The sequence below is a fragment of the Clarias gariepinus genome, chromosome 2 (genome assembly GCF_024256425.1).
Source record: "Clarias gariepinus isolate MV-2021 ecotype Netherlands chromosome 2, CGAR_prim_01v2, whole genome shotgun sequence".
In the NCBI taxonomy this organism is placed as follows: Eukaryota; Metazoa; Chordata; class Actinopteri; order Siluriformes; family Clariidae; genus Clarias; species Clarias gariepinus.
This window is the reverse complement of record NC_071101.1, coordinates 43,513,648-43,581,380: the sequence shown is the minus strand read 5'-3', so window position 1 is coordinate 43,581,380 and position 67,733 is coordinate 43,513,648. Positions and strand designations below refer to the sequence as shown.

Genomic DNA, 67,733 nt, shown 5'->3' with positions numbered 1-67,733 from the left:
CCCGCGGCAGCAGGCGAGGAGGAGGGTCGGATGGTACCCTGGCGCAGTGCATTGGCTACATACTCCTCCATGGCCTGCGTCTCGGTGAAAGATAAGGAGTAAAGATGGCCGCGGGGGGGAACGGCGCCCGGCTGAAGGTCTATGGCGAGGTCGTAGGAGTGGTGAGGAGGTAGGTGTGTGGTGCGCTTCTTACAGAACACTTCAGCCAGGTCCCGGTAGGCGGTGGGGATGGCGTTGGTGTTGACGTCGGGGGCCTCGGACTCCCTAGAACATGTCCCAGCCGATGCCTGTAGGCAGAGTTCGGTGCAGGTCGGCCCCCATTGTAAGATCCGGTTCTGTGTCCAGGAGATGAGGGGGTCGTGTTGCAGTAGCCAAGGGTGTCCGAGAATAAGAGGAGGTGACGAGATGGAGGTGAGGTGAAACTGGACTTGCTCTTGGTGCCGGTCGATGACTAGGGTGATAGGTTGAGTCTGAGTGGTGATGGGACTGGATGAAAGGGGGCGACCGTCTACAGAGGTAATCCGAACGGGCTGGGATAACGCCTCGGTCTTTACCCCCATTTCTTTGGGATAGGTAGAGTCAATGAAGTTACCTGCGGCACCAGAATCGATGAACGCGGTACTTCTGACCCGTTTGTGGCCAAATTGCAGGGTTACCTGAACCGTGAGACGAGGGATGGTGTCAGTGGTCGTGGAGGAGAGTTGGAGGGGGCCCGGTGAGTCTTTCTCCCTCCTCACCGGGCCTGCGCTTTTCCCGGACGAAGGGGACAGATTGCTCGGTGGTGCGCCGCCGACCCACAATAGGCGCACAGCCCCTCCCGAAAACGGCGTTCACGCTCGGCCACAGTTAGGGAGGCGCGTCCTACTTGCATGGGTTCCCCGGCTCTGGTGTCAACCACGGCAGGAGGTGGAGATCCGACATCCCCGTGGGTGGTGTAAGTGAAGGTGGTCGGTGGTCGTGCAGTGGCGTGGGCGAAGGTGGGTGCTGGCGGCAGGGTTCTGCGGGCTGGCTTCGGGCGAGAGAGTAGGCGCTGGTCGATCCGGAGGGCGAGCTGAATCAATCCCTCCAGGTTGGTGGGGAGCTCTCGTCCGGCTAGCTCGTCTTTAATCCTAGGAGCCAGTCCCTCGTAGTATGATGACCGGAGCGCGGCGTCTCCTCAAGCAAGGTCGCGACGTCTTGGACGAGCCGGCGCAGAGTAGCGAGCTCTCCATTCAGCTGATTGATTAGCGTGGCGTGCTGATCTACCACGTCGCAAAGGGCGCGCATAATCCGCTGGGTTTCCGCTTGTGGCTCAGTCATTCTGTCACGAACTAACCTGGATGATCGGAAGACTTTAGCACTAGCGGTTAGCCCTTTGTAGCGTGGGTGGTAAACCCAAACGTGGAAGTAAGCGAATAGGCAGGATAACCACGCGATTTTATCTAAGGACTCTCACACAAGGGGAGCAAGGAAAAAATTAAAATTTAACCCGCGTCCTATAAACACATACTCGGATCAGAAAGCAAACCCGAGAAAATGAGTACTCACGATTTGGCTGACGGACAATCTGGACCAACATGGGCGAAACTCAATGACTGAGCGAGTGTGAGGCGCCATCTTGGCTCCTTTTATGCTTCCGTACTTCCGTCCTTGTTTCGCGACCGTACTACTTCCGGGTCCTAGTGCCGGTCGCGGAACGGGTGTGTGTGACAGTGTGTTAGGCAGCTGGAAGTTCAACATAACAGAAGATAATTTAACATAAAGACCAGTTAGCACCTAGTAATGCAGTACAATAGTCTGGAGGTCATAAAAGCATGAACTAGCTTTTCTGCATCAAATACAGATAAAATGTTCAGATAAAAGGCGGTTTTTATAATAGGACAAGATGCTGTCTAATATTACACCAGGTCTTTTACTGTCAAGCAAGTAGTAATAGAATTTAACTTCTAAATACAAGCTGAATTGTGAGAGCTTTCGTGTGCTGGATTTGGGACCAATAAGTAATATCTCTGTCCTATCTGAATTAAGTAAGAAAAAATTATTGGACATTCAATTTTTTATATCTATGACACACTCAGTTAATCTAGACAACTTGGATATTTCATCTGGTTTTGATGAGATATATAACTGGGTATAGTCAGCATAATCCCATGTCTTTTAATGATGTTACCAAAGGGAAGCTTGTATATTGAGAACAGCAGAGGTCCTGTGGGACCCTGTATTTTACAGCATTATACCGTTATACATAAAATATCACAGGATGCTATCAGAGGTCGAATATCCATTGTTTTGTTTTAATACATTAATTATTTTATTTAAGTCTTTAATATGACATAAGATGAGTAATAGAACACATCAAGATGGTTTTTGGATGTTTCTGTCTGTTAGTTTGTCTGTCTGTTTGTGCACACATCACCGAAAAACCACTGAATACATTTTAATGGGGTTTTTACACATATATTTGGTATGCTAATTTGAAATTTAAATGCAAAACACTCTTATATCATAAAAAATTGACTTTCAAAAAATAATTAGTTTATCTGAAAACTGAACAGATGATGCTGAACATTTTTCAATATGATCTTTTGCCGCTCCTCACTTACTCCATATGGCCACTATATGGGTGCATGTGTGCGAAGGGGCAGAGCTGTGAGAAAGAATATGGCTGGTGAATGATTATTATTAACAGGGCTTTCCCTGTGCAATAAAAACTATCCCTCTACAGTTTCCTCTTTGTCTCTTATTGGCTGTTACTCATTAAGGTTCTTACAGCATAATACTGTACATGTGCTTATACTACAAGATTTAGAGCTAATTATTATAAAGAATAACTTTACACTTTTAGTCTTGTTTCTCTTGTGGTCTGTTCACACCTTTAATTCCTTTACTAGCAGTAGTGATCACTCTTTCTTGATGTGTCACTAAAAATAGAAGTAGGTTTACCTGTTTAGAAAAAAAAAAACATGCAAAGTTTCAAAACAATAAAAGATATAAATAGACAAGCCATGTAGCTTTTAGATCATTTCATTAAATATTTTCTTTTTTTTAAGTAAATGTTTGAGTTTTCTCTGAGTTTTGAAGTTACAGGTTTCTTCAAAAAGTTTAAAGGTTTCTGTAAATGTCTTATCAATTTTATACTTTCATTCATTAGAAATATCATCACAAAGTCATGCTTTGACTTGAATGCCACTCTTATAAATCAGTATAAGTTAAAAGCATGGCTCAAACTCAAACTTTTCTAACTCATGGGTAAAGCTTTGAGTATACTGTCATGAGGATATGTGAGGCTGGAAGCAAGTGCAGACTTTACTTATTTCCTTTATTTCATGTTAAGGACAAACACCAAATTAGAAAAGAAACACAAGAACTAATGCTATACCTAGGCTACTGGCTAAATGCTAAGACTAACATGAATGCTAACACATGATAAGTAAACAGCTCAGTAAGCAGTTATAACATTATGAATAACCACGGTATACAATATGTTTCCTCATCCACAACCATTGCACTAATTTTACATAACCCTTCTCTGTGTGTGTATATATATATATATATATATATATATATATATATATATATATATATATATGTATTCATATGCACATGATTTTTATTTTGCCATATATCCTTTTTCTTTGCACTCAGTGCATATAACCCTTTTGTAAATAAACCCCATTCTGTTTACAGTTACATATGCAACTTATTTATTATAAGTATACAATATCTTCACACTGTCTACACTAAAATCATTGCACTCTGTATATAACTCTTCATCAGTATATAATACCTTCCTATTACACTCCACTTATAACTCATATGCTCATTTGCACTCATTATATTACCTTACTCACTGTATATTGTTTACATATGCAAACTTCTTTAGCATGGTATACAATACCTTCTTTACTGTACCACCTGTAATCATTTGCTCATTTGCACCCACTGTAACTAATCTACCTCTCTGTTCTCTATATACTCTCTATATACTATTTATATATGCAAATTATTCTGCACTGTGAAAATGCGCTTCCGGTTAGATGCTAACTGTATTTCATTCTAATCTAATCTAGTCTAATCTAATCTCCTACAAGGGGATATCTAAACATTTCATGATTCACGCACCACAGATCCGGTCACTTTTGCTGTACATCCTCCCACAGACGTCTTAAAACCTGGCAATAAAGTTCACTATTGACAGTCTGGCCCCTGAAGACGAATTCCCAATGCACAAATAAACTATGAGCATGCACTTGATTGAGCTGTGGATCATCAAGCTAAACTAAATCATCCATTAATCTTTCGACACGATATAAAACGTAGTCATTTGCTGCAAGGTTCTCAATTTCACCTGCTAATAATTTTAACTCAATAACGGCAGCTTGTAAGTAAAAAAAGCCATAGTTGCCAGACAAAAGTGATTACAAGCCAAGGCATTACTAGTTGAGTCAAAACAATCTCACTTTATTTAACCAATCATGGTTTCGACTAGGCTGGGACCCCCTACCTTATCAGCATACAGTGCCAAAAAAATAAATGTAGAAATGTGGAAATGTGGAAAAATCTAAAATAGATAAATAAAGAAATGTGACAAAAAATAAATAAATGAAGAAATGTGGAAATTTATAAATAAATAAATCTTGAAATATGTTAATAAACAAAAGAAGGAATATATTTAGCATTTTCCAGGGCTTATTGTATTTATGTATTTATTTATTTCTATATTTACTTATTTATTCACACATTTATTTATTTATGTATTTATTTATTTCTATATTTACTTATTTATTCACACATTTATTTATTTATGTATTTATTTATTTCTATATTTACGTATTTATTCACACATTTATTTATTTATGTATTTATTTATTTCTATATTTACTTATTTAATCACACATTTATTTATTTATAGTTATGTCATGTTTAGTCCTCCATATGAACCATCGAAAAGTTAATGATCAATTCAATCCATCAATTTTTGAACAGTTTAAGTGATTGATATTTACTGGCAAGAAATAAATTTTTCCTAAAAACAATTATAATTATCCTCCATTTATGATCAAGTTTTCTTTTTTTTTTTTTTTACAGTAAAGCTTCGTATATAAAATCCAGAGTTTATTAAGCATACATGTACATTTTGTTACATTCACATTAAATATTGAATTAATTAATTTTACATAAACATAATACCTGTTTAATAAAAAAACTTTAAATTGAATGGATTGATCCACTGTGACATATAATATATAATAACTCTTATAGCAAGTGTAAAAAGTGTTAATGTAATTTTTGTGTCTTATACAGTTATTACTAATGTCTCTCCAGTGTCTCTACCCTTCGTCATTTTCACTGTGGTGACTGATTTTTCTGCACATGATTATTGTTGTGGTCATACTTTGACTATTAAAGGTCAAATCATATGATTTTGATCATATACATTTTTTTGATCATCAGTGTTTTCTTCTCCAGGTACTTACAGTATAGAGAGCATTACATAACAAAATGAAGATGGTACAGTAAGTCTGCAGTAGAGATCAACATCAACAGAACATATGGATGTTTAACAGCAGCAACACTTTTACACACATGATGATTTGGCATTGTTTAGCATTTCATTGTTTAGCATGTTAATATTGGTTTAAACCGTCAGCACATTGACCATAGATTGATCTTCAGCTCTGAACTTTTGCTCTATTTTGCCCCCTAGTGAATAAAACAGTATTTATAAAAATCTTTCACCTTATTTAGAGTCTGGATTAGACAGACTTTTTCATTTATTTTCACAAACTCCTGTAACACTCTCGATCCTGTATTCTAAATCAGACCTGGTGTTTTTTGAGTAGGAATGTTCTACTTGCTTTGTTTTAAAATGGTAAAAGAAAAACAAGAACACAGATTGTTATATTACTGAGAAATAAATAAGTCTAAACTCTTCTGTATAAAGACTTTCCTGTATGATTCTTCTATAAATGTTACATAAGCATCTCCTTATTGTATTAACTATTATACACATTTGCTCAAATAAAACTTGTTTTGATAAAAAAAAAAGTGTTTATTATTTCCTCACAACTTTAGTGTCCCCTCTGTTAAGTGTGCCCTCTGCTGGCATGGAGGAAACATCTCCTGAGTCCTCATCACATGTGTTTAATACCTCATGCACCTATAAATAAAATTACTTCAGCTTACAAAAGTTCAGCATGGAGACGTACGGGTGTCTTGTTCTTTTGATTTCCTGATTTTACATTAAATGTCCCTCTTGTGTCTTAGCACTGATGTGTCTCCAGGCTTGTTGAAATGATCGTCAATCCTCTTTCAGTCTCCACAGGAGCCACACCTCTGCCCTTAGCCCCACCCCCTGATACATAGGTTATGTCCTATATGATGTATAATGAATGAAAATAAATGACACACAAACAGTTTCTCTGTGTTTGCTTTCTTGTAACAGTCTTGCTCAGCATATATTACTCTTGCAATCAACATTATATATACAAGTCAGGGCTCAAGACATCAATATCATGCTCTGTTTATTCCCTGTACTCTATTGTTTTTCTTAAATGTCTCAAATCTTTCCAAAAAATGGCAGATTTCTCAGCATGACATGTTCCGAAGCCTTTGCATAAATAAGGACATGGTGAGTAGGCAAGCTAAACACCGGAAACCAGGGGAGAAAGAAAAGTTATTTCAGTGGAGAAATGTAGCAGCATCTCTCGTTTCCTGAGGCAGCTTCCCTACACTAAAGATCAAAAAAGTTAAGTTTGACCTTCTAGTGGTAAATATAAGGGTGTGGCAGATGGGGTGTGACCTTTAAATTAAATAATTATTAAAAATGATTGTCATTAGAAGCTTAATCAGAATTTATTATGCTTAAAAGCATTGTCATAGTTATGTTGTTCAACAGGCATGCAATAACCTCTTGTGCTTCCTGTTTTTATGCTTCCTGTAAATGTGTGGGAGATGTAAACTGATAATCGTGCAGTGTGTGATCTGTAGAGTGTGTTCATTATGATGAGACACGGTGCAGCAATTGGTCAGTGTGTGTTTAGCTCTAATTCTCTCTTTGGATTAATGTGTGTGTTTGGGTCCTCAGTAAGAATGCAGATGTGTTTTCTTCTCCTCCTCATACAGCTTCATGTCACTGAAGGTGAGTCTCTCTCTCTCTCTCTCTCTCTCTCTATCTCTCCCTCCCCTTTACTATCCGATTTAGTAATATGCCATTCTATGAAACATTAACGCAAATGAAAACAAAAATATAAACGCAACACCTTTGTTTCTGCTCCGATTTTTCATGAGATGGACTTAAAGATCTAAAATTCATTCCAGATACACAATATTACCATTTCTCTCAAACATTGTTCACAAATCAGTCTAAATGTGTGATAGTGAGCACTTCTGCTTTGCTGAGATAATCCATCCCACCTCACAGGTGTGCCACATCAAGATGCTGATCTGACATCATGAGTAGTGCACAGGTGTACCTTATACTGCCCACAATAAAAGGCCACCCTGGAATGTGCAGTTTTTTGCTTTATTGGGGGTCTGGGGACTCAGAACCGGTCAGTATCTGGTGGGACCACAATTTGCCTCATGCAGTGCAACACATCTTCTTCGCATAGAGTTTATCAGATTGTCAATTGTGGCCTGTGGAATGTTGGTCCACTCCTCTTCAATGGCTGTGCCAAGTTGTTGGATATTAGTGGGAACTGGTACACGCTGTCGTATATATGTATTTTTCCAGTTTTTTTTTCAAATAATAACAGTGAACAGATACAACTAGAGAAAGGCCATATAACAGTTCTTTCTTTAACAACATACAGTACACCCAATGTCAATATCTTAGATTTTTCATGTTTGTTGTTTAAAGTATTCAAATAATAAATTACTATCAGTGTAGTATTTCTTGAATAAAACATATTGTTATGACATGAATTAAGCTCTACTTACAATTATAAATTGCAGCAATTGGAGCTTTTTTTTGCAAAATATCCCTTTGCGCCACCTGGTGATCATTTAAAATGCGAACAATTTATTTTTGCTGGTGTTGTTTTGCTACGGTGGTAAGTACGATGCTAATCCTGGTGAAATACCTACTGTAGGAAACACTATATGTGAAACATTACCAATAAATATGTTATGCGCCAAAATACAGTATTAAAACTTATATAGGGGAGACCGGGTATAGTTGTAACATGGGGAGAGTTTTAACACCCCCAATTCCACCAATCAGGGATAGGATAAGAGCCATATCATCATTTCAGTGTTTACCCACTTCCTCCCTAAACCCACATGGTGGATATCAAAGCTGGGAACAAATACATGCAGATTCTATTATTAAAAAACAGATTTTGAGGTAAGAAAGTACTTTTTTTGACCAAGACTATATTTTGTTTAGTATTTATACTATTGCAGATAAAATCATATAACTTATATTTGATTAAATTGTAGTTTCTTAGGTAAAATGTGATTCATTCATCCCTTGCTAATTTCAAACCACTCTCCTACTACAGCTAGCTAAACAATGGCTAAGAGGAGTGGGGTGGGTTGTAACATGTCTTTAAAAAGTGTTACAACCATCCCCTTACATACAACTAAGGACAGTTTCCAGATTTTAATAATTTTAAAGAATGCCTAGACAATGGAAAAGAACGACTAAAAGAGGTGTGCCTGCCAGTGTTTTAAAAACAGCATCTGATGAAGTCACAAAGAAGGGCAAGTCAGTCAGGTCAGTTGCGAAGGCACATGGGATCTGCCATGTAACATTGAGCAGATACTGCAAATCACTTCAGAAGCTGAGAGACCTGGGGTCCAGTGATCTTCCAAGTGTAGGTTACCGCAGTAGCAACAAAGTTCTCTCTGAGGTGCAGGAGAAGGTGCTGGCTGGCTATTTGACTCAGGCAGCAGACCTGTATTATGGACTGACTCCACGTGAGGTAAGCATATGACAGGTTAGCCATTGGAGGCCAGAGTAGAACTGAATACTAGCGTAAGTGTCAGACAATTTTAAACATTTTTTGTACTCAGGTTTTCTATTCCAAATTCTGTTAGGTCAAAAAGTTTGCAGATCAACTGGCAGTAGTATATAACATAAAACATCCTTAATCATGGGATAAGAATCAGATGGCAGGGAGGATCTTCACTTCACTTCAGTCATATCTTCTGGTTTTAGTGAGGACTGCTGCATTCTGGACTAGCTGAAGCTTATTAATGCACCTAGTTGAACAACCAGACAGTAAGGCATTACAATAGTCCAACCTAGAGGTGATAAAAGCATGAACTAGTTTTTCTGCATCGTTTAGCGACAATAAATTTCTCATCCTGGCAATATTTCTGAGGTGAAAGAATGCTATCCTGGTAATATTATCTACATGAGCTTCAAATGAAAGGCTGGAATCGATAATCACACCAAGGTACACAGCACCTGAGTCAAACTTAAAGTGGATTTGAGTTATGGTCAGTCACAGAGAGAAAGACATTGTTCTGTGGTCTTGTTCTTTTATTTCAATAAAACCTCTTTTTGAAGCATACAGCATGGTGTGGTCAATGTTTTTGCTTCTTTTGTCTAACTGTTACAACCCACCCCAGCATGTGTTACAACCTACCCCGGTGGTGGGGTAGGTTGTAACAAAGGAACACCATGTATTTGTCATGAACTCACAAGGTCTGTGATATTCTTGCAGAGATTTGATTTAGTGCCGTTTGTAGCAAACAAATGTGGGTATTTTGTATAAAAGTTTAAAAACTCTAGCTCAAAAATTTTGTGAGTTATAGGTGGTAAAGCAAAAAGTGTTACAACCATCCCCGGTCTCCCCTATCTCATTGGATGTTTCTACATGTGCTTATACCACAAGATTTAAAGCCGATCATTTTAATGATTCTTGAAACACTGAGGTGTCTACACTGTTTACAGAATGTAAGGATGGTGTCACTAAACTGCTAACTCATATAGTGTGTTCACACTGTCACCTCCTCCACTTCCTCCAGCAGCAGTTGGCCTCTATGGTCATTTGCCACTAAAATAGAAGTGTGTTTAGCTGTTTAGAGTGAAAATGATTAGTGCTGTAGAATAACACAAGATTTAAAAAAACAACAATAACATACTGCTTATATTGTAGCTAGAGAGTGCTGGATGTTAATAGGTTTTAAGTTACAGGTTGTGTCTAGTTGTGTAGAGTTGCTGATGAAAGCGAGATGAAGCGATGGTGAACTGCTCATTAACAGATCAGTAACTGTGTGTGTTCCTACAGGCTGCAGACTGGAAGCGAGAGAGACAAAAGAAATCACTGCATACACAGGAGGCTCAGTACTGCTGCCCTGCTCCTGCACTGACCTCCACACCACACCTGGGACATTCACATGGGAGAAACTCATAACAGATAAATATGTAGAGATATCTCCTGAGAGTGATCAGTACAAAGACAGATTTCAGCTGGTTAATGATCACTCTTCAGGAAATCTCTCTCTGCTCATATCACACCTGGCTGTAGAGGATGGAGGATGGTACAGGTGTCACATCAGCAACAATGACTATAAAGACGTCTCAGTCACAGTTAAAGGTAAAATGATCTCCACTCAGAGTGAATTAATATTTACGTAATCCGAATAAAATGAACACACATTTACAGCCGCGTGAGGCAGCAATCACACTAAATATATTGTCTAATTTTACTCCCAAAAAAGAGAAAAATGCTTCTGTTTCATGTTTCCATGTGTGTGTTCATGATTAAGGATTATTTGAGTGTGTGTTCTGATCCACACTACATTTCCTGGATTTATTTATAACAGATTAAATGTTTTTCTCTGTGCAGAGGCCAGAAGAAGACCTTCAACACCCAGACCAAAGACCAAACCCACTTCCACAGCAGGTACTACACACCACTGTAACACACAGTCAGGATAGTTAGTGCAGGTTAATGCATCAGCGCGGAGCCAAACTCAAACACAACACTCACACACTACATTTATCTGTTTCTTCTAGTTCTTGTAGACGTCACACCTACAAAACCACCCCTGGTGGTCAAGAACAAAATGAACACACACCCTGAAACATCTGGAAAAGGTAACGATTAATTCACTGCATTAACGTCATTAACACTTTTAGTGATTCATATTTATTGTTAACATTTCCAATACAGGAAAAGAACATTCAGAAATAACAAAACTACACTTTTTAAACTGTTTACAATCATCCAGATTTTAGGAAAGTAAAACCAGCTATATAAAATTACTAAGTATAAACAGCATAAAATATATTTAATTCAATTTATTTCAAATAAGTGCTGAGGGAAAAATTAAACATATTTTTAATTAAGTTTAGAGCTTCTGGAACATCTGTCTTACAGCTGTCCCTGTGTAAACTGTTTGTCACGGGGCTAAGCGAGGTCAGGCAGCCTGATATGACCCAAGAGCAGACACCACTGTGGAATGACAGTTGAAAAACTTTAATAATGAAAGTGAAGGGGATAGGGTGGGTAGTGCTTGGTGTAACTTTATCACAGATGCAACTGTATAGTGAATACAGAGTTGTAAAGGAGGATTGAGATGCAGCTCTGCAGTAAGGCTCTGATGTTTTAATGAAGTGAGATCCTACAGTTAGCCTTGACGTGGATGATGGCTGCTGGGTGTCGTTATGCAGTGGAAAAAACAGAAGTGGATGCAGATCCGCACGGGTCAGAGATAACGAGAAGAGCAGAGTAGTTTCACCTGTTGGTGTCTTAAAGTGTGAGGAATCCGGAAGTAATAAAAGGAAGCGTAGTCGAGGGGCGAAGCGTGAGACGGTACCCGTGAGAGCAATCAGAGTCAGATCAAACAAATCCGAAGCGGGAGACGATAGCAAAGTTGAGGGGCGAAGCGTGAATCGGTGTCCGTGAAGCAGATATCAGGTCTAACAAATCCGAAGCGAAGAGCGATAAGCGAAAGCCGTTAAACAAAGCACTTGGTCGAAATACACATGAATCCTAGAAAAATAACCGCGAGAAAAACTGGGCTGTGGAGCACGCAATAATTCGGCAGCAAGGATTTAAGTCTATTTCTCCCTTAAATGCCAGGAGAAATTATTTGTGAACGGGGAACCGGTGTGTGTGGGAGGGGCGGTACGGAGGCGTGGGAAGAGACGTGACAGTCTAGAGAAAACATGACCGCGTGTAGAGAAATCTGACAGCGTGGGGAAAAAAACAACAAACCAAAACAACCAAAAATGGAGGAGAAACAGGGGTTCGTGACACTGTTACTATAGAAACAGCAGCATTAATGAATAAACTCATTCATATAAACATGATTACAGCTGCACTACTGTCAGAGCGACTCCCTGGGAAGTAAAGCAACCAGTCACTCCACCGTCAACAAACCTGAGTGACCAGTGAGAGTGGGGAAGACGGCGTCTAAACATACCAGTTCACCATAATACTCTAAGTCCATGAGTCCCCCAGATCTGCTCCTTTACCTAAGACAAATCTATTCACAAAAATGCTTGGATAAATAAATAGGTTTTAAACCTCCTGAACGTCCCAAACATTAATCCCATAACTTTGGGACTTTAAAGGAAAAGCTACGCCCCCTGCTGGAGATTCCATAATACAAGAACAGTCATAAGACACTCAAACAAATGTGATTAATACAGAATCACACACAAACACACACACACACACACACACACACACACACACATACACACACATACACCCCCCCCACAGACACACACGAGAGAGAGAAACAGAGAGAATCACACTTTATATTCTCTATCTTTTGTCCTTTTGTTCTTCTCCTCTTGTTTTTATTAATAATTATTATTCTTTCTACTTTCTCCACCTTTTATTATTATTATTATTGTTATTATTATTATTATAGTAGTAGTAGTACTAAGTAGTTTTAGCTTTGTTTTTGCTTTCCTTTTTAATAATACAGTGCTTTGTGTTTGATTAAACTCAGCGGCAGTGGCTTAGTGATTAGCACTGTCCCCTTACACCTCCAGCGTCCGGGTTCAATTGTCATCCACATTTGATTCCTGTCTCTGTGTGCATGGAGTGTGTGTGTGTGTGTGTGTGTGTGTGTGTGTGTGTGTGTGTGTGTGTGCACCCTGCCTTGTCCCCTAAGTCTGCTGGAGAGGCTCCAGACTCAAACCTGTACAGGATAAACGGTTTAGAGAATCAATTAATGAACCTTTTCTAGAAAGAAAATAAATCTACATTTAATTTATGTATTCAAACCACAACTGATCCAGATGTTTCGTATTAAAAACTTCATGTATAAAAGTGCATTCAGCATGAAATATTTCATTACATTTATTTCAAATATAGTGTTAATTCATTCTACATAAACACGTCTGTGGTTTACCTGAAAATGCTCATACTTCAGTGCATATGTAATATTCTCTTATAGCATCTATAAAAATGTTCATGTCTAATGTTGATATCATTAATAACATCTCTTCAGAGTCTCTCCCCTTCGTCCCCTTCGCTGGGGTGACTGTGATCTTTCTGCACATCATCGTAGCTGTGGTCTATTGCAGCACCAGAAAGAAAGGTACACATTTAGTTTAAATTGTTGTATAATTTATTTTAGTTATTAAGTTCATATATTGAAGATATTTACATGAACAGGACAGGACTGCATAGGTAATAACAAACTCCAGTGACCTGTCTGCATCTCAGGAGCATCTCAAGCACTTCAAAGTTCAACATCCATGAATCCAGTTTATCTGCTGAACTGACTGAATGTTTCTTGTCTATTTTACTCTCCATATAGACTCTCCATATAGTCCTGATAGAGTTCATTACAGCAGAGCTGATGGAGATGGAAAAGTGAATCTGCAGTAGAGAACATCATCAGCAGAAGAGACACATGTTTAACAGCAGTGACCCTCAACACACCTGATTAACAGATCAGATAGTTCCATGAGTTTATATCACATGAGTGTATTACATCATCCACCTGTGTCTTTGAAAACTAAGGCTGATAACTGAAATAGATCCAAAATATTAAATTTAGTTATGCATCAAAGACTCTTGTATTTCTCATGAAATCAGGAAATTACTGTATTGTCATTTGTGTTCATATTCTTTTTAAATCTTTTTTTTAGACCTTCAGCTCCCAATTTTCTGCCTAATAATATTTTAACAAATTCATACAATATGTGAGTAAATCATTTATATTTTTATTGCTGATACTCACATGCTTTTGTTTCACTTTCACAACATATACATCATTTAAATCTCTGCACATTGTATACATTCTCTTACATAATTTTGTACATGTACTAGTCCTGTATTGTAAATGCTTTTAGAACTGATGGATTTTGTTTAAAGATGAAATATTTATAAAAACTTTTATTTCCATTTTTTTGTATCAAATTCAACATAATAAATAAATCCATGTCACATTAGTGATTGTAAACAATTTTCACATCATTAATCATCTTCATCTGTTGAGTCCCTTTTCCTCTTCCAAAGCCAGATGTCCAGTCCATTTTCCAAAACCTTCCTCCACCTCCCTCAGCCACAATCCTGTCCTTATGTCACCTGATAGAGCTGGATGATTAGTTCATTATCTCTGATTTGCTTTCTTTCTACAGTATTAAGCACTTTTTCCTCAGCATATTATCCTGCTGCATTCTCTGTGTAAACATTTCCCCTTTAATATATTGAAGCTCAGTACTCCAGTCCTAACAACTTCAGACTCTCTGGTTTGACGCTGAGGTCATGTTACTGCCTGTGTAAAGTTTCCCCTGATCTCCCATCTCTGTGTGGGCTTCATCTGGGTTCTTCAGGTTCTTCTTACTGTCTAAAACATGCAGGTGGATGGATTGGTGGTTTGAAATCATCTTTAGGTGTGAATGAGTGTGTGGGCATGGTGCCTTGTTATTGTCTGGCCTCTCCAGGCTGTATTCCTGCCTTATTCCCTGTCTTTTTACTATGGACTATGTATCCATCACAACCCTGACCAGAATAAAGTTCTTAATGCATGTGAAGTAACGAGCAGAGGTTACACTCTACACTAGATCAGTCTGACCTCTGCTGGCATGGAGGACAAATGTCCTTAATCATCACTACATGGATTTAATGTAGTGCACCAGCAACTAGTTTCATGAATTAAACATTTGCAGCTTATAAAATATGCAATGTACAGTAGGGTTCAAAACAAATATGTTTTGATTTTATTAAAAAAAATATATGTGTGCAACATGTAAGCCATGTGCAATTGTGTTTAAATGTTGGGTGAGGGGTTTTTATTGAGAAATAATGAAGAAAACAGATAAGAGCATTTAGTTCTGTGAGATGTTCTGGTTGAGAGCTCGTATAGCCTGTGGGAAGAAGCTTCTCCTCAGTCGTCTTTCAGATTGTGATATTGGCCTTCAGGGAGTAAAAGCACTTTCCTGACTGCAACAGGAAGAACAGTCCATTGGTGGGTGGCTGAGGTCCTTCACTATCTTCCTGGCCTTGTTTTAGCACCGCTTGCTATAGATTAAGTGCAGATACAGTAAGGGAGCTCGGAGCTGATGACACGCTCAGCTTATCACATCACGCTCTGCAGAGCTCGTCTGACCAACATGATGCTGTTCCCAAACAAGGTTGTGATATCTACCTTCTTTATGCTCTCCATGGTGCAGGATTTAAAGTTCCTAAGTTCCTTCTTTGCTACGGTGTTGATGTGACATGACCATGACAGATCCTGCGTGATGTAAACACCAAGGTATCAGAAGCTGTCTACTCTATCCACTGGGCTCTCGTTGGTGATGTGGGTTGTCATGCACACTCAATCGGTGACCTAAAGCGGTGAACCCAGCGGATTACGCGCATCTCTGCGACGTGGTTGACCAGCATGCCAAGCTAATCAATAAGCTAACCGGAGAGGTCGCTACTCTGCGCCAGAGCGTCCAAGCTCGCGGAGCTCAGGCGGGAGAACGCGGATCTCCGGGCGGCTGTTGCTGGCGCGGCGAGCTGGCCTCCCGTCGTGGCGGTTGCGGCTCCGCATCACCCCGCCCCCATGTCTTTCTCGCATTACCAGAGAAATGGAATGGCACGGATGGGAAGTGTAGTGTGTTAGTAGTGTGTATAGTCTTAACAGCGCTCGATCTGGTGTTTGATTCCACCAAATACTCCCCCGATCGGCTACGCATTGCTCTCCTCGTTTCGTTGCTAACTGGGCAGGCAGCTGAGTGGGCCACGGCAGTGATTAAATCAGACTCGGACACCGCCCATTCATACAATGAATTTACATGCCAGCTTCGACTCACTTTCGAACACCCTGCCGGCGAGGTGGAGACCGACACTAAGCTCTATCACCTGCGGCAGGGTGGATTGTCCGTGAGCCGCTACACCACGGAATTTACAACCCTCGCCGTGCAGACATCTTGGGGAGACGCCGCGCTCCTGACATCCTACTACGAGGGGCTGGCGTCACGCATAAAGGACGAGCTTGCCGGACGAGAGCTTCCAGCTACGCTGGAATGATTAATCCAGCTAGCCCTCCGCATCGACCAGCGCCTTCTCTCTCGTCCGAAGCCAGCCCCAAGGACCCTGCCACCTGCTTTCACCTCTCACCATCCTGCACCTTCACCACCGACCATTTTCACCGCTGCCACCACTGGACCTGTCGGATCTCCACCTCCTGCCATGGTTGACACCGGAGCCGGGGAACCCATGCAATTAGGACGCGCCTCCCTGACTACAGCAGAACGCGCACGCCGGTATCGAGAGGGGTTGTGTGCTTACTGTGGGTCCGCGGCACACCACTGGGTGATTTGCCCTCTTCGTCCGGGAAACGCGATGCCCCGGTGAGCCGGAGGAGAGACTCATCGGGCTCCCTCCAAATCTCCAGCACAACCAACACAACCACCTCTCGTCTTACTATTCAGGTAATCCTCCAATTTGGCCACAAATGAGTCAGAAGTGCAGCGTTCATCGACTCCGGTGCCGCCGGCAACTTCATTGACTCCACGTATGCCAATGAACTGGGGGTAAAGATTGAGGCGTTATCCCAGCCAATGCAAATTACCTCCGTCGACGGTCGGCCCCTGTCGTCCAGCCCCATCACCCACCAGACTCAGACCATCACCCTCATCATCAATCAACACCACGAACCCATCCAATTCCACCTCACCTCCATTTCCTCACCTCCCATCATTCTCGGATACCCCTGGCTGCTACAACACGACCCTTTCATCTCCTGGACTAAAAATAGAATCCTCCAGTGGGGTCCGACCTGCACTGAGCTGTGCCTACGGGACCCAGCTGGGACGTGTTCCACGAAGTCCGAGGCCCCCGATGTCGACACCAATGCCATTCCTTCTGCCTACCGGGACCTGGCTGCAGTCTTTTGTAAACGGAGAGCTACTCACCTTCCACCACATCGCCCTTATGACCTGGCGATAGAGCTGCAGCCAGGTTCTGTCCCCCCCCCCCGTGGCCATCTGTACTCACTGTCGGCTGCTGAGACACAGGCGATGAAGGAATACGTCGCCAGTGCCCTTCGCCATGGAACCATCTGGCCCTCCTCGTCGCCAGCGGCCGCCGGCTTCTTCTTCGTGAAGAAGAAAGGGGGAGAACTTCGTCCATGTGTCGACTATTGGGGGTTGAATAAAATCACTGTCAAAAACCGACATCCGTTGCCGCTTACCAACTTAGCCCTGGACGCCCTCTCTGGTGCCACCGTGTTCACAAAGTTGGACCTCCGGAGCGCCTACAACTTGGTGCGCATCAGAGAGGGTGATGAGTGGAAAACGGCCTTCATCACTCCCACAGGACATTACGAGAGCCTGGTCATCCCCTTTGGACTATGGGTGTTTGTATATTTAGACGACATCCTCATCTACTCTCGCACCACCGAAGAACATATCCAACATGTACGGGCAGTTCTTAAGAGACTGCTCGCTCACCAACTGTGCTGTAAGTTGGAAAAGTGTGCCTTTCACCAGCACTCCACCACGTTCCTGGGTTTTGTCATCTCGTCCCAGGGTGTGGCCATGGATCCGCAGAAACTGGAAGCTGTTCGTCATTGGCCCCTACCCAGGACTCTCAAACAGCTTCAACGGTTTCTCGGGTTTGCGAACTTCTATCGTCGCTTTATCCGGGGCAATCTCACTGACATCTCACTCCTGAAGCCACCTCCACCTTCCAAGAACTCTGTCACCGCTTCACCACTGCACCCATTCTTCTTCACACAGATGCCAACCAACTGTTCGTTGTCGAAGTGGACGCTTCAGATGTGGGCGCTGGCGCTGTTCTCTCTCAGCGAGGTCCAGACCAGAAGCTACACCCCTGTGGCTTCTTCTCCAAGAAATTTGACCCCAGGGCGCCAGTGAGCCGTTCATGGTCTGGACGGATCATCAGAACCTCATCACCATCCGGAATTTAAAACAACTCAATCCACGACAGGCACGGTGGGCATTGTTTTTTGAACACTTCAATTTCCATCTGTCATACCGCCCGGGGTCCAAGAACACCAAGGCCGACGCCCTCTCCCGCCAACAAGAAGAGGAGATGCCCCGGGCGGACCCCGTGCCTGTCATCCCCACCTCACGGATCATCGCACCCCTCCACTGGAATATAGAGACAAGGGTTTGCCAGGCTCAGGCTGCGGAGACTGGGCCGGCAGGTGCGCCGCCTGGACGACTCTTTGTTCCTCAGCGTCTGATTCCCGAAGTTCTCCAGTGGGGCCACTCCTCGTTCGTCGCAGGACACCCCGGGACTCGGCGCACCCTCAGTTTGTAAGACGGGCGTTCTGGTGGCCCACCATGAGGAGGGACGTTGAGGAGTTCGTTCAGGCGTGCCCGGTGTGCGCCAGGGCCAAGGACTCCAACCAGCCTATCTCCGGAGAGCTTCAGCCCCTGCCCGTTCCCCAACGGCCCTGGACACACATCGCCTTAGATTTTATCACGGGCCTGCCGGTTTCCGAAGGAAAGAACACCATCCTAACCATCATCGACCGGTTCTCCAAAGCCGTACACCTGGTGGCCCTCACCGGACTCCCATCAGCCAAAGACACTGCCGAGCTGATTTTGGAACACGTAGTCCGCCTGCATGGGTTCCCCAAGGACATCGTCTCGGACAGGGGGCTCCAGTTCACCACCCGGTTCTGGAAGGCCTTCTGCCGTCTGATCAATTCCACCTGCAGTCTGTCCTCCGGTTATCACCCCCAGACTGCATCACCCACCGGATAAACCCTGTCACCTCCCGGCTCCAGCTGCCTGCGGCGCTCTGGATCCACCCAGTTTTCCACACCTCCCAACTAAAACACTTCACCACCTCTCCAATGAATCCACCCATCCCCCCCTGCTCCTCCTCCCCGGATCATCAACGGTGGTCCCACTTACACTGTGCGCCGGATCCTCGACTCACGCCCTCGGGGCAGGGGCACCCAGTACCTGGTCTATTGGGAAGGCTACGGCCCCGAGGAACGGTCTTGGGTCCCGGCCCGGTTCATTCTCGACCCCAAATTAATCCGGGACTACCGTCGTCGGGTATCCTCCACCCCAGGACCGTCAGGAGCTGGTCCTGGACAGGGGGGTACTGTCATGCACACTCAACCGGCGACCGGCACTAGGACCCGGAAGTAAAGCGGTCGCGAATCAGGAAGTATAAGAGGAGTAAACAAACCACGATTCAGCGCTCAGTCATTGAGTTCAGCCCATGTCAGTTCTGGTTGTCCATCATCGATTCGTGAGTACTCACTTTATTTGGGTTTCGCTTTCTGATCTTGAGTGTGTGTTTATAGGACGCGGGTTAAATTTGTGTTTTTCCCTTGCTCCCCTTTTGTGAGAGTCCTTAGACTAAAACGCGTGGTTATCCTACCTACTCGCTTTCTTCCGCGTTTGGGTTCACCATCCACGGTACATTGGGCTAATTGCTAAAGCTAAGTCATCTGGTCGCCTAGGTTAGTTTATCCTGACAGGGGTGTGGTAGTTCTTCTTCTGTTTTCTACTGAAGTCCACTATTAACCCATTTGTCTTGCTGATGTTCAGGAGAAGGTTGTTCCTCTGACAGCAGTTCTACAGATTCCTGATCTCCTCCAGGTAAGCTGTCTTATTGCTGTCAGTGATCAGGCCCACCATGACGGTGTCGTCAGCAAACTCGATGATGGTGCTGGTGTTGCCAGTGGCCAGGCAGTCATATGTGTACAATGAGGCTACAGCAGGGGGCTCTAGTGCTAAGGGCACAAATACTGTAGCATCTGTTGATGATGTCATTCCTCTTTCAGGCTCTGCAGGGGCTTTGAATAGTGCTCCTAACTTTGCACTACCTGTGTTAACTATGGTGGAATTTGAAATGAGTAATAGTTGAAAGTTTATTTGCAATAGAAGATTTTATAGTATAAACTTAGTTAAGTTCTAGAACAGACATTAAAGTCTTTCTAACTTCTGTCTGGTTAGTGATGTTCTGCTAATTTTGTACTTCCTGTGGCTGCACTTCCTGTAAAGGTGTGAATAGCGTAAGGTGCTTAACGTGCAGTGTGTGATCTGTAGAGTGTGTTCATTATGATGAGACACGGTGCAGCAGTTGGTCAGTGTGTGTTTAGCTCTAATTATCTCTTTGGATTAATGTGTGTGTTTGGGTCCTCAGTAAGAATGCAGGTGTGTTTTCTTCTCCTCCTCATACAGCTTCATGCTACTAAAGGTGAGTCTCTCTCTCTCTCTTTCTCTCTCTTTCTATTTTAAACAGAAATGTAAGAAAACACTTTGTGTAATAACTGTGTAATAATTTCCTATTTACAGAATGGAAATTTTGCAGCTATATACGTCATATTGGGAAAAAGTAATGTGCACACTAAACTGAGTTGTGTTTACTGTTTATCATCAAACTAAATATAAATGTAAACATAAGGCAGTTATCATTACTACTTTTTTTTATCAAATCTGTTTAACGTTTATTAAATAAGAACTTTGTGCCAGAGCTTTATTAATCCCCGTCTATGTCCGGGTTCATGTAGAACGCTGAGTCTCCTTCATCATGATTGGTGTTCTGGTTGTTCCTGCCTCGTCTCCCTACAGTTTCCTTTTGCTCTCTCATTGGCTGTTACTCATTGAGGTTCTTATAGCATCATACATGTGCTTATACTACAAGATTTAGTGCCAATCATTTTAATGATGCTTGAAACACTGGGGTGTGTACACTGGTCACAGAATGTGGGGATGATGTCACTAAACTGCTTACCCATGTGGTGTGTTCACACTGTCACTTCCTCCAGCAGCAGTTGGCCTCTTTGGTTGCGTGTCACTAAAATAGAAGTGTGTTTAGGTGTTCAGAGTGAAATACATGCAGAGTTTCAGTGCTGCAGAGGAACACAAGATAAAAACGGACTAGACATGTTGTAGATTTAAGATCTTTGGATTAGACTTCTTTACAGTTAAATTGATCTTCTTCTTCTTCTTTGTCTTTCGGCTGTTCCCTTTCAGGGGTCGCCACAGCGAATCATTTGCCTCCATCTAACACTATCCTCTGCATCCTCTTCTCTCACACCAACTAATTTCATGTCCTCTCTCACTGCATCAATAAATCTTCTCTTTGGTCTTCCTCTAGACCTCCTGCCTGGCAGTTCCAACCTCAGCATCCTTTTACCGATATACTCACAATCTCTCCTCTGAACATGTCCAAACCACCTCAATCTGGCCTCTTTGACTTTATCTCCAAAACATCTAACGTGGGTTTTCCCTCTGATAAACTCATTCTTGATCCTATCCATCCTTGTCACTCCCAAAGAGAACCTCAACATCTTCAGCTCTGCTACCTCCAACTCTGCCTCCTGTCTTTTCTTCAGCGCCACTGTCTCTAAGCCGTAGAGCATTGCTGGTCTCACCACTGTCCTGTACACCTTTCCTTTCATTCTTGCTGATATTCTTTTATCGCACAACACACCTGACACTTTTTTCCACCCATTCCAACCTGCCTGTACACGCCTCTTCACCTCCTTTGAACACTCTCCGTTGCTCTGGACCGTTGACCCTAAGTACTTAAAATCCTGCACCTTCTTTACCTCTGCTCCCTGTAGCCTCACCGATACTCCTGGGTCCCTCTCATTTACACACATGTATTCCGTCTTGCTGCGGCTAACCTTCATTCCTCTGCTTTCCAGAGCATACCTCCACCTCTCCAAATTTTCCTCCACCTGTTCCCTGCTCTCGCTACAGAGCACAATGTCATCTGCAAACATCATAGTCCATGGGGACTCCTGTCTTACCTCATCTGTCATCCTGTCCATCACCAGAGCAAACAAAAAGGGGCTTAGAGCCGATCCTTGATGCAGACCCACCTCCACCTTGAACTCTTCTGTCACACCTACAGCACATCTTACCACTGTCTTACAGCTCTCACACATGTCCTGCACCACTCTAACATACTTCTCTGCCACTCCAGACTTCCTCATACAATACCACAGCTCCTCTTTTGGCACCCTGTCATACGCCTTCTCTAAATCTAAAAAGACACAATGCAACTCCCTGTTACCTTCTCTGTACTTCTCCGCCAGCATCCTCAAAGCAAATACTGCATCTGATGTACTCTTTCTAGGCATAAAACCATATTGCTGCTCACAAATGCTCACCTCTGCCCTCAACCTAGCTTCTACTACTCCTTCCCACAGCTTCATTGTCTGGCTCATTAGCTTTATACCTCTATAAATGCCACAGCTTTGCACATCTCCCTTGTTCTTAAAAAATGGCACCAATACACTTCTCCTCCATTCCTCTGGAATCCTCTCACTCTCCAAGATCTTGTTAAACAAACTTGTCAGAAACTCTACTGCCACCTCTCCTAAGCACTTCCATACCTCCACAGGTATGTCATCAGGACCAACAGCCTTTCCACTCTTCATCCTCTTCAACGCCCTTCTCACCTCACTTCTACCAATATTTGCTACTTCCTGTTCCACAACAGTCACCTCTTCTACTCTTTGTTCTCTTTCGTTTTCCTCATTCATCAACTCCTTAAAGTACTCCTTCCATCTTCCCATTACCCTCCTGGCATCTGTCAGTACATTTCCATCTCTATCTTTAATCACTCTAACCTGCTGCACATCCTTCCCATCTCTATCTCTCTGCCTTGCCAACCTGTACAGATCCCCCTCACCCTCCTTACTGTCTAGCCTAGCATACAAGTCCTCATATGCTCTTTGTTTGGCCTTTGCCACCTGTACCTTCACCTTACTCTGCATCTCCCTGTACTCCTGTCTACTCTCTTCAGTCCTCTCAGTGTCCCACTTCTTCTTAGCTAGCCTCTTTCCCTGTATACACTCCTGGACTTCACATTCCACCACCAAGTCTCCTTGTCCACTTTCCCCTTACCTGATGATACACCAAGTACCCTCCTACCTGTCTCCCTGATCACATTGGCTGTAGTTGTCCAGTCAACTGAAAGCACCTCCTGACCACCTATAGCCTGTCTCAACTCCTCCCTAAAGACTTCACAACATTCTTCCTTTCTCAGCTTCCACCACTTTGTCCTCTGCTCTGCCTTTGTCCTCTTTGCCTTCCTCACCACCAGGGTTATTTTACACACACTGCACTTGTAACTGTATTTACAATATATCTATTTAGAGCATGTTATCTTTTCACATTTTCATATTTTAATTCCATTCCCCTTGTGAACGTTAGTGAGTTTTGAACAGTACAGGTTGGGTTTAGTTCTGTACAGATGTTGCAGATGCTGATGTCTGTTAATGTGTGTGTTCCTACAGGCTGCACACTGGAACAATCCAGAGAAACAAAATACATCACTGCAGACACAGGAGACTCAGTACTGCTGCCCTGCTCCTGCACTGACCTCCACACCACACCTGGTACATTCACATGGGAGAAACACATAACAAATAAATGGGTAGGGATATCTCCTGAGAGTGATCAGTACAAAGAGAGATTTCAGCTGGTTAATGATCACTCTTCAGGAAATCTCTCTCTGCTCATATCACACCTGACTGTAGAGGATGGAGGAGATTACAAGTGTAGTGTCGGAGGTGGTAAATACAGATACGTCAGACTCACTGTTGAAGGTAAATGACTCATTTTTATACACAATGCTACTTCAGTGATAATCTCATGACAGATTAATCTAATGTTGTAGATCGACCAGATAACAACTCACACCTGATTACCAGACCAGATCGTCACCTACACATTTAATTAGCACTTTATTGCTCTATTTCGCCCCCTAGTGTAATAAACATAGTTTTTTTCTGATCTTTCCACTCAGTTATAGTCCTCAATATGATTTAAACACTGATTATAAATTTATTTGTTTAAACATAATTTACATTTAATCTGTACCAGTCTCAGTGTGTGTAGTGTGTGTGTGTTGTATTGTATGTGGTGTGTGTGGATTGTAGCCAGTAAGAGTCATTCCCTAACCAGACTCACTTTTTTCTTCATTTTGAATCTTAAGTGACACAAAAGCAGGTTATTTTACAAACTCTTCTGTCCTAGAGACTTTTCTGTAAACTCCTTTCATAAATGTTATATAAAATATCTTTTGTATCAACTTTATATATACAGTGGAACCTCGGATTGTGAGTGTTCCTCAAGGCGAGCAAAATTCTTTTATTAAGTTTGAATTGAAAGACGAGCGTGCCTTGATTTTCCGAGTACCAAGCATCATCGAGTATCATGTATCATGTGTGTGCTTTTTGTTTTGACACCAAGTGTCACATGATCACCACTGCGGATTTACACACTCCATTTTGCGCTGCAGATTTGTGGGTAATCGTCTCCCCTGCTCGGTCTTAGTGCGTGTCTTTCACTCATATAGTCAACATCCGTGCGCGCGTGTACTGTTTACTATAACACTGTGACCACGTGTGTGCCTGTAAAGCATCTTTTATTTAGTATGTCTGTGTGTGTGTGTGTGTGTGTGTGTGTCGTCCTTTCACACACATGTTTATTATAACACACGTGTACACGCGCTTAAAGCAAAAGCAAGTCTCATTAGAGAGATAAATGCTCCATTTTCTCGCTCTCTCTCTCAGTCTGCACTGATTTTGTTAGTGTGTGTGTGTGTGTCTTCCCTCTTTTGCTTGCCTTCTCACACACACACACACACGCAATCGGAATGCTTACTATTAGGGATGTAACGGTACAGATCCAGTAATGCGGAAATAGCGAGTACTGCTATTAGAGGCGAAGGAAAAGAGATGGAAAGAGTAATTAATTGTTACGAAGTAAGCGGGTTTTAAATGGGATGTGCGCATTACTGGATCTGTAGCGACAACAGACCGCAAAGGATTATGGCCACGCCTGAGCAGATGGGAATTGTAGTTCCCGCTACCTCCTGTTCGCTCCATTCGCCTGAGCAAACTTTACTCAGAAGACCTATCGTTTTATCGAGTCATGCGACCATGGTATTATCGAAAAAATTGCGTTATTGCGGTACGATGGTATTTATAATACCATTACATCCCTACTCACTTTGCTCTTTCGTGATAATTTTCCAAGTTAAATTGCTGGTTATTTCTTTTATTTTTACTTAACACCACTGATTCCATTAGTTAGTGCATGCTGAAGTATAATTATTTTGCTGATAAAACAGTGTTTCTGTTAGTATGTGTGTGTGTGTTTTGTGTGAAAGTCGTCCCACACAGTAGTCCTCCCCCCTCTCAACTAAAAGAGGAGGGAGACATTCCGTCTCACAAACACACACACACACACACACACACACACACACACATAGACATCACGTGCGCACACAAACACTAAAGGAAACATTTATATGTCTGGATTTATTTTGACTTTTTTCAAAGGTAAAATTATGGTTAATTCGTTTTATTTCTATGTTATATTTTGTATAAATTATACTTTGGGTAGAACACATACAATGGGAGCCACGTCAAACAGCCGCTTGGAGCATGATAGGTCAAGGGCCGGACCGTGACAGGACCATGATCGATCCGTGCACGGAATGTGATCCCCCGCGATGATGTAGTTAACGATGCCCCGCCCCATAAACGCCCCCATGCGCTTTCTAAAAAGATGGCTGCAATGCTGTATAATTCCGCCAGATGGAGCATTGACTGCTTCAGTTAACTGCAGTGTCCAAGCAGCCGGTTACTATATTTGATATATATAACATAACTTATGTCAACATAGTTTCATAAATAGATGATGTGGTAAAGAAGAGGGATAAAAACGATTCATAAAACAGATTTAAATCACTCAATACACAATCCATGATGCTTATGCTATTTTTAATTAATGATTAAATTAATTAATTAATTAATAAAACTACTTATTGCAATATTTTTCACGACATCCTTAATAATCCTTAAAGACACGGTAACATCTGTAATTTATCTATACCAGTCGTTGTAGGTACGAAATACAAATGCGGGCTATGTACAGTATTTTACATTATGGTGTATTTTATCTATTTATGTTTAATACACTGGTAGATAATATTTTGCTGCAAAGTAAAGCTTAAAATTTAACTCCTTTGTTTTCGTTATATTTTTGATGTTTTCGCTGATGTTTTTTTTCGCTGATAGTCAAAAATTGGCATAACAAATCGATTAATAACGCATAATATCTGGAACAAATATCTGTTCATACGGATCAGTATGTCTTTAGTCATTCAACCAGCATAACGTTCCCCCATCAAAGATCTGATGGGACATTAATCACTTATCACTACGGCGAATAGATGCGGCAGCAGAGACAGATTAAATCCCCATAAACATTCACACTTAAAAACAATACTAACAGAAATAAACAGTTCCAGAGGGTTAGCGCCTGTTATCAGGACAGGAATCACCTACAGGATACTACTGTAATTTTTACTGCTTATATATTTTTGCCATAGTTTCATTTGGTTTTACGTGATTTCATGTTGTATTTGTTTGTGTGTGTACATGTGTGTGTGTGTGTGTGTGTGTGTGTGTGTGTGTGTGAGAGAGAAAGAGTGAGAGAGAGAGCGTGCGCGAGAGAGGGCTTATATCCAGATTTTATCCAAGGTTACTAAAGCCTGGCTTACTACTACTAATAAAAATATTTCAATGTAACCCATGGGTCTCAATCACAAAATCAGCCAACGCTGTAAACAGATGATAAGACGAATTATATAGGCTACTCTGAAACGTTAATTTGAACATTAAAAAAAAAAAAAATAATAATATATATATATATAATATATATATATATATATATATATATATATATATATATATATATATATATAAAAACATAAATATAAAAACAATCGACTATTATTGTCAGGGTCAAGTTTACGGGGCTTTTCAGTCTTTCGTTAATTTTACTACTGACTCGAAACCAATGTGGCTTATTAAAGATGCACTGTTTTATTGGACATGGCTGTTTTGTAATGTTCTGCTAAATAAACCCTGCCTACGGTTCGAATATACTGTGAACGTCTCAAAGTTACGTCTCTAGATACTTCTGCAGTAATGTTATCGTGGTGTAAATAACGTATCGATGTATTTCACTTGCAGACAAAATAGTCTAGTAACGAAAGTAATGAATTTGTCACTACTCTTTTCTTACGCAGCACGGCTAAGAAGATAATAAAAATGACACAAATCCTGCCATGATGCTACCCTGCCCATACACAACACTGGCTGGGGACATGAATTCAGACTTTCCCCAACTTACTATTATTTTATGAGATGAAATTAAGCTAGGATGAAAAGAACAGAAATGAACTCCTCCTCTTAGTATCTAAGTAGAGTGTAACTGGATCAGCCACAAAATGCCCCCCGTGTAACTCTGATTAGGAAAAGCTCACAGACACCAAACCTGCAGCACTTTGGTGTAATTTTTATTATCTTTTTAGCCGTGCTGCATAAGAGAAGAGTAGTGACAAATTCGTTACTTTTAATAACGTGATGTTTGATTGGATGTTATATCATTTCCAAGTTAGTTGAATTTTAGAGTGCATTATACGTGCGATGCGAAAAGGAAGTAAATAAACACGTAGCAATGCAAAGAGGACAGAGCTGAGAAATATTTAAGCAATATAAATTCAACAAAGTGTGATCATAATGGTTGTTGTTGCTGCTGTTTAGGTAATTGGTTCCATAGTGTTACTGAACGCAACTGTGTTCACAAAACCGAGCGGAGGGGAAGAAAAACACTCGCTAACTTGTTTGAATAAAAAGGGGCGGCGGCTTTTCTTTGAAGATAGCGATTGCGTAATGGGGGGCAATCCGTGGCAGGGGGGCGTTTTAGGGCATAACACACCTCTGAACGTCTTTTGTCTTGTAAATGATTATCTTCGTTCACCTTCCAATCCCCCACAGCGCACACACTCTCCACACTGTTGCTATGTCTGTTGGGGCACTTGGTTATACACAGCACTTTAATGTATGAAACACTTACTTCCTGGTTTGTTTTATTTTAAATATTGCTTATTACCTTTTACCGTAAAATAAACATTAAACATAAACAACATGTTATCATTGTGTAAATTATTAACATATTGATGTCTTTTAATTAAGGACAAAAACAGACCCTGCGCTTGTGTTTAGGACTGATGATGAACAGCTGTGTTCATAGGTTTAATCAACGATTTACAAGACAACAGTTAAAGCGTTTGTGGATGAGAGGTGTGTCTGTCTGCGCTCCTGTATTTCTCCGTTTGTTTAACACAAACATTTGCGCACAGACAAGTAAGTCTGAAGTACCCTTCCCTCTGCCAAAAACACACACACACACACACAGAGCAATTAGCACCATGTCACAGTCAGTATTTTCCACTGAGGTTTCTTACCTTCCACTCCTTCTAAAGTTTGTCTTTACTCTTTTGATGGAGTTCTTAAAACCCCAAAAAAATTTTATACTGAGAAAAAAATGATTATGGGTCACATAATCACAAACACAAACTAGCACAGATACATATGATCAAGTGTTTAACTGTTGTTTATAAGCATTATTCATAATCATTATTATTAGCCCAACCCTTTGACTATTTAAAACAACATCGGGTCTTGTTTTTTGCACCTTGAAGTTGTTGGTTTAAGTAAATGTATTTTTAAATACACAAACAATCCCCCAACAATTAAAACACGCACACATGACTTTAAAAATAAAATTTATTCTTTCAAAACTAGTCAAAGGTAAAACAATCATTTGTATAAAAAAGGTAAAAACATGTTTAATCTTTGCTTAAAGGTCATTAAAATACCCGGATAACACCAGCTGCTTATCAGTTTCTATCTGGTTCTTTTATATTAAAATATCATTTTTTAAAATATTAAAGATGGAACAGTTTAAGTCTTTGTTTCCCCCCTAAAGTATCAGACGTTTTGCAATTCTATGTTCAGAATATACAGTAGACCTGACCAAACATCATTCTAAGGCTGTTGCACTGTGACGTCATCCCTCCTACAGCTCCCTCAACAGCTTGTTCCGGCTCCTCCAGTAGCTCCAAAAGGCCAACCATCATCCGTCTGACCCCCCAATCCTCCACAGCGGAGCTCTGATTAAAGACAACAGGAGAATTTAGTGAAGACAAAGATAAATAAACTTTACAGAATATCTAGTTGTAATAAATATAAAAGATATTAGTTAAACCTACACAACAGAGTGTGTAAAATACTGTTTTGGGGAATTCTGGAATGTAAATAAACTGGGATAACTTTAACCATTGAACTTTGTTAGTGTTAACCCCGGTCTGTCTGTATTACCGTCTGCATTAAATGAACCGAGAATTTACTTAATGCGCTTTTCATACAAATAAGTTAAGCGATATAACACTCGTATATATAAGTTAATCTCTGAAGCCAAACTATAACTTCCCGAGTACTGAAGCCCCCCACACCTCCCCACACACCCACACCTCTCCACACATGCACACACCTCCCCCCCCACACACCTCCTCCTCCCCCCACTCCTTAACTGATAAACACTTCAGAGTTTTTATCCAGCTCGGTAACTAAGCGCTTGCGCTACCGCGCAAAGTCACGGCCAAATTGAGAAAAATATGAACCCGGTTATGAGCGTTTAGCTCGCTAGCTCCTGTACATCTATCCTCAGCTTGTGTCCTTCATGAACTGCATCACATTATATTCACAGATATAACCTGCAGATTAACTCTTACCCAAAGAATAAATAAATGCTGAATTTACCCAGACAACACGCGGTCAGACTCTAAAGGCATTTTTATTTATAAAGCACAAACACTCTTCATCCGGTAGTGCAGCCTTTTGTAATATCGACATTAATAGTATTTTCGTGCCAGTGATTTTCAAAATGGCCGATAAAAAACTAAACTGGGAAATAAACTGTAAACTAATCCCAAACAAATTTTATAAATTAAAACACCACTTACCGCGAATAGTCCATTAATCCGCCATCTTCATCTCTAGTGCAGTTTGGCAGCGTCAGTTCGGTGGGGGTGGGTTTTTAAAATCACATGATTGCAACTCAGCGCAGCTAAATTGCTGGCTTGTGTTAACGTGTCCTTGAGAACGAAGCGCCATCTAGTGGTGGAACCAGGTAAATGCATAAATAGGGCTTAAATGGGCGTGTTTACTGTGAAATCTTGACACGACTTTCTCGAAGGAAAAGAAGTGGGGATTACGGCGTGCATAGGGCAGCCATACGCCATTCGTACGCCATTTACACGGCCGCGGCTATTTGGCGTGGCTCCATCTGTAATTTGAGTTTTATGCCTTATGGGAAAAATTTGCTTTGATATACGAGAACACTTCCAGAAACGAATTCCGCAATGAATTTTGCTCACAATCCAAGGTTCCACTGTACTTGGTTTTAACATGTTTATTTTTTGGCATATGCAAGAGAGTGACCTCTGCTGGCAGAGCAGAGAAATGTCTTCATGAACAGGGCCGTGTTAAGCCTTCCTGGGGCTCTGGGCCAGAAAAGCGTAGTGACAAAAGAGCTCAAAAGGTAAAAGATAATGACTTTAAAGATGCTACTGTGTTGGAATTTTCTATTTGTCCTTCATCTCTCTCTCTCTCTCTTTCTCTTGCTTTCTCTGTTTATTGCTCTAAATGCCCATCTTATTATTCAGATTTAAATTTAGTTAATACATTTCACAGCTAAATATTTGTTGTACTAACTTTGGTCTACAGTAAAATACTCATGGACGTTCTTACAGCATCGTACATGTGCTTATACTACAAGATTTAGAGCCAATCATTTTAAAGATGCTTAAAACACTGGGGTGTGTACACTGTTCACAGAATGTGGGGATGATGTCACTAAACTGCTTACCCATGTGGTGTGTTCACACTGTCACTTCCTCCAGCAGCAGTTGGTCCCTTGGAAGTGTTTTTATCTGTTCAGAGTGAAATACATGCAGAGTTTCAGTGCTGCAGATGAACACAAGATAAAAACAGACTAGACATGTTCTATCTCCTGTTATATTGTAGTAAAATTCCTGCAAAACCTTCATAAGATTTGTTTTCAGTTAAAAGAACATGTGAGCATTGTGTAGTTTGTGTTCTGTGGATTAACACTTGACCATGAGTGTGACAAATGATGAGAGACATTTACATTCCAAATGACACTCAATAATCTCTTTCACTCGTGTAAATGAAATAAATTTCAGATTAATTTTTCTTGTTATTGGCTTGGCCACAAGCCTCTAAATATGTTTTGCTCTTACTCCCACAGTGCAAAACTGTTTCCCAGTATTTGTGCATAATGCAGTGTGTTGTGCTGTTGGTAGTGTTTAAAATCGTGTTTATTTGTCTTGTCGTTGTTCCTACCATTATCATTGCATTCATTTAGTCCACAAACTTTGTCACTTACAGAAGGTCATACATTGGACTGATTGTGCTGTGAAGACTGATGGCTTTAAATTTTTTTTTTATTTAGGCCTAAAGGCCCATATCTCTCTCAATTTTACATGCATCCCATGTTGGCGTTTAGCAAAAAATGCACCTACATTTCCCAAGCAAGATAATCTCAGCAGAAATCACGTAATTTTTTAGGTCTATCAGGCCATCTGTTCTGGAACAGGTATTGTAAGGACTATACTGTCAAGTGCATTTGCAAAACCCATCAAGCTCCATGATAAAACTGGGTCTCATGAAGACCATCCCAGGAAAGCAAGACCAAACTTAACTCTGCTGCAGAGGAGAAGTTCATGTAGAGTCACCAGCCTCAGAAACCATCAATTAACAAACAGCACCTCAGATTAGAGCTGTTATGAAGGCTTTACAGAGCAGAAGAAGCAGATACAATTCAATATTAACTGTTCAAAGGTAGAAATTGCATATTTTGCATGCTTTCAGCATTGATGTAAAATGTATAAAATATATAAAATATATAAATCAGCAAAGGCCATGGAGTTTGAAGGCATGTTTGACTGGTAGTGTACAAGAACAGACAGACAGGTAGAGGGAAGGAGGTGTACTGTACCTGCACACCTACTGTAGCTCTTCAATCAGCTAATCGTATGGCAGCAACACAATGCACAATGTGGACATGGATCAAGACCAGCCCCTATGAACTCACCCACACTTTAAACCCAAATAAGTTGGCAAAACTCAAAAAATTTGAGTTAATCAGTTACTTTTAAGTTATGATGTTTCCAGTTTTAAATAAACAGAAACGGAGTTTGTTGTACTCATTTATATTAATTGTTCTTCACTTGCATTATTGAGTAGCCTAACTCATAATATTTAATAGCAATTGAGAGAAACCCAACCTGAGCCATCTGCCATCAGCTCCCATGCTGTGTCCTAGCCCAAGGAGACCATACCACATCTCCACCCCATCCCAATGTCAGATTAACACCCACTAAAGCCCCAGACCCAGATCCTCCAGACTCATTACACTACAGTAGCGGACTTTACTTAGCACCACAAATGAACTACAGACACCAGGCTCTTTCGGAGACGAGTCTGCAGTTTATTGACAGAGGACAGACAATTAACACGTGCCTTAAGAGTCGATGTGATTCATCTGAAGGATGGAGAATAAAATGCATTAGTACTGTCCCCTGTAACAGCAACTTCAATTCTTATTCACAGATTTGTCAAACATACATTCTGACTTTGAAATAAGTTTTTCACATTGTCTGCACTCAATGACATTTCCACAGACTCAATCCACCAAAAAGAATTATATAAGAGCATTTATTAACACGGAAAAACCCACGCTTATTTTTTTGGCGCAGGCGGATACATGAAACAAACGTGCAATAATAAAACTTCAAATATATATCAAAATCCCCAAGAGGTAAATACAAGTTTACTAATTTCACTTTCATAACTCCCTTATGATTAATACTAGCTCAAACTTCAACTAGTTAAGCACATTTTTGTTCTTTTGATGCAGAGCATCGCAGAAACATACCTGACTATCCCCAGTCACAGGCTGTTCTGAGAGAGCAGGTGCGACCGGACCTCCATTAATGACGTCACTCCCGGATTAATGATATGTAAAAGTAATGATGATTAAATATACTCGAGGTTGTGAGTTAATTTTTGGTTCTATTTACACTTTGTCTTTATCTTTGTATTCGTTTAATGTGAGGGGTATACGAGAACAAATTAAGAGGAAAGCTGTATTTTTGTTTTGCAAGTCTTTCAAGGCAGATTTCTATTTTTACCAGAGACACACGCTTTGACATCAGATTTTAATTTCTGGAAAAAAAACAATGGGCGGATAATATATGGATTTCGTATGGAAATAGCAAATCTGCTGGTGTTGCCATATTAAAGGGATGATTTCAAGGAAAAATCTTTAAGATTGTAGCTCATGATTCAGGAAGATTATTTTAGTTGTGGAATATATGGAGAATGTTATTATTTTAGGTAATGTATATGGCCATAATAACAGCTACAGAAACACTCTTCTTTTTGCAGAATCAATGCCTTCTTGAACTCTCTCACCTATGCTAAATTAATATTTGGGGTGATTGGAATTGTATAAATGACCCAATTAAAGACTGACACCCTCAAAGGCCTTTAAGAGGCACTTATGGAGAATTCAATAATTTTTGTTCGAACTTAGACTGTTGTGATGTGTGGAGACTTAAAAATCCACTTTGATGCCAGTTCACTTGGAAAGAAATACCAAATAGGGAGTTCATTTAGAGTTATCAGCCTGAAAAATGACCAATCGGCTTATATGGAATGAAACCTGAGATAGTTACATATTCACACTGAATGACGCGTAGATAGTATGCGTGATCCCTTGCGCCATCTGCTGAGGGAAATGAGAATCGCAGGTTGGAAAAGGCAGGAAACGGCATGAACGCCGCGCAGCTGTCAGGAATTTCACTTGAATCTGATGCTGCTAAAGTGAGATTTTGTATGTTGAATCAACAGATTGAATAAAATAAATAAATGCGATATTTTTGTGGCCCTTTATTTTATTGACTATTTAATACAAACACATTTAATACACTATTCAATAAAACTGTCTTAGATGTAAGTTTATATGCTGTCCTCCAAACACACTCGGACCCTCTAAAACAAACTGAACTGAAACCATCTCGAGTCCAGTTTGTGGTTTGCGTATCCTGTGCAGTATGAACACCATGTGCTCCACGTTCACTTGACTTTGTTACCATAAAATTTTAACCTTCTAGGCCTCCCATGGATAGATCAGTGTTGTACTGGGACTCAAAAATACATCAACACATTTGTTACATCAATGAAGGCAAACCTGTTGTGTAAACAAATATGAGAAAATGCTGGAGCTGTGTTTTTTTCTGGATAAAAGACCTGATAATGCTTACATTTCTCAAGCGACTTCAATAAACCATTTTGAAAATTCATGTTCCATTTATGAGCTGTGTATTTAAAAATAGGTTTTGTCTGCAGTTTTTTTTTTTATTTCTGATAACTGGAATAAAATTGCTGCTTTCCGCTCAAGAGATGAAGTGTGTATCAGCTTTAGGCTCACATGCACTTAATCTCTGGTGCTAAATATTTTGTTGTTATAAAGAATTACAAAACTTTATGTTTTGTTAGACGTGGATTTCGCTTTGTTTTTGTGGTGCACATTGTGGAGACGTTCCTATATTTCCCTATATGTCATATACTGTACATTTTAATGTTCATGTAATGTGCAGAAGGTGGCACGGTGGTGTAGTGGTTAGTATTGTCGCCATGCACCTCCGGGGTCCGGGTTAGATTCCCGGCCAGGCTCGATTCCCGTCTCTGTGTGCATGGAGTTTACAGCTCCACCCCGTGCTTGGTGGGTTTCCTCCCGGTATTCTAAACTTCCTCCCACTGTCCAAAGACCTGCAGATTAGGCTAATTGGCGTTCCCAAATTGGCTGTAGTGTGTGAGTATCTGTGTGTGCCCTGCGATGGATTGTGCTTCTGGAAGAATGGTCAAAAATTCTCATAAACACATTCCTCAACCTTGTGGAAAGCTTTCCCAGAAGGCACCTGTTATATCACGAAGTTTGAAGTTCGAAGGTCAGCCTTTATTCGTCACACATACGTTGGTGGACAGTGAAATTCTTTATTCTTCTCATATCCCAGCTTCTTGTTACTACGCAGGGGTCAGAGCGCAGGGTCAGCCATTTCACAGCACTCATAGAGCAGACAGGGTTAAGGGCCTTCGCTCAAGGGCCTAACAGCAGCAACCTGGCGGAGCTGAGGCTCGAACTACCGATCTTCCGATCCGTAACACGAAGCCTTAACACACTGAAAAATGACTCAATTGATAATTTTATAGAACCACACTTTTTCCAAATTGTAGGTCCTGTGTACCTTCAGTCTGTCCTCCTCCTGTCTAGGACTGCTTCAAGTGTGTGTGTGTGTGTGTGTGTGTGTGTGTGTTCCCTTTTCTCCATATCACTGAAGCTCAGTCTAATCTAATGTTTAACCAAGAGTTAGAATTGTAAAGTTTCTCTTTGTGGATATTTAAAAACTAGTGGATTGTTTTTGTGGTTTATTTTAGTGAACATTTAAGATGAACACAAACTCCCCTAGATGTAAGTTAATATGTTGTTAATCCAACACAGGCTGGATGTTGTAACAGTAATGCAATATGTTGATGTTTCTTCATTCTCCAGGTTGCCTGCAGAAACAGATAGTTAGTGTGACTGGATACGTGGGACAGTCTGTCCTTCTGCCCTGCTCCTGCTCTCAACTACAAGCCAAACCACACACTCTCAGATGGATCTTATATGAGGGATCTGATCAGAAAGAAATCTTTCCAAAGGACCAGACAAATCTCTACACACACAGAGTTCAGCTCATTAATGATCATCATCCAGGAAATTTCTCTCTACTCATATCACACCTGACTGGAGAGGATAGAGGATGGTACAGGTGTGAGATCGGCAACAATGATTATGAAGACGTCTCAGTCAAAGTTAAAGGTAAAATGATCTCCACTCAGAGTCAAGAGAAATAATATTCACGTAATCCGAATGAAATGAACACACATTTACAGCCATGTGAGGCAGCAATCACACTGAATATATTGTCTAATTTTATTTCTAAAAAAGAGAAAAATGCTTCTGGTTCATGTTTCCATGTGTGTGTTCATGATTATGGATTATCTGAGTGTGTGTTCTGATCCACACTACATTGTGTGTTCTGATCCACACTACATTTCCTGGAGTTATTTATAACAGATTAAATGTTTTTCACATTGATTAGTCAATGTGGGGGTCGCGTAGCTTCTCTTTTATTATTATGTTATTTCTCTCCCCTCCACATCCTGTTTTTTATTTTTTTATTTATTTATTTCCTCATTCCGTCTCTTCTTCCCGCGGCTTCCGTCTAAAAAAATTCTCGAGGAACTCGGCCCACCAACACTCGGTAAGGCATCAAACTTTAGCGAACGCAGTTACGCAGATCGCTGCCCCTAGGTATTACAATGATTTTACCCTCATTCTCTTATGTGGCTATGCTACAGTTCTAATGAAGATTCACTAAAGATTGATTCAAGATTGTTGTTTGTATTCCATACAGACACAAGGAAATATACAAGGCCAATATAGTTACTGAAAACTGACAATAAATATTAATGAAATGCTTTGGAAATTTTAAATAGCTTATTTTTTATACACGTGTATATTGTGTGTGTGTGTTTAGGTGTGTCAGTGTGTGTGTGTGAGGGTGTCAGTGTGTGTGTGTGCGTGTGTGTGTGTGTGTGTGTGTGTGTGTGTGTGTGTGTGTACCCTGCCTTGTCCCCTAAGTCTGCTGGAGAGGCTCCAGACTCAAACCTGTACAGGATAAACGGTTTAGAGAATTAATTAATGAACCTTTTGTAGAAAGAATAAAACTACACTCAAATTATATATTCAAACCACAACTGATCCAGATGTTTTGTATTTACAACTTTATATATAAAATCACTAAGTGCATTTAGCATGAAATATTTCATTACATTTATTTCAAATATATAGTGTTAATTCATTCTACATAAACACGTCTGTGGTTTACCTGAAAATGCTCATACATCAGTGCATATGTAATATTCTCTTATAGCATCTATAAAAATGTTCATGTCTAATGTTGATATTATTAATAACATCTCTCCAGAGTCTCTCCCCTTCGTCCCCTTCGCTGTGGTGACTGTGATCTTTCTGCACATCATCGTAGCTGTGGTCTATTGCAGCACCAAAAAAAAAGGTACACATTTAGTTTAAATTGTTGTATAATTTATTTTAGTTATTAAGTTCATATATTGAGGATATTTACATGAACAGGACAGGACTGCATAGTTAATAACAAACTCCAGTGACCCGTCTGCATCTCAGGAGCATCTCAAGCACTTGCTTTACTATTTCATAGAAATTCAACATCCATGACTCCAGTTTATCTGCTGAACTGACTGAATGTTTCTTGTCTATTTTACTCTCCATATAGACTCTCCATATAGTCCTGATAGAGTTCATTACAGAAGAGCTGATGGAGATGGAAAAGTGAATCTGCAGTAGAGAACATCAGCAGCAGAAGAGACACATGTTTAACAGCAGCGACCCTCAACACACCTGATTAACAGATCAGATAGTTCCATGAGTTTATATCACATGAGTGTATTACATCATCCACCTGTGGCTTTGGAAACTAAGGCTTATAACTGAAATAGATCCAAAATATTAAATTTAGTTATGCATAAAAGACTCTTGTAATTTACATGAAATCAGGAAATTGAAAATATTTTATCAAATTCATACAATATGTGAGTAAACCATTTATAGTTTTATTTCTGATACTCACATGCTTTTGGTTCACTTTCACAACATATACATCATTTAAATCTCTGCACATTGTATATATTCTCTTACATAGTTTTGTACATGTACTAGTCCTGTGTTGTAAATGCTTTCAGAACTGATGGATTTTGTTTAAAGTTTAAATATTTATAAAAACTTTATTATTTTCATTCTTTTGTAACAAATTCCACATAATAAATAAATTCATGTCACATTAGTGATTGTAAACAATTTTCCCATCATTAATCATCTTCATCTGTTGAGTCCCTCTTCCTCTTCCAAAGCCAGATGTCCAGTCCATCTCCCAAAACCTTCCTCCACCTCCCTCAGCCACAATCCTGTCCTTATGTCACCTGATAGAGCTGGATGATTAGTTCATTATCTCTGATTTGCTCTATTTCTACAGTATGAAGCTCTTTTTCCTTAGCATATATTCCTCCTGCATTCTCAGTTTAAACATTTCTCCTTTAATATATTGAAGCTCAGTACTCCAGTCCTAACAACTTCAGGCTCTCTGGTTTGACGCTGAGCTCATGTTACTGCCTGTGTAAAGTTTCCCCTGATCTCCCATCTCTGTGTGGGCTTCATCTGGGTTCTTCAGGTTCTTCTTACTGTCTAAAACATGCAGGTGGATGGACTGGTGGCTCTAAATCTTCTTTAGGTGTTAATGAGTGTGTGAGCATGTCAGGCCAGGCCTCCCAGTCAGGCTGTATACCTGCCTTATTCCCTGTCTTTTTACTATGGACTATGTACCCATCACAACCCTGACCAGAATAATGTTCTTAATGCAAGTGATGTAACAACCAGAGGTTACACTCTACACTAGATCAGTCTGACCTCTGCTGGCATGGAGGACAAATGTCCTTAATCATCACTACATGGATTTAATGTAGTGCACCAGCAACTAATCTCATGAATTAAACATTTGCAGCTTATATAATATGCAATGTAGGGGTCAAAACAAAAAAATTTTGATTTTATAAAAAAATATATATATATGTGTGCAACATGTAAGCCATGTGCAAATGTGTGTACATGTTGGGTGAGGGTTTTTTATTGAGAATAATGAAGAAAACAGATTAGATCATTTAGTTCTGTTAGATGTTCTGGTTAAGAGCCTTTGGGAAGAAGCTTCTCCTCAGTCGTTATTCAGGTTGTGATATTGGCCTTCAGGTAGCAGAAGCACTTTCCTGACTGCAAGAGAGAGAACAGTCCATTGTTGGGTGGCTGAGGTCCTTCACTATCTTGCTGGCCTTGTTCCAGCACCGCTTGCTGTAGATTAAGTGCAGATAAGGGAGCTCGGAGCTGATGAAACACTCAGCTTAACACATCACCCTCTGCAGAGCTCGGCTGACCTACATGATGCTGTTCCCAAACAAGGTTGTGATGTCTAAGTTCCTAAGCACCTTGGAGTCGAGTCTAAAGTCTCTCACACATCTGAGGTAGTAGAGCCACTGACAGCCGTCTTCACCACGGTGTTGATGTGACATGACCATGACAGATCCTGCATGATGTAAACACCAAGGTATTGGAATCTGTCTACTCTATTCACTGGGCTCTCGTTGATGAGGGGGGTGTGGTAGTTCCTCTTCTGTTTTCTACTATCAACCCATTTGTCTTGCTGATGTTCAGGAGGAGGTTGTTCCTCGGACAGCAGTTCTACAGATTTCTGATCTCCTCCAGGTAAGCTGTCTTATTGTTGTCAGTGATCAGGCCCACCACGACAGTGTCGTCAGCAAACTCGATGATGGTGCTGGTGTTTGCAGTGGCCACGCAGTCATATGTGTACAATGATGACAGCAGGGGGCTTCAGTGCTGAGGGCACAAATACTGTAGCATCTGTTGATGATGTCACTCCTCTTCCAGGCTCTGCAGGGGCTTTGAATAGTGCTCCTAACTTTGCACTACCTGTGTGTACTATGGTGGAATTTGAAATGAGTAATAGTTGAAAGTTTATTCGCAATAGAAGATTTTATAATTTATTATTCTTTAGAGTATGAACTTAGTAAAGTTGTCCCACATGGAAAGAACCTATACAGGTATGAGGATATATGCGCATATATGAAACCAATATGCAGTATATATGGGCATATATCCTGACCTATATGGGGATATATGCACATATATGAAGCCTATATGCAGTATATATGCATATATATGATAATATATATGCTGCATATAGGCAAAATTGAGGTGCATATATGTGCATATACAGGCCATATAGGTCTCCTGTATTGCTTCTTTATATGCACATATAAGCCCTATATGTACATACAAGATATGTCTCCTATATAGCTCATGGCAGGATCTGGTCATTTTAGCTCATATCTCACTTTGGCAACTGTTATACATGATGCGCTCATATTTTCTATTATCAAGGCAACTAAGAACTAACTAAATAAGAAACACATTTTAGAATTTCTGTCGCATTATCTGCTAATGACCCGAGGCAGGACACGCCCACACGCCAATCACACGGAAATCAGTCCGGCTAATTTACATACTAGGCCACGCCCCTGGACAAGGAAACTCTTCAGAATGTTCTGGAAAGTGGGAGGAGTTTACATTTACCTCAGAAGAAGACTGTGTGGCCCTGACGACGAACGGGAGCATTTTGAAGAGAGAATCCAGGAGGACACACTGGGTAAGTTATTAAGTTTTATATAACTCTTATTCTGATAATATTAAACTAATATTAGTAAATATTTTCCTCACTTCAGCTAGCTCTTGTCAGCTTGTGTGACACATTGGCTTTCAATGCCATTTACATAGTCTAGGTAAATCATGCTAACATGCTGCCTATGTAGCACAAACATGATATTTCCCGGTAGCTAAGCTAATGCCTTATGGAGTTTACAGATGTTTATAAACGTTTTAATAAATAATCATTTATTATTATTATACTGTCTTATTATTTTTGTCTTTTCTAGATGCTACATTAAAGAAGTGGCCGGCAGCCACCCGAGGGCAGACAGGCACATCTATCAATTCAAAGCTCACGAAGCTGAGAAGGTCCTCAAAATATATATATATTTTCTTTCTGTTGAGTTTTTTTGTCTTATTTTTGTTCTTGTACTATATTTTTGTTCTTTTACTATTTGATTGTTCTTAAAAAAATAAAAAAATTAAATTTCTACATTTTGGGCTTTTATTTATGTTGTCTAACAGCAATGGATTTTTATAATTTTACTAATATTTAGGTAAAAATATAGGTGCATATATATGCACATAGGTACATGTATGCATGTGTATATATAGGTACATATATGCACGTATATATGTACATATAATATAGGAAAACGGCCAATTTTATATATGTCACATATATTAAAAACCTATATCAAACCTATATTAAAACATATATGTTTTACATAGGTTTTTTCCGTGTGGGGTAGAACAGACATCAGAGTCTTTCTCACTTCTGTCTGGTCAGTGATGTTCTGCTAATTTTGTACTTCCCGTGGCTGCACTTCCTGTGACGTGTGAATAGCGTAAAGTGCTTAACATGCAGTGTGTGATCTGTAGAGTGTGTTCATTATGATGAGACACGGTGCAGCAGTTGGTCTTTGTGTGTTTAGCTCTAATTCTTTTTTTGGATTAATGTGTGTGTTTGGGTCCTCAGTAAGAATGCAGGTGTGTTTTCTTCTCCTCCTCATACAGCTTCATGTTACTAAAGGTGAGTCTCTCTCTCTCTCTCTCTCTCTCTCTCTCTCTCTCTTTTTACAGTATTTCAAACAGTATGTAAGGAAACACTTTGTGTAATAACTCTGTAATAATTTCCTATTTACAGTTTGGAAATTTTGCAGCTATATACGTCATATTAGGGAAAAGTAACATGCACACTAAACTGAGTTGTTTTTAATTTTTATTATCAAACTAAATATAAATGTAAACATAAGGCAGTTATCATTACTACGTTTTTATCAAATCTGTTAAACGTTCATTAAATAAGAACTTTGTACCAGAGCTTTATTAATCCCCGTCTATGTCCGGGTTCATGTAGAACGCTGAGTCTCCTTCATCATGATTGGTGTTCTGGTTGTTCCTTCCTCGTCCCCCTACAGTTTCCTTTTGCTCTCTCATTGGTTGTTACTTATGGAGGTTCTTACAGCGTCATACATGTGCTTATACTACAAGATTTAGAGCCAATCATTTTAAAATATGCTTGAAACACTGGGGTGTGTGGTCACAGAATGTGGGGAAGATGTCAGTAAACTGCTTACCCATGTGGTGTGTTCACACTGTCACTTCCTCCAGCAGCAGTTGGCCTCTTTGGTTGCGTGTCACTAAAATAGAAGTGTGTTTATCTGTTCAGAGTGAAATACATGCAGAGTTTTGGTGCTGCAGAGGAACACAAGATAAAAACAGCCTGGCCATTTTGCAGCTAAAGAGATTTTGACATTAGTGAGTTGTGGAGTTACAGGATGGTGAACTGCTCATTAACAGATAATTACCTGGTGTGTTTCTACAGGCTGCAGACTGGAAGGGAACAGACAGGCAGAGCCGATCACTGCATACAAAAGAGACTCAGTACTGCTGCCCTGCTCCTGCACTGACCTCCACACCACACCTGGGACAGTCACATGGGAAAAATACACAAACGAATGGGTAGCGATATCTGTACAGAGTGATCCATACAAAGACAGATTTCAGCTGGTTAATGATCACTCTTCAGGAAATTACTCTCTGCTCATATCACACCTGACTATGAAGGATGGAGGAGGTTACAAGTGTATAATTAATGGGGATGAAAAATATTTCAGACTCACAGTTGAAGGTAAATGACACATTTTTGTTACTATAGTGATAATATTGTGATATATTAATCTGGATGTGATACAGACATTGAACATTTTAGCTTTGCTTTTTATTCTCATTCTTTTTATCCTCATCTCTTTACACTTTTAGCTCCAAATTATATTTTTAATAATTCAAGTTTAAACAATAGTCTATAGAGACTATAGAATCTAATGTATGTCTTTTCGATATATTGTAAAAAAAATCTGTAACATTCTCAGCTCTGAGAATGTGAAGGAGATGCGGGACATAAAGTGCCTCTATAGATCTACTATATTCGGCCCGCGGCGTGTAGACATTTAGGAAGCACCAAGTGTGGAGTAAGACACTCTAGTATAGGGACCAAGAGTGTGTGACAAAAAGAAGAGTGTGTTGCTGTGCTGAAAAGAAAAAAAAATGCATTAAAAAGAAAAAGATAAAGTTGTACTGAAACTGAAAGAAAAAAACATGCTTAAGAAAGTATGTTTACCCTTTAAGATCTGCCCTAGAAGAGCTCCGTCAGGGTATCTTAGTATATTTACAAGCTGTAGTTGTCAGTTTTTTAAGCATTTTAATATGCCCTATATCACTGCAATCCTTACACCCTCACCTTCACAACTATATGTGTTAAAACTGTGATTGATTAAATGTTCAATAAAGAAGATAAAAATGAATTAAAGGTTTTATTTTTTCTTCATATTTTTCTAAATAATATTAAAAAAAAATGAACAAACAGCAAACGATGAAGCGATGAAATAAAAAAGTCCATGTGAAGATATTCTTATAAAAAATGTTCATTATTAAGAGTAAACTAAGAGGAGAGCACACATATACACAACACATGAACAATCAGGAGCAGTGAGTGTTATTGATGGAGCGCTCGTGCCGTTTACTTTTTTTTGTTAGGAAGCTGGGGTCAGAGTGCAGGGTCAGCCAGGATACAGCCTTGGGTTAAGGGCCTTGCTCAAGGGCTCAACAGTGGGAACTTAATGTTGTTGGGGCTCGACCCCCCCCCCCCCCCAACTTTTCAATCAGCAACCCTAACTTTAACATAACTGATTGAGTAACTTGCACACACAACCCAGATTTCAAAAGTATGCACACGTCAAATCTATAGATCATGTGTGAAAGGACGCGCAATGCATTTAGTGTTTTGATTAGAAGCGCATGGTGACATCACACCAAGCATGGTAGTAAATTCACATAAGAGCATCATAACCCAGATCTCTATGGCGTGCACCATGATGATGTCTATGAACATGTATAATCTATAGATCATGTGTGAAGGGAAGAGCAATCATTTTTAGTGTTTTACAGTTTGCAAAGGTGAGTTACAGGGAGAAACTCGTATCACAGGAACAAGTTTGAGTTTTATGTGTATTTTATTTTTTGTTTGTTTTGTGTTAATGTTTTTTAGTTAGGGTTTTATTGTCATTTAATTTTAATATTCAAATGGGATTCCTGACTTTCCCACTGGTTATAAAAAGAAGATAAGAGAAAAGGTGTTTAAAAAAAAAACGAAAAAAAGATAATACTCACAGGTAAATGTATAGAGAAAAAGGTGCTCTGAAAAGAAAAAAGAAAAAAAATTAAAAAACAGTGCACAATCATTTTCGTAGTCTAGCGCTGCACAGTCTTCTTCCTAAGCAACGCTTCCATACACATAAATATGAACTTGGTGGGCCTCTAACTTGCCTAAGCCGCCACATATATGAAAAATGTAGAGGATATTACAAGAAGCATGTACAACAGTGACATATTGTTTAAAAGAGTCACTTGTAAATAACTTTAACTTTTAACATTACTCCACATACATTTTACAAAAATGTATAAAGAATTTAGTGAAATAAAATGAATGATTACTGGCCTCCGAGTGGCGCAGTGGTAAAGTGCTCGCCCTATCATCTGGAGATCGCTGTGTGATGCTGTTACCTCTCACAGCCGGAGGCCTAGAAAGAGCTAATTGGCCGAGCTCATTTAGAGGGGAGGGATGAGAGGTACTTTGTGCTCCCACATTAATCACGGCTCTACAGCTAATCAGGGGCGTCTGTGAGCTCGCACACGCAGAAGGAGCGACTAGCGCTTTCCCCTGAGTGGGTTACTCCGTCCCTAACGGTGCGTGAGCAAGCAGTTCGAAAAAATGCGGTCGGCTGATGTTACGCAGTTCGGAGGAAATATGTGATAATCTTCGGCCCTCCCGGCTGAATAGTAGTAGTAGCCTTAATGTGGGAGCCCCCTAGTGACGGGGAGGAATTGGACACGACTAAATTAAGGAGAAAATCTGGAAAAAATCCCAAAAAAATAAAAATTTTAAAAATTTTAAAAAGAATGATTACTGCACCTCAGATACGAACTTAATTACCCACTGTGTTCCTACGGGCTGCAGACTGGAAGGAAACAGAGATGTAAAACCCATCACTGCATACACAGGAGATTCAGTACTGCTGCCCTGCTCCTGCACTGACCTCCACACCACACCTGGGACATTCACATGGGAGAAATACATAAATGATTGGGTAGAGATATCTCCTGAGAGTGATCAGTACAAAGACAGATTTCAGCTGGTTAATGATCACTCTTCAGGAAATCTCTCTCTGCTCATATCACACCTGACTGTAGAGGATGGAGGAGATTACATGTGTAGTGTTAAAGGTGGTGAAAACAGATATTTCAGACTCACTGTTAAAGGTAAATGACTAATTTTTATACACAATGCTACTTCAGTGATAATCTCATGACAGATTAATCTGATGTTGTAGATCGACCCGATAACAACTCACACCTGATTAACAGACCAGATCGTCACCTACACATTTAATTATCACTTTATTGCTCTATTTCGCCCCCTAGTGTAATAAACATAGTTATTTTTCTGATCTTTCCACTCAGTTATAGTCCTCAATATGATTTAAACACTGATTATAAATTCATTTGATTGAACATAATTTACATTTAATCTGTACCAGTCTCAGTGTGTGTAGTGTGTGTAGGCCTGTGTGTGTTGTATTGTATGTGGTGTGTGTGGATTGTAGCCAGTAAGAGTCATTCCCTAACCAGACTCTCTTTTTTCTTACTCTTGAAATTAAAGTGACACAAAAGCAGGTTATTTCACAAACTCTTCTGTCCTAGAGACTTTTCTGTAAACTCCTTCCATAAATGTTATATAAAATATCTTATGTATCGACTTTATATATACAGTGGAACCTCAGATTGCGAGTGTTCCTTAAGGCGAGCAAAATTCTTTTATTAAGTTTAACTTGAAAAACGAGAGTGTCTTCATTTATGAGTACCAAGCATCTTCGAGTATCATGTATCATGTTTGTGCTCCTTGTTTTGACACCAAGTGTCACATGATCACCACTGTGGATTTACACACTCCATTTTGCGCTGCAGATTTGTGGGTAATCGTCTCCCCTGCTCAGTCTTAGTGCGTCTCTCACTCATATAGTCAACATCCGTGTGCGCGTGTACTGTTTACTATAACACTGTGACCACGTGTGTGCCTGTCAATCATCTGTTATTTAGTATGTGTGTGTGTGTGTGTGTGTGTGTCGTCCTTTCACACACATGTTCATTATAACACACGTGTACACGCGCTTAAAGCAAAAGCAAGTCTCATTAGAGACACACACACACACACACACATAGACATCACATGCGCACACAAACACTAAAGAAAACCTTTGTGCGTCTGGATTTATTTTGACTTTTTTCAAGGTAAAATTATGGTTAATTTGTTTTATTTCTACGTTATATTTTGTATAAATTATACTTTGGGTTGTAGAACACGTAATTTGAGTTTTATGCCTTATGGGAAAAATTTGCTTGATATACGAGAACACTTCCGGAAATTAAATTCCGGAGTGAATTTTGCTCACAATCCAAGGTTCCACTGTACTTGGTTTTAACATGTTTATTTTATGGCTTATGTAGGAGAGTGAACTCTGCTGGCAGAGCAGAGTAATGTCTTCATGAACAGGGCCGTTAAGCCCTCCTGAGACTCTGGGCCAGAAAAGTGTAGTGACAAAAGAGCTTAAAAGATAAAAGATAATGAGTTTAAAAATGATGCTGTGTTTCATTTTTCCAATTTTCCTTCATCTCTCTCTCTCTCTCTGTTTATTGCTCTAAATGCCCATCTTAGTATTCAGATTTAAATTTAGTTTATACATTTCACAGCTAAATATTTGTTGTACTAACTTTTTAATTTTAAAGATGCTTGAAACACTGGGGTGTGTACACTGGTCACAGAATGTGGGGATGATGTCACTAAACTGCTTACCCATGTGGTGTGTTCACACTGTCACTTCCTCCAGCAGCAGTTGGTCCCTTTGGTTGCGTGTCACTAAAATAGAAGTGTGTTTATCTGTTCAGAGTGAAATACATGCAGAGTTTCAGTCCTGCAGAGGAACACAAGATAAAAACAGACTAGACATGTTCTATCTCCTGTTATATTGTAGTAAAATTCCTGCAAAACCTTCATAAGATTTGTTTTCATTTAAAAGAACATGTGAGCATTGTGTAGTTGTGTTCTGTGGATTAACACTTGACCATGAGTGTGACAAATGATGAGAGACATTTACATTCCAAATGACACTCAATAATCTCTTTCACTCGTGTAAATTAAATAAAATACTAGATTTGTCTGTTGTTAACGTCTGTGTCACAAGCCTTTAAATACTTGTGCTTGTTTCTGTTGAAACGTTCTTTGAGGAAACCACAGAGCTATAACTGTGTGCTGTGCTCTCACCACCACAGTGCAAAATTGTTTCACAGTTTTTTGTCCATAATGCAGTGTGTTGCACTGTTGGAAGTGTTTAAATTAGTGTTTATTTATCCTCAGGTTGCCCTACAATTATTTTTTCATCATTGCACTTCTTTTAGTCCAAACACTTTGACATTTAATGCAGATCATGAATTGGATGGATTGTCCTGTAAAGGCCGATGGTTTTCCCAAAATTTCATTCATTTTTCCTGATTTAGGCCTATATGCCCATATCAGCATCAATTGTTCATGCAACCCACAAAACATTTAGCAAAACATACAACTAGGTCTCCTGAACACTGTGAAAAAGAGTCGACCTCAGCGAAAATCACCCTATTTTTGAGTTTTAAAAGACACAAAGGTCAGCTGTTCTGGAACAGTTCTTTCAATGCAAAATCCATCAAGCACCATGATTAAATTGGCTCTCATAAAGACCATCCCAGAAAAGCAAGACCAAAACTTACCTCTGCTGAAGAGAAGAAGTTCATTTAGAATTACCAGACTCAACAATTTACAATATCTCACATAAGAGTCATTATGAAGGTGTTACAGAGCATAAGTAGCAGATACATTCTACAATGGGAGCATATGTTGTCTGCATTGATGGTGCCTTTCCAGACATGCAAGCTGCCCATGCCACACGCACTCATGCAACCCCATACTATCAGAGATGCAGGCTTCTGAACTGAGCGTTGATACAGTAACAACTTGGGTTGTCCTTGTCCTCTTTAGTCCGGATGACGTAGCGTCCCAGATTTCCAAAAAGAACTTAGAATCGTGACTCGTCTGACCACAGAACAGTCTTCTATTTTGCCACACTCCATTTTAAATGATCCCTGGCCCAGTGAAAAAGCCTGAGTTCGTCGATCTTGCTTAGAAATGTCTTCTTCTTTGCACTGTAGAGTTTCAGCTGGCAACGGCGGATGGCACGGTGGATTGTGTTCACTGACAATGGTTTCTGGAGGTATTCCTGAGCCCATTCTGTGATTTCCTTTACAGTAGCAATCCTGTTTATAGTGCAGTGTCGTTTAAGGGCTCGGAGATCACGGGCATCCAGTATGGTTTTACGCCCTTGACCCTTATGCACAGAGATTGTTCCAGATTCTCTGAATCTTTGGATGATGTTATGCACAGTTGATGATAACTGCAAAGTCTTTGCAATTTTTCGCTGGGTGACACCTTTCTGCCAACATTGTGGGAATTAGTGATCCTCTACCCATCTTGGCTTCTGAGAGACACTGCCACTCTGAGAAGCTCTTTTTATACCCAATCATGTTGCCAATTGACCTAATTAGTGTTAATTGGTCGTCCAGCTCCTTGTTATGTTCAAATTTACTTTTTCCAGCCTCTTATTGCTACTTGCCCCAACTTTTTTGGGATCTGTTGACACCATGGAATTTTTAATCAATATATTTTTTTCCTTAAAATGATACATTTTCTCAGTTTAAACTTTTGTTTTGGGATTTATGTTCTATTCTGAATAAAATATTAGAAGTTGGCACCTCCACATCATTGCATTCAGTTTTTATTCACGATTTGTATAGTGTCCCAACGTTTTTGGAATCCGGTTTGTAAATATAAATGTAAACATAAGGCAGTTATCATTACTACTTTTTTATCAAATCTGTTAAACGTTCATTAAATAAGAACTTTGTGCCAGAGCTTTATTAATCCCCGTCTATGTCCTGGGTTCATGTAAAACGCTAAGTCTCCTTCATCATGATTGGTGTTCTGGTTGTTCCTGCCTCGTCCCCCTACAGTTTCCTCTTGCTCTCTCATTGGCTGTTACTCAGTGAGGTTCTTACAGCGTCCTACATGTGCTTATACTACAAGATTTAGAGCCAATCATTTTAAAGATGCTTGAAACACTGGGGTGTGTACACTGGTTACAGAATGTGGGGATGATGTCACTAAACTGCTTACCCATGTGGTGTGTTCACACTGTCACTTCCTCCAGCAGCAGTTGGCCTCTTTGGTTGCGTGTCACTAAAATAGAAGTGTGTTTATCTGTTCAGAGTGAAATACATGCAGAGTTTCAGTCCTGCAGAGGAACACAAGATAAAAACAGCCTGGCTATTTTGCAGCTAGAGAGAACTTGACATTAGTGAGTTGTGGAATTACAGGATGTGTGTAATTGTGTAGAGCTACTGCAGGTGTTGAACTGCTCATTAACAGATAATTACCTGGTGTGTTTCTACAGGCTGCAGACTGGAAGGGAACGGACAGACAGAACAGATCACTGCATACACAGGAGACTCAGTACTGCTGTCCTGCTCCTGCACTGACCTCCACACCACACCTGGGACAGTCACATGGGAAAAATACACAAACGAATGGGTAGCGATATCCGTACAGAGTGATCCATACAAAGACAGATTTCAGCTGGTTAATGATCACTCTTCAGGAAATCTCTCTCTGCTCATATCACACCTGACTATGAAGGATGGAGGAGGTTACAAGTGTATCATTAATGGGGATGAAAAATATTTCAGACTCACAGTTGAAGGTAAATGACACATTTTTGTTACTATAGTGATAATATTGTGATATATTAATCTGGATGTGATACAGACATTGAACATTTTAGCTTTGCTTTTTATTCTCATTCTTTTTATCCTCATCCCTTTACACTTTTAGCTCCAAATTATATTTTTAATAATTCAAGTTTAAACAATAGTCTATAGAGACTATAGAATCTAATGTATGTCTTTTCGATATATTGTAAAAAAAATCTGTAACATTCTCAGCTCTGAGAATGTGAAGGAGATGCGGGACATAAAGTGCCTCTATAGATCTACTATATTCGGCCCGCGGCGTGTAGACATTTAGGAAGCACCAAGTGTGGAGTAAGACACTCTAGTATAGGGACCAAGAGTGTGTGACAAAAAGAAGAGTGTGTTGCTGTGCTGAAAAGAAAAAAAAATGCATTAAAAAGAAAAAGATAAAGTTGTACTGAAACTGAAAGAAAAAAACATGCTTAAGAAAGTATGTTTACCCTTTAAGATCTGCCCTAGAAGAGCTCCGTCAGGGTATCTTAGTATATTTACAAGCTGTAGTTGTCAGTTTTTTAAGCATTTTAATATGCCCTATATCACTGCAATCCTTACACCCTCACCTTCACAACTATATGTGTTAAAACTGTGATTGATTAAATGTTCAATAAAGAAGATAAAAATGAATTAAAGGTTTTATTTTTTCTTCATATTTTTCTAAATAATATTAAAAAAAAATGAACAAACAGCAAACGATGAAGCGATGAAATAAAAAAGTCCATGTAAAGATATTCTTATAAAAATGTTCATTATTAAGAGTAAACTAAGAGGAGAGCACACATATACACAACACATGAACAATCAGGAGCAGTGAGTGTTATTGATGGAGCGCTCGTGCCGTTTACTTTTTTTTGTTAGGAAGCTGGGGTCAGAGTGCAGAGTCAGCCAAGATACAGCCTTGGGTTAAGGGCCTTGCTCAAGGGCTCAACAGTGGGAACTTAATGTTGTTGGGGCTCGACCCCCCCCCCCCAACTTTTCAATCAGCAACCCTAACTTTAACATAACTGATTGAGTAACTTGCACACACAACCCAGATTTTAAAAGTATGCACACGTCAAATCTATAGATCATGTGTGAAAGGACGCGCAATGCATTTAGTGTTTTGATTAGAAGCGCATGGTGACATCACAGCAAGCATGGTAGTAAACTCACATAAGAGCACCATAACCCAGATCTCTATGGCGTGCACCATGATGATGTCTATGAACATGTATAATCTATAGATCATGTGTGAAGGGAAGAGCAATCATTTCCATAGTCTAGCGCTGCACAGTCTCCCTCCTAAGCAATGCTTCCATACACAAAAATATGAACTTGGTGAGCATCTAACATGCCTAAGCCGCCACATATAAAATAGCCTATATGAAAAATGTAGAAGATATTACAAGAACTCGTACAACAGTGACATATTGTTTAAAAGAGTTACTTGTAAATAACTTTAACTTTTAACATTACTCCAGATACGTTTTACAGAAATGTATAAAGAATTTAGTGAAATAAAATGAATGATTACTGGCCTCTGAGTGGCGCAGTGGTAAAGTGCTCTCCCTATTATTCGGAGATCACTGTGTGATCCTTAATGTGGGAGCCCCCTAGTGACGGGGAGGAATTGGCCACGACTAAATTAGGGAGAAAATCAGGAAAAAATCCTAAAAAATAATAAAAAAAGAATTAAAAAAAGAATGATAACTGCACCTAAGATACAGACTTAATTACCTGCTGTGTTCCTACCGGCTGCAGACTGGAAGGAAACAGAGATGTAAAATCCATCACTGCATACACAGGAGACTCAGTACTGCTGCCCTGCTCCTGCACTGACCTCCACACCACACCTGGGACATTCACATGGGAGAAACACATAACAAATCAATATGTCGAGATATCTCCTGAGAGTGATCAGTACAAAGACAGATTTCAGCTGGTTAATGATCACTCTTCAGGAAATCTCTCTCTTCTCATATCACACCTGACTGTAGAGGATGGAGGAGATTACAGGTGTAATGTTAAAGACGTCGAAAACAGATATTTCAGACTCACTGTTGAAGGTAAATGACTCATTTTTATACACAATGCTACTTCAGTGATAATCTCATGACAGATTAATCTGATGTTGTAGCCGCAATTCCACATCAGCAACTATGACTTTAAAGACATAACGCTCCAGTCAGAGTGAAAGGTAAACTGATGTTTTAAAGCATATGAAGCATCTGGCTAACTGAAGTGTCTAGCCAAGGACATGGCCTATTCTTGATAATTATATAGGCTACTTATGTAGAGTAAAATGCTACTGAGAATATTTATCGAATTCTGCTAACAAAAAATTAAAAACGAATGTAAACATAAAATTAGAAGTTTCTGTGTCATCTTCTGACCCTCGTCAGTGTTTATGTTTACAGATAATCTTAGTGTGTGTTCATTCAGAATTTTATTGGTTAATCTTTGCAGAGGCCACAAGAAGACCTTCAACACCCAGACCAAAGACCAAACCCACTTCCACAGCAGGTACTACACACCACTGTAACACACAGTCAGGATAATTACAGATCTGGCCTTTAAAAACGCATGTTTTCGGAAAAGGGATCCCACGACTTGCCGCGAGTGCGCGCGGCAAGCTGTGAAAATGCCCTTCAATACCTGTAGGGGGCAGTCGTGTTTCAGTCTAAAGTATTGTGTGTCTACTGAAGCAGAAAAATGTTATGTCTCTTAGGCACCCATTGACAGCAAGCGACAGAGCTCATAAACATGTCAAGCTCAAACTGTTATGTATTTATTCATCATTTTCATTTAGAATTATTATCATTAGTAGTAGTAGTTCTCCGAATTTATTATTATTATTATTGTAACGCACCCGCGCGTGTGCAAAAGGACTACAAAGACGTATGACGTTAGCCTATATTTATGCGCTATAAACGCAGGCGGGTACTGGTGGCTCAGTAGTAGGTGATTCGCCCGCCATGCGGGCGACCCCGGTTCGATTCCCAGCCAGTGCTCAAAATTCTGGTTCTATTCGCTAAAATACCATGATATAGACATTACATTATCAAGTTATGCTTCAGTACTAAATGCATGTTTGAAAAACATTAGCACTCACCTCACAGTTGCTATAATTTAATGATTATCATAAGCAAAAAGTGTAAAACAAAGGATTCACATTTATTACATTTTCACCCAGAGCGGGATTCGAACCGGGGTCTAGACGATTTTATAGGATATACGGATATTATACAGATATTATTTAAGCAACGCCACACCACGTGGAAAGCGGCAAAAATGCTTCAATTTCATTGGCTGTCACTGAGTGTCAGCTATTCACGACTGGCCCTCGCGGAACACAGAAACCTCGGGCTTCGACTGCGCTTTCTCCATTCGTTATTACAGGGGCGGACTGGGACCAAAAAGTGTCCCTGGACTTCCTGGCCCACAGCAGCCCACACCATAATACATTGGCTCATTAATGTAGAGATACATTTTTAACACCAGTTACTAGTATAAAAATATAAACACAATACAGAAATCAATGCTATTTAAACATGTTATTTGAAGTATCACTGAACATATATTGGGTCAAAGAAACGAAAAAAAAAGAACATCAAGACAAACAACATATAAATCTATAAAGACAATATTTTAAAAGAAATGGCAATAAAACTGAACAGGTAAGCTGAAATAAAATCAGTAGCAGCGGTAGCTCACGCTAGTAAACTAGTTACTTATTTTAATTATTAGGGTAGTCAATATTAACACGAAATAATACTGAGAAACATTATTTCAATTAATATTGACCACCATCATAATTACTAGCACAAGTTAATGCTGCTACTAATTTTATTCTGTTTGATTGCCATTCTTTTTACTTGGCTCTGGTAGATCAGGGAACCCGTGTTGGTCATCATCAGCATGTATTATGATGTGGGATGTGGTGCGCTGCTGGATCCAGCCTCACTGTCCCTGACCTGTTATACGCAGAATCTGTTCATTTGAAGCATTTCACAGCATTTACCTCTAAAGCTTTTTCTTATTTTCGCGTAACCTTTTCTTCTTCCTCCTTTTCATTCATGGAAATTATTATTAATTTGCTCAGAAAATTCGCTGCATCGAGAAAGGATCAATATCCAAAATGTTTAAGATGCCCACATGTGTGGACAAAGAATACAAGAGTGTATAATCTTTAATAAAGTTAATCTATTACAATGTTGTTTTCAATGCTAACGCAAACATGATTTTGTTTTAGTCTATTCATTGAATACAACGCGACAGCACGCTCCGAGGTGAACGCTCACCCACAGTTACTGTAATCCCCCATCTCACCTTTACAACAGGTGTGAAGTCATCAAACCGGTTTCGCTGCTGGGGAATTCACAGAATTGGGGGTTTTAAAACAAATTAACAAGACCGAGCAGACTTCAGACAGGGGGTTTGGTTGGTTAGAAGTGCCGCTGATGGGGGGGTGGGGGGATGGGGGGGTATGGGAGTCTCGCCCGGGGAGCAATTCAGCGCAAAACCGCCACTGCCTCCACCACATCACATACTTCCCTGATCTCGGACTAAACTCCGCGCTTTGCTTTTATAATGTGGAGCAAGCCCGAGATCATATTAACGTAGCATTCATCATTCAAAGTTATTCATATCAGTGTATAGTAAGTGTGATTTGAAAAGTGCTATAACTCCACCTGCCACAGTTTTAGCCCAGTGGAACAATCTGACTACACGTGAAGTGCCATGAAAAAGTATTTGCCCCTTCCTATTTTTTTTCTTTGCATATTTGTTACACTTGTATAGGTGGATTTTCACCTGAACACTTTAGGTGAGAAGGTATAGGTTAATATGTATAGGTGAGAACAGCTGATTCACACTTGGGGAGAGTGAATAATTTGCATTTGAATGTTGTCTGGCATTGTAAGCACACGCAGTGACACTAAAAGAACAATAGGGGCGACGCTCGGCGGCGGCTGAGGAGCTGGGGCGACGCTCGGCGGCGGCTGAGGAGCTGGGGCGACGCTCGGCGGCGGCTGAGGAGCTGGGGCGACGCTCGGCGGCGGCTGAGGAGCTGGAGCGACGCTCGCTGTGCTGGGCGGCGGCGGAGCTGGAGCGACGCTCGCTGTGCTGGGCGGCGGCGGAGCTGGAGCGACGCTCGCTGTGCTGGGCGGCGGCGGAGCTGGAGCGACGCTCGCTGTGCTGGGCGGCGGCGGAGCTGGAGCGACGCTCGCTGTGCTGGGCGGCGGCGGAGCTGGAGCGACGCTCGCTGTGCTGGGCGGCGGCGGCGGCGGAGCTGGAGCGACGCTCGCTGAGCTGGGCGGCGGCGGCGGCGAAGCTGGAGCGACGCTCGCTGAGCTGGGCGGCGGCGGCGGAGCTGGAGCGACGCTCGCTGAGCTGGGCGGCGGCGGCAAAGCTGGAGCGACGTCCTCAAATCCAGATGGCGGAGGAAGCAGCAGGCCGGCCTGGAAGTCTGGCTGAGGAGCCGGAGCGTCGATCGCTGTCTCCATCGGCGGCTGCTGAGCTGGCGCGATGTCCTCAAAGCCGGGAGGCGGAGGAAGCAGCAGGCCGTCCTCGCAGCCCGGCTGAAGCGCTGGCTCGCTGTTCATGCAGCTTGGAGGCGGCAGATCGGCAGCGCCGCACACGACGCTTGGCGGCTGTGGAGCGGGAGCGACGTTTCCCCTGTCTGGCAGAGGCGGCGGCTGAGGAGTAGACGTGTCTGGCAGCCGCGGCACGTAGACCTCCGCGTTGACTACAGTCGGGAGCGGGAGGAGGAGCGCGTCGTCCAGATTAGAGAGAGGGAGAGTGTCCGGAGCTACATCGTAGTTCTCTCGAACCTGGACGAGCAGCTCTTGGAGTAGCGCCACCTGCTCCCGCAGGTCGGAAATGCGCTCTCTGTTCAGCTGTGCCAACAACGTGTAGTCCGCCTCCGTTAAGTCCTCGTCACCGTTCTGCCAGGCCTCCTCGGCCCGTGCTTCTTGGCTGGTGGTTGGGACCGTGTATCTCCCCTCTGTCTCACCCTTGAACAGCGTCCGCCGAATGGCGAGCCTGCAGCCTTCCCAGCTGCGCCGCGCTCTTCTCTCTCGCTGCTCTTCGCTGTCTTCCAGCCAGTCCGCCGGTTCGATCAGCCTGCAGCCTTTCCAGCTCTGCAAGAGCTCTCTCTCCCCTTGCTCCTCGCTGTCCTCCAGCCATTCCGCCAGCTCGGGGAAGATGGTGATAGCGCCCCCCCAAAAAACGTCTGGGGGAGCGACCTCCGCTATGCCACTACGACGGTCTAGCTTTCTGTCATGTTTCTTCTGTCGGCGTTTGTGCGGTCCTGGCATAATTTGCAGGAGGCGAGCTGGCGGTTTAGTAAATGCTTTTTATTCAGTAAGCACATAAAATAAACACCAACATAAAACTTTACCAAAGGACAACAAAAGCTAGACGCCTGACTGTGCTCCAGTCAGGCTCTTTATAATCAACTTAATTACCTTACCTCGGTTCAGGTGAACTCCCACGTCACCTGACCGAGGTGCAGTCTGGGACATGCAGTCCAACTTAAACATAATACCAAAATAAAACAAACAAACCCAGGCGCTTTGGCGCCCTCTAGGGGTTAACCGTTACATACACCCATTTATCATGAAAGATCTGTTGTAAAGCAAAATAAAATTCATGTTTGCTTCAGCATTGGGAACAATATTGTTTTAGACTAAGTAATTATACACAATTCTTCGTTGTACAGTACTTGGTCCGGCATTTAAATAAAGTCCTTCCATGCGCCATCTGGCGGATATTCAGTGAAGCACAGCACATTTATTTAAATTCCCGAATGTTGCTTACGGCAAGTCGCGGCGCTAAATTGAGGCATCCTGCGGGAAAACACGCGCAGTCTTAATGGCCACATCTGTAGTGCAGGTTAATGCATCAGCTTGGAGCCAAACTCAAACACAACACTCACACACTACATTTACCTGTTTCTTCTAGTTCTTGTAGACGTCACACCTACAAAACCAACCCTGGTGGTCAAGGACAAAATGACCACAAACTCTGAAACATCTGGAAAAGGTAACGATTAATTCACTGCGTTAACGTCATTAACACTTTTAGTGATTCATATTTGTTGTTAACATTTCCAATACAGGAAAAGAAAATTCAAAAAAAAAAAAAAAAACTACACTTTTTAAACTGTTTACAATCATCCAGATTTTAAGAAAGTAAAACCAGCTATATAACATTACTAAGTATAAACAGCATAAAATATATTTCATTAAAATTGTTTCAAATAAGTGCTAAAGGAAGAATTGATGAGATGATTGATGATTGCAGCTGCACTACTGTCAGAGCGACTGTTAGAGAAAACTAATCAACACCTTCTGACCAATCAGAATCCATTCACTCACCGTCTGCATTTATTTATTTTTGCTGTTCACACTGACTCTCACACACACACACACACACACACACAGGTACTGACAACACCACCATCATCATCTCTGGTGTTATTGTGGTTCTGCTGCTGCTGATGATACTCGGAGGAGTCATGTACTGGAATCACAGAGGTACACACACACACACACACACACACACACACACAGAAAGAGAGGGATCTCATACTCTGTCTGCTTTGATTCTGTAGGACAGAGACGAGGACAGACTGAGACGGGTGATGGACAAACAGGACAGAGGACACAGCTGAAGGAGCAGGTGAATAAACACATCCACTATGGTTCACTAGCAGCTTGTGTTTTATCAAGAAGGCTTGTGTTTAAGGTGTGTGTTATTGTGTAGGATGTTCACAAACCTCTACACTCAGAATTATACAAACAGGTGTGTGTGTGTGTGTGTGTGTGTGTGTGTGTGTGTGTGTGTGTGTATTATGTGAATTGTGTCTAATGTTCCATGTTTTCTTTTGTACAGAATGATTCTGATGTTCTCTACTCAGCTATGAATTCACAAACTAAACGCAACAACGCAGAAGAAAAGGTGTGTATCATTTTAAAATCAGGATTTTGTACTGTGTGTGTGTGTGTGTGTGTGTGTGTGTGTGTGTAATAACATGTTATTGATGTTCTCCTCCTGCAGGATGATGTGACGTACTCGACTGTAGTCCACAGTAACACAGTGAGAGCAGCACACACTCCAGTGGCATCAGGGGATACTGCAGTATACGCCAGCATCAAAACTAACTAACACACACACACACACACACGCACGCACGCACGCACGCATGCACGCACGCACGCACGCACGCACACACCTACACACACACACACACCTACACACACATGCGCGCACACACACACCTATATACACACACACACACACAGACAATTATTAAACATAACTCTGATTTATACGGTCCTTACAGGTTTTAATAATGTGCTGGACAGTTCTTAACCCAATTCCAGTCATTACAGATCTCCTTAATTGGGTAATGTTGGCCAGGCAGTTCCATTTACGCCATTTTAAAAATAATAATCCTTTTTTGCTTTTACATACTCATCTTTAAACTTTTTATAGCATTGTTATATTTTGCGTTATGTTTAGATCTTTAAAGCAGCAGTTTGATCCACATCTCCAGCTTTAAGCTCTCTGCTGAAACTGTGTGTGTATCATGGGTTGTGTTTTAGGAAAACATTTAGAGCTGAAGGAGCTCCGTCTCACTGGGGCTGAGGGGATTTCTGGAATGTAAAAACAGAAGATAACTTTATAAATGTAATTGTTATGAGGTTTCTTTAAAATCATTTAATTGATTTAAGTTTATACACACACATGTATAAAGAAGAAACTTCTGGCTTTGGATAAAGTAAAGCTTTTTTTTCGCTGTAACAGTTTTATGCCTCTTTTCTTCCATGAATAAATAATAAAAGCTGTAAATCTCACAACAGACTATTTTCTTATTTTGCATTTTTAAACAAAACACAGAGGGAGATTATCATTATAAGTATGATTTACACAATATGAATTAAACGTTATATTAAAATAAACTGTATTAAGTGAAACTAATTTATTGATGAACAATTCTACACACAAATCATATGTACTTCAACCACATTGTTTATATTATTATTATTATTATTATTATTATTCATAGTATTAATATTATTATTAACATTTTTCATATTATTATTATTATTATCCATATTCATCTTATTATTATTATTTTTTATTATTATGAATGATAATAATATAAATGATAATGTGAATAATACTTATTATTTTATTTTCATCGACATAAGGTGAATTTAACAGTTTTTGTTAGGTAGTTTAAAATTAAGTACATCGTTTAATCTATAGAATGTATTGTCTAATGTGTTGTTGTTAATGCTCCGTAGCTCTCAGCTTGTTTTCAGCCTCTGTGTAACAGAATCAACACACCAGGTTTAAACTAATACTGTACCTGTATACTCTAATACTGATGTCTGTCTGTGTCCACACACCAGGTTTAAACTAATACTGTACCTGTATACTCTAATACTGATGTCTGTCTGTGTCCACACACCAGGTTTAAACTAATACTGTACCTGTATACTCTAATACTGATGTCTGTCTGTGTCCACACAACAGGTTTAAACTAATACTGTACCTGTATACTCTAATACTGATGTCTGTCTGTGTCCACACACCAGGTTTAAACTAACACTGTACCTGTATACTCTAATACTGATGTCTGTCTGTGTCCACACACCAGGTTTAAACTAATACTGTACCTGTATACTCTAATACTGATGTCTGTCTGTGTCCACACAACAGGTTTAAACTAATACTGTACCTGTGTACTCTAATACTGATGTCTGTCTGTGTCCACACAACAGGTTTAAACTAATACTGTACCTGTGTACTCTAATACTGATGTCTGTCTGTGTCCACACAACAGGTTTAAACTAATACTGTACCTGTATACTCTAATACTGATGTCTGTCTGTGTCCACACACCAGGTTTAAACTAATACTGTACCTGTATACTCTAATACTGATGTCTGTCTGTGTCCACACACCAGGTTTAAACTAATACTGTACCTGTATACTCTAATACTGATGTCTGTCTGTGTCCACACACCAGGTTTAAACTAATACTGTACCTGTATACTCTAATACTGATGTCTGTCTGTGTCCACACACCAGGTTTAAACTAATACTGTACCTGTATACTCTAATACTGATGTCTGTCTGTGTCCACACACCAGGTTTAAACTAATACTGTACCTGTATACTCTAATACTGATGTCTGTCTGTGTCCACACACCAGGTTTAAACTAATACTGTACCTGTATACTCTAATACTGATGTCTGTCTGTGTCCACACACCAGGTTTAAACTAATACTGTACCTGTATACTCTAATACTGATGTCTGTCTGTGTCCACACACCAGGTTTAAACTAATACTGTACCTGTATACTCTAATACTGATGTCTGTCTGTGTCAACACACCAGGTTTAAACTAATACTGTACCTGTATACTCTAATACTGATGTCTGTCTGTGTCCACACACCAGGTTTAAACTAATACTGTACCTGTATACTCTAATACTGATGTCTGTCTGTGTCCACACACCAGGTTTAAACTAATACTGTACCTGTATACTCTAATACTGATGTCTGTCTGTGTCCACACACCAGGTTTAAACTAATACTGTACCTGTATACTCTAATACTGATGTCTGTCTGTGTCCACACACCAGGTTTAAACTAATACTGTACCTGTATACTCTAATACTGATGTCTGTCTGTGTCCACACAACAGGTTTAAACTAATACTGTACCTGTGTACTCTAATACTGATGTCTGTCTGTGTTCACACACCAGGTTTAAACTAATACTGTACCTGTGTACTCTAATACTGATGTCTGTCTGTGTCCACACAACAGGTTTAAACTAATACTGTACCTGTATACTCTAATACTGATGTCTGTCTGTGTTCACACACCAGGTTTAAACTAATACTGTACCTGTATACTCTAATACTGATGTCTGTCTGTGTCCACACAACAGGTTTAAACTAATACTGTACCTGTATACTCTAATACTGATGTCTGTCTGTGTTCACACACCAGGTTTAAACTAATACTGTACCTGTATACTCTAATACTGATGTCTGTCTGTGTCCACACAACAGGTTTAAACTAATACTGTACCTGTATACTCTAATACTGATGTCTGTCTGTGTCCACACAACAGGTTTAAACTAATACTGTACCTGTATACTCTAATACTTATGTCTGTCTGTGTCCACACACCAGTTTTAAACTAATACTGTACCTGTATACTCTAATAATAATGTCTGTCTGTGTCCACACACCAGGTTTAAACTAATACTGTACCCGTATACTCTAATAATAATGTCTGTCTGTGTTCAGACTACAGTTTAAATTGTAGTTTGTGAACACATTTTGTTGAACACAAATGAACTATAGTAGTGCTTTGTTGTAACCTTGTGCAAATTAAATCTGTTGAACTCTTGAATAAAATCTCCCCTATAATTACTGTAATAATGTAATGTGTTTCAAAAACATGTTATAGTGTAGAAAATACATTCAGCATTTGTAAATGATCCTAAAGACCTTTAGTGTACTGGTAATACATTTGCAATACTGTAGTATAGAAGGTTGTGTGAACTGTATGATATAATAAAGTATATTTGTACTAACCACATAGTGTACTTTTTTAGTATTTGTAATTGGCCAGAAGTATAACAGCATGTTACTGCTGCAATAAGAATATACTCGTAGTATATTAATCATGTGTTTGTAACACAAAAAAAATAGCTGTAATGTACTTATAATACATTAAATATATACTTACATTGTATTAATTACTCTCAGGTATGTACAATATGTTAGTACACACACAGGCATATACTTTAAGTGTACTAGGTATACTTAAAGTTGTTCAACTTTAGCACACGAACGTATACTTAATACACTTAAAATTGTGCTTTTGTACATTTTAATTACAGCTTAAATACACTTAGTACAAAATTAGTTGTTCCAAAATAGCAAACTTCAAGTATACTAGCCATTAGTCTGCTGCAAGCATACTTAAATATGCCTGGATTTAATATACTTAGCATACTTTCTTTTCACTTGAGTGGACACAGGAGTATTAGTGACTGAACTCATTCATATAAACTGGGATTTGCAGCTGCACTTCTGTCAGAGATGCTGTTATAGAAAATTAATCAACACCTTCTGACCAATCAGAGTCTAGCCAGTCATCTTACAGTGTGTTATTTTAACTGCTGAGAATGGCTCATAGACACACTCCTTTATCATCATCATCATCATCATCATATATAATTTTTTGTGGCTTAATTTTTACACTTTTTATAGCATTGTTATATTTTGCGTTATGTTTAGATCTTTAAAGCAGCAGTTTGATCCACATCTCCAGCTTTAAGCTCTCTGCTGAAACTGTGTGTGTATCATGGGTTGTGTTTCAGGAAAACATTTAGAGCTGAAGGAGCTCCGTCTCACTGGGGCTGAGGGGATTTCTGGGATGAAAAAACTGAAACTGAAAACAAATTACATTTATATGAAAACATTATGAGATCTCTTTGATGTGATGGATTTTGTCTACATATTTGTAAATGATGAAATCTAACAGGTTTGAATGAAATCACACCATTGTTACTTTCAACTGTAACAATGTTTTGTGCGTTTATTTCATAAATAAATAATAAATGCTAAAAAAAAATGCTGAGTCCTACAAAAAACATACAGCATCCTCACTAGTCAATATTAATTGTTAACATATTCATTGTTTTTTTCTTTGATGAGACACACATTAACACTATTTTGCTATAGGTTAATGTTAACACCTTAGATGTTTCTTTTCTTTTTCTGTTTTTAAAGTTGTTTGCATTGATTAGCATATTTATGATTTAGCATGCTAATATGGAATTAAATCATTAGCATAATATGTGAGTGTATCGGTTTATCTTTCTGAGCTTTTTGCTACATTTTGCCCCCTAGTGGATACATACAGTTATTTTTGTTAGAACCTTCCAATTCAATTAGAGTCTAGACAAGCCAGACATTTTCATTTATTTTCACAAAATACTGTAACACGTCAGACCCTTTAATCTAAATCAGACCAGGGCCCATATTTACTAAACATGTCAGAATCTCTCACAGGAATTGGATTCAAAGAGATTTAGGCATAAAAGCTCTTTATGAAGCTTTCACTCTTTTTTCAGCGAGGAATAGGACTGCGCCAAGGATAGCATGTGACGTTCCATTTTTAGCGAACTGGTGAAATTAACAGCAGTTGTGTAAAAGCTTTATGCACACAGACAAATCCTATATGTAGGCTGGTGGGAATAGTACATGCAATCTTTATGTATGCCACCATTAGGGGGCACCCTTGTGGATACAGAGGGATACCAGTGAACAAAAACAGGAAATAAGATGTTTCAAGTGGTTCTGATTGTTTTATCCAGATATGACGAGATATGTTTAAAGTATCATTCATGGGAAGTCTGTATGGTGTCCTGCCACAAGATAACCCGTGCTTAGGTGGATGTACTGAACTGTCAGTATTTTGGGAAATTTCTGCGTTAATTGTAAACTACATTTTATACAAACTCTTTGGTACTAGCAACTTTGGTTCTAAATTTGGAATTTGTTTGTACTAGATGCTGAGGCTCAGTTGCACAGCCACTTAGGTTAAACTAACTGAACTGAACACTGAACATGAACATGTTTGAACTGTTCTCATAGGGGAGAATTCCCAGAATTCCCAGAATTCCCAGAATTATTTTTATTGATCCCCAATTTTTATTTTCAGAATAAAAAGACATTACTGTGTCCTTTTCTGGTTCACTTTCACCAGGCTACATATAGATGCGTGACTTGGCTGCATGACGTTATCTTAATCATTCAGCCATTCAGCCGGGAGGGCCGAAGACTATCACGTGTTTCCTCCGAACCGCGTAACGTCAGCCGACCGCATCTTTTTTCTAACTGTTGTTTCTAACTGGGCGGAGTAACACACTCGGAGGAAAGCGCTAGTCGCTCCTTTTGCGTGCTTGAGCTCACAGACGCCCCTAATTGACTGTAGAGCCGTGATTAATGTGGGAGCGCAAAGTACCTCTCATCCCTCCCCTCTGAGAGAGCTCGGCCAATCAGCTCTCTCTAGGCCTCCAGCTGTGAGAGGTAACAGCATCACACAGCGATCTCAGGATGATAGGGCGAGCACTTTACCACTGCGTCACTGCACTGTGTCACGGTTTCAAAGCTGCTACTAAAAAACGTACAGTATCAGTAACCTGTGGAGACAGCATATGACGATGATGTTCATTAATAAACCAGTTAAATAGCACATACAATGTAAAAAAAAAAAATTATCTCATTTTTGTCCAATAGTGTGTTTTTTTTAGTTCTATTTCACTCAGTGTTATAAAAACATCTCTCCTCCGCACACGTCTTTGCCTGAATGCCATTTCCTTACTACTTCTTACCAGTAAGGACGCCCCCGGAGCTCTCCGACATTTTAGTGGAGATACAGTACGAGTGATTTCCTATTTTAAGAATCCTGATAAATAGCTCTTACTCCTACTAATGAAAATTGACCTAAATGGCGCCATTCTGAAATTTTTTGCTGCTTCGGAGCAATTTCCCACTCTGAGATGCTTTGAAAATACAGACTCAGCTGTATTTTAAATTTTACACTGATTTAATACCTCTTGCACCTGTGGCTAGGATAACTCTCTCACACACTCATCGTCTATAACGCTTTATCCTGTATTCGGATCGTGGGGGGCCTGGAACCTATCCCAGGAGACTTAGGGCACAAGGTAGCGCACACCCTGGACAGGGTGCCAATCCATCGTGGGCCACACACACATACACTCAAACACACTACAGGCCACTTGGGAACACCAATTAGCCTAATGTGCAGGTCTTTGGACTGTGGGAGGAAACCGGAGTACCCAGAGGAAACCCAACAAGCATGGGGAGAACATGTAGACTCCATAAACACAGAGATGGGAATTGAACCTAGTCTGGAACTGACCCCGTACCCTGGTGGTGCAAGGCAAGTTGATAAATAAAACCACTCCAGCCTATAAAATCCAAAAGTTCTTGGTCTCTTGATTTCTTGATTTTATATTAAATATCTCTCTCATGTATTTGCATTGATGTCCCTCCAGGCTTTTAGAAATTGTGTCTGTTGATGATGTCACTCCTGTTCCAGGCTCCACAGAGGCTGCTTTTCTGCCCCCGGCTCCGCCCCTTGCTACACAGGATATGAACCATGTAGTTTATAATAAATGACAATAAATGCCACTTAATTGTACACTACATTAAATATCTTTACTCTGTCTTTGTTTTTGTTTTTTGAACATTTTGTTGTTGATTAAATGGAAAGTGTTTGAATGTCTGTGTTTAGAGCTGTCTTTAGAGCATGAACTTAGTTATGTTGTACAACAGACATGAGAGACTTTTCAGTTCTGTTGGTCAGTGACGTTCTTCTAATTTTGTACTTCCTGTGGTTGCACTTCCGGTGAAGGTGTGGATGAACATGCAGTGTGTGATCTGTAGAGTGTGTTCATTATGATGAGACTCGGTGCAGCAGTTGGTCAGTGTGTGTTTAGCTCTAATTCTCTCTTTGAATTAATGTGTGTGTTTGGTTCCTCAGTAAGAATGCAGATGTGTTTTCTTCTCCTCCTCATACAGCTTCATGTCACTGAAGGTGAGTCTGCTATATCTCTCTCTAAAAAACTCACAAAAAAAGTGAATTTATTTTGGAGTTTTCCTGTTTACCATCTAACCAAATATAAATATAAACATGAGAAAATTATGATTGACATTTTTTAAAAAATGTCTTTAACTTATTAAACAAGAACTTGTAAGTCTCCTTCATCATGATTGGTGTTCTGGTTGTTCCTGCCTCGTCCCCCTACAGTTTCCTTTTGCTCTCTCATTGGCTGTTACTCATTGAGGTTGACCACATGGTTGAAAGCCATTCGTTGTAAAGATGCTTGAAATACTGAGCTGTGTACACGGTTTACAGAATGTGAGGATGATGTCATGGAATGACTTATTAATGTGGTGTGTTCACACTTCCTTCAGCAGCAGTTGGCCTTTTTGGTGGTGTGTCACTAAAATAGAAGTAACACACCTGCACTGAAGTCGTGTAACACAAGTATAGTGATGCAACCCTAATCAGAAACCAATAGGAGGTAATTTACTACTTTAACGAGTGCTGTTTCTGTGCTGTCATAAGACCTAAATCCTGACTGATACAGTTTGTTTATGCCATTCCTATGTAGATATGGAGATAGTTGCTGTGCTACTATCTTTTCCAGAGTCTTAGAGATAAAGGGGAGGTTTGATATCGGCCTGTAATTGGACAGCTGACAAAGGTCAAGGTCAGGTTTCTTAATTAGTAGTTTAATAACTGCTCATTTAAAAGATTTGGAAATGTACCCACTGCTGAGTAAAAAGTTAATTATTTTCAACATGGGTTCTGTTATTCTGTTTGACGCCATTTGCATTCTAATTTCTGAGCGGTTTGTTTTAAAGTGCGTGTGGTCGTTATACCAAGGAGCGAGTTTCTTATCTCTAATTTTTTTTTTTTTACTGGAGCTACATTATCTAAGGTATAATGAAATGTCGACTCTAAATATTCAGTCGCCAGATCGAGTTCTGTGGGGTCAGATGGCGATCCAATCAAAGTTTATAACTCAGGGAGACTATTGATAAAGCTCTGTGTGGTATTTGATGTGAATGTACGTTTAATGTGGTAGTGTGGCACTGTGCGTACATTATTACTATAACACACTTTAATTGAGACAAGACAGTGGTCTGAGCTTTAGACTGTGGAATTGTGGTTATATTTCTTATACTTAATATGAAGGATAATATTAAATCCAAAGTGTGACCTGCTTTATGAGTGGGTCCTACTACACACTGATTTACTCCTACTGAGTCCAGTATGGACATAAATGCTGTTCTCAGAGGGTCTTCTGGATTCTCAAAATGAATATTAAAAATCTCCAGCAATTAATGCTTTGTCTACAGAAACGACAAGATTTGAGAGGAAATCTGCCAATTTACAGAGAAACTCAGAGTACGGCCCTGGAGGTCTGTAAATGATGATTGGCGGAATCGACAGAGCTGACTTTATGTTACTATAGAGAGCTTCAAATGCATTAAGTTTAAATCTGTGTTTTTGTACGATAGCCAGATTATCATTGTGAATAACTGCGACGCCTCCTCCTCTACCAGTTAGCTGAGGCTGGTGTACGCAGCTGTATCTAGGAGGACTAGCTTCATTTAGTGCTACATACTCGTCCTCTCTAATCCAGGTTTCTGTTAAACATAATATATCAAAATTCTGGTCTGTGATAGCTTAATTAACAATAACTGCTTTAGATGCGGGAGATCTAATATTTAACAGTCCTACCTTCAGATTAGAAGTGCTGGTTGTGTATTCAGTGTGTTTTGAATTTTTTGTCTCTATATAATTTAAATGACTAAAAACAGACTTTCTGAGTCTTTCTACATTTTTGTTTAGCTCGGGGAACAGACGCAGTCTTAGTCACCCTAAGTGACGACTCTATGCAGCTAGCAGATGATTGGTTTAGCGAGTGTTGGAGTTACAGGTTGTGTGTAGTTGTCCCGA

The 67,733-nt window shown here is 40.3% G+C and overlaps 2 protein-coding genes across 2 annotated transcripts in view; both read left to right on the top strand.

Annotated features, from left to right (window-relative positions):
• The first annotated feature begins 8,600 nt into the window (after nt 1-8,600).
• Nucleotides 8,601-57,183, top strand: LOC128541110 (uncharacterized). The gene is made up of 4 exons (XM_053511310.1): nt 8,601-8,901; nt 10,221-10,529; nt 52,595-52,651; nt 57,092-57,183. The coding sequence occupies exons 1-4, from the start codon at nt 8,601-8,603 to the stop codon at nt 57,181-57,183; spliced, it is 759 nt and encodes a 252-aa protein (XP_053367285.1).
• Nucleotides 57,184-65,091: 7,908 nt separating this feature from the next.
• The window catches only part of LOC128541106 (uncharacterized), a 5,653-nt gene continuing 3,011 nt past the window's right edge, over nt 65,092-67,733 (top strand). Inside the window, exons 1-3 of the mRNA XM_053511281.1 lie at nt 65,092-65,141; nt 65,257-65,362; nt 65,783-65,798. Of these exons, the coding sequence (XP_053367256.1) occupies nt 65,092-65,141; nt 65,257-65,362; nt 65,783-65,798 (172 nt within the window). The remainder of the gene's footprint in view (nt 65,142-65,256; nt 65,363-65,782; nt 65,799-67,733) is intronic.

What these genes read in the sequence shown, in the direction of transcription:
- LOC128541110 (XM_053511310.1), top strand. Translation starts at nt 8,601, where the DNA reads ATGCCTAGACAATGGAAAAGAACGACTAAAAGAGGTGTGCCTGCCAGT. An exon ending in GTATTATGGACTGACTCCAC is followed by an intron (nt 8,902 to 10,220) that starts GTGAGGTAAGCA and finishes GTGTTCCTACAG; the next exon opens with GCTGCAGACTGGAAGCGAGA. An exon ending in CGTCTCAGTCACAGTTAAAG is followed by an intron (nt 10,530 to 52,594) that starts GTAAAATGATCT and finishes TAATCTTTGCAG; the next exon opens with AGGCCACAAGAAGACCTTCA.